At 43.1% G+C, this 66,753-nt stretch overlaps 2 protein-coding genes across 3 annotated transcripts in view; one reads left to right on the top strand and one right to left on the bottom strand.

Moving 5' to 3' along the window:
* The first annotated feature begins 6,335 nt into the window (after nucleotides 1-6,335).
* Nucleotides 6,336-38,635, top strand: OTULIN (OTU deubiquitinase with linear linkage specificity). 2 transcript variants are annotated; one of them, XM_017524668.2, is made up of 7 exons: nucleotides 6,336-6,634; nucleotides 17,598-17,674; nucleotides 23,698-23,792; nucleotides 26,573-26,716; nucleotides 32,680-32,805; nucleotides 35,225-35,494; nucleotides 38,068-38,635. In XM_017524668.2, the coding sequence occupies exons 1-7, from the start codon at nucleotides 6,483-6,485 to the stop codon at nucleotides 38,260-38,262; spliced, it is 1,059 nt and encodes a 352-aa protein (XP_017380157.1). In that variant the 5' UTR covers nucleotides 6,336-6,482; the 3' UTR covers nucleotides 38,263-38,635. The 2 variants fall into 2 exon arrangements, with proteins under 2 accessions (XP_017380157.1, XP_017380158.1); XM_017524669.2 differs by lacking the exon at nucleotides 6,336-6,634 and adding an exon at nucleotides 16,503-16,521.
* A 16,610-nt stretch (nucleotides 38,636-55,245) lies between these two features.
* ANKH (ANKH inorganic pyrophosphate transport regulator) overlaps nucleotides 55,246-66,753 on the bottom strand; it is a 166,753-nt gene continuing 155,245 nt past the window's right edge. Inside the window, exons 9-12 of the mRNA XM_017524665.2 lie at nucleotides 62,641-62,770; nucleotides 59,531-59,654; nucleotides 58,869-58,968; nucleotides 55,246-57,312 (exon numbers count right to left, since the gene is read on the bottom strand). Coding sequence (XP_017380154.1) covers nucleotides 57,199-57,312; nucleotides 58,869-58,968; nucleotides 59,531-59,654; nucleotides 62,641-62,770 — 468 coding nt within the window. The 3' untranslated portion in view covers nucleotides 55,246-57,198. The remainder of the gene's footprint in view (nucleotides 57,313-58,868; nucleotides 58,969-59,530; nucleotides 59,655-62,640; nucleotides 62,771-66,753) is intronic.

The raw sequence follows: 66,753 nt of genomic DNA, 5'->3' as shown, positions 1-66,753 counted from the left end.
TGCTTGAACCCTGGAGGCAGAGGTTGCAATGCGCCAAGATTGCACCACTGCACTCCAGCCTGGGCAACAGAGTGAGACTCTGTCTCAAAAAAAAAAAAACAACAACCCCCTCTCCAAAACGGTAGTTTTTGATTTATTTAATACACACATACCTCTCTCGAATCATTTCATTCTGTAATATCAGTAAAAAAATTAGCATATCCCAAATATGAATATATTAAAAACTCATGCTGCATCTCTGTATTATGTATACCAGAAAAATATACTCAACATAGATTTTAAAAGATAAAGGCAAAATGATTTAACATTTAATTTTAATTTTAATTTTTTTGAGACAGAGTGTCACCATCTATCTTGTGATCCACCGTCGTGGCCTCCTAAAGTGCTAGGATTACAGGCATGAGCACCATGCCTGGACAACATTGAATTTTTAAAATTAAGGTACAAAGTTAGAACAATGACTGGATATTCTTATTTTGGAAGGTCTTGGTTTAACACTTTATGATACGGTGATTTGAGTTTATTTATTTATTTATTTGGAGACAGGGTGTGACTCTATCACTCAGGCTGGAGTACAGTGGCATGATCTCAGCTCACCGAAGCCTCTATCTCCTGGGTTCCGGTGATTCTCCTGTCTATCTCCCGAGTAGCTGTGACTACAGGTGTGTGTAACCACATCTGGCTAATTTTTGTATTTTTTGGTAGAGACGGGTTTTTTTTATCATGTTGGCTAGACTCGTCTCGAACTCCTGATCTCACAGGATCCACCCATCTAGGCCTCCCAAAGTGCTGGGATTACAGGCGTGAGCCACCATGCCCTGCCTGAGTTTTATTTTTAATCAAAAAAATAGGACCTTTTCTTTTAGAAGAGTTTTAGATTTACAGAAACATTGAGAAGATACTACAGAGTTCCCATATACTCTGGATCCAACTTCCCTTATTATTAACATTTTACATTATTATGGTATGTTTTTTATTTTTTATTTTTTTTGTGAAATAGGGTCTTATTCTGTCACCTTGGCTGGAGTGCAGAGGCGTGATCATGGCTCACTGCTGCCTTAACCTCCCAGGCTCAAGAAATCTTCCCACCTCAGCTTCCTGAGTAGCTGGGACGACAGGTGCACACCACCACACCTGGCTAATTTTTGTCTTTGTAGAGATAGGGTTTCACCATGTTCCCCAGGCTGATCTTGAACTCCTGGACTCAAGCAGTTCTTTCACCTCAGCCATCCAAAGTGCTGGGATTACAGGCGTGAACTACTGTATGTGTTATAATTAATGAACTAGTAGTGATATATTAACTAAAGTCCATGGTTTATTCAGATTTCCTTTGTTTAATCTAACGGTTTTTTGTTACAGGATCCCACCCAGGACACCAGAATCACATTTATTTGCCATGTCTCCTCTTGGCTATGAGTTTCTCAGACATTTCTTGTTTCTGATAACCTTGACAGTTTTGAGAGTACTGGTCAAGTATTTTGTAGGATGCCCCTCTAATGGAATTGTCTAATTTTTTTTTTTTTTCTAATTTGACTGGAGTTGTGGGTTTGAGGGAGGAAAACCATAGAAGTACAATGCCATTTTCATCAGAAGGTTACATGCCATCAACATGATTTTTATCACTGAGCTCAGGTCGCATGTTAACTTGGTGGCTTACAGTTAAGTTTTCAGCTTCTACTAAGGTCCAGTAGCAAACCAAAAGCTGTTTCTCAAAAGCAGAATAGTTACCCACAGACAATGACAGAGATTTGCTCCAAAATCCTAAGGATTTGTACTGTGGTTCACCTATGGTTGCTTGCAAAAGATTCTAAACAGTATTTGCTTAGTTATTTTTTGGGAGAAAGGATCTTTTATGTTGCCTAAGCTACAGGGCAGTGGCATGATCATAGCTCACTGTAACTTGAAGTCCTGGGCTCAAGTGATCCTGCCTTAGCCTTGCAAGTAGTTAGGACAGACTACAGGTGTGTACTACCACACCTGGTTAATTACATTTTTTTTTTTTTTTTTTTATATATAGAGATGAAGTCTCCCATTTTTGCCCAGGCTGGTCTTAAACTCCTGGGCTGACGCAATCCTCCCAACTTGGCCTCCTAAAGTGCTGTGATTACAGGTGTGAGCCACTGTGCCTGGCCTCTCAACAGCATTTAAATCTGCCATTGACACTTTAAGTACCATTGGATCTGCTGGATCTTATGGCCCAAATGGCAGAGCAACTTGCCCAAGAGCCTGGACCTGTTGTGGAGCCTTCTCTTCTTCTACTAGGTATTGTGTGTTTTTTTTTTTTGTTTGTTTGTTTGGCTGGTTGTAGAAGGCGCCAAATGCAATATACAATAACTTATTCTTCCATTTACAAGCGATATCTTGGGGGCCGCAGTGGCTCATGCCAGTTGTCTTGGCACTTGAGGAGGTGAGGCTATGCATTCAAGGCCAACCTGGGCAACATAAGAACCTCTCATTCATTAAAAAAATAATAATTAAAAAAAATTTACAAGTGATATCTTGACATGTCCCATACTGGTCTCCTAGAAATTTCACGAGGTGGAGGGCCCCAGATGTTTTGTGAGACTTACTTCCTGTCTTCAGAATGCATATATTTTACCAATATGTCTAGAGTAATTGCTACTTCCTGCTCACCATGAGTAATCAGCATAATATCATCAATGTAATGGACCAGCATGAAGTTCTTTGGAAGGGGAAGACTAAATTACGACATAGGGCTGAAGAGTTGATATATTCCTGTAGTGGGACAAGAAGTTGTATAATGGTCTTACCAGTTAATGGTAAATTCCTTCTGATGGTGTTTTCCAATAGGTAGAGAGGGAAAAGGCATTTGCTTGATTAACAGCTGCCCAGTACTAGGAGATGTGCTGATTTGCTCAAGTAATGAAACATCTAAATGGCAGTGCAACTAGAGTAACCATGAAATTAGGTTTATAAGAATCTATTGTCATTTTCCAAGATCCATTTGTGTTTTGCACATGCCAAATAGGCGAGGGGAAAAGAAATGTAGTGGGTATCACCACCTCTGCAACTTTCAAATCCTTGACAGTGGCATTAATATTTACAATCTCTCCCAGAATGTGGCATTGCTTTTAGTTTGCTACATTCATGGGTATAAGCAGTTCCAGTGGCTTCCTTTGGCCTTTCCTATTACAATAGTCTTTATAGGTCAGGGAACCAATGTGGGGATTCTTCCAGTTGTTGAGTATATCTCTTTTAATTATGCATTCTGGAACTGGGAAAACAGAACCACAGGATGGGTCGAGGGATTCAATGGGTCTAATGAGAGATGAACCTGAGCTGAAACTCCATTGATCACTCGACCTCCGTTAAGCCTCTACTCTGACTGGTAGGCAGAGTAATGTTTTTGGTTTCCACAGATTAGTATCAGGTCACAGCCATTGTGTAGCAATCCCTTACAAATCTGATTATTTCTTTTCCTCCAATGCACAGTTACCCTGGTAGATGGCTATTGGTCCCTTTGGGAGAAATAAAAATACATTTTTGGCAATGTAGCAGTCCTTGCTCAAGAGGATCCAGCCTCTCCTTCATTCAGAGTTCTGAGAGTATAAACTGGCTCAAGTCTGGGAACTGATTAAGGGGTTGTGACTCTCTGTTTTGGTGATGCAAGTAAGGATATCTGTTTCCTACATCTAGAACTCTTCCACTTATACAGACCAGTGAGAACGTAGTAGATTGACTATTTTCTAGGGACACAATGATTAACTGGCCAACAGCACAGGTCTCTGTAAGTAATATTGCTTTAGCTTTGCTTGCAATTATAGTAATCATGCCGACCTACTTTTTGGCAATTAAGTGCCACCCCAGGGTAGCACTTAGGAATCCATTTGATGGTAGCAGTTTCCACTGTAAGATATATGTGACTTAAGAGTAGCTGCAGATCTCTTCAAGGATGCTTGGTTTCCCCTCACAAATTTCTTTCTTAGAGTAATGGTGAAAAGTATGTCTTCTGGATCCTCCTGGGGTGGGTAAGCAGGTCTTAAATGATAAATCTACTCTAACATTCCAGTCTCCACAAGCCTATGGATACCTGTCTCTACAGATACCTAGGCAGTTCTGGCACTTCAACTTCATTTAGCATAGGCCCTTCTGGGTGGATGGAGGTTAAGTGATCAATGGAGTTTTCATTCAGATTGTTCTCACGGGGGTCCCAGTGGGTCCCCAAACCTGTCCTGTGTTTATTTTCCCAGTTTGACATGCATAATTGGAAAAGACACACTCAGCAATTAAACACAGCATTACAGCTTTTTCTAAGCCTCTGAGATAAAACACTGAATCCAGAATCTCTGGTCAGTTCATATCAATAAATTTGGCCTGATAGAATTTATAATCTTTCCATTTTGATCCCTGCATGAGTTTCCTGAGGTGGTCATAAAAAAGTACCAGAAACTGAGTGTCTTAAAACAACAAAATTTATTCTCTTGCAGTTTTGGAGGCTAGAAGTCTGAAAGCAGGTTTTTGGCAGGGCCAAGCTTCTTTGGAAGGCGCTTTGGGATAATCCTTTTTTGCCCTTTCTTTGCTTTGCTGACTCCTGGCATTCTGTGGCGTTTCCTGGCTTCCAGTTGCATCACTCCAATCTCTGCTTCTTTCTCCACATGGCCTTCTTCCCTCTGTGCACATTTATCTGTATGTCCTCTTCTAAGGGCACCAACCAGTGGATTTAGGGCTCATTCTATACCAGCTCATTCTATACTAGACCCTCATCTTAACTAATTACATCTGCAAAGCCCCTCTATCCAAGTAAGTTAATATTGTAAGGGTCTAGGTGGACATGAATTTTGGTGGACACTATTCAACCCTCTACAATCCCATACCTTAACAGTCTCTGTATATTCTTTCACATGCCCTGAATTTTTTAGCATGTGTATTTATTACTTTTTCAAGTAAAATTAAAGGAGAAAACAATACCCCCGGAGTTCTTTGCCACAAGATAGAAACATTATTTCCGACCAGTTTCTCCCTTGGAGGTTACTACTGTTTAGTCTCCCTAAACTGGTCTTCCAAGTCTTGCCCTTCTCCAAACTTTTACCAAACTGCTGTCAAAGCGATTTTTCAAAACGATCTCAAGATCTGTCAATGAGGATTAAACATAAGCTTCATAGCCTAATATGGCTTTTTCATGGTCTGGCCTCCAGCACCACTTTTTCTGTTTCATCTTTTTTTTTTTTTTTTTTTTTTTTTTTTTTTTTTTTTTTTTTTTTTTTTTTTTTTTTTNATGGAGTCTCACTCTGTCAACCAGGCTGGAGTACAATGGCGCGATCTTGGCTCACTGCAACCTCCGCCTTCTGGGTTCAAGCCATTCTCCTGCCTCAGCCTCCGAAGTAGCTGGGACTACAGGCACCCACCACTGCGCCCGGCTAATTTTTGTATTTTTAGCAGAGACGAGGTTTCGCTGTGTTGGCCAGGCTGGTTTCAAACTCCTGACAGGTGATCCGCCCACCTCGGCCTCCCAAAGTGCTGGGACTACAAGCGTGAGGCACCATGTCCAGCCAGTTTCATCTTTCAGTACAATCCCCTGCTCCCTGCCTGTTCCGCCCTGGATTCCTCGCGGGTTTCTGAACTGCCCAGCCGCTCCATCCCGCCCTATTTCGGCGCTGCACTTCGCTTCAGCGACGCTTCTTGCCCACGACTGCAAGTCAACCTTGGAGACTGCTTCTCTACTCCATCCCGGAGATGAAGCACTTCACTCTTGGATGCTTGAAAACGGTTCATATTTTCCCTATACATTTTGTTCCAAAATGTTTATATGAAATACTATGATCCAAGAACACACACTGCTGCGCTTGCTTAAGCAGGTCGAGTTGGACCAGTTCACGCTCTCCGCCCCAATCCCGGTGCGGTAACTCCCAGCCCCGGAGCGACCAGCCTGGCCCGACAGCTGAGGCCCAGACCCGCCGGACTCGGATGCCGGGACCTTCCCGGCAGGGACAGCCGGGACAGGCCGCAGCCACGCTTTACAGTTGAGGAAAACCCGCTCCGGCGGAGGGCGACGCTCGGAAGCCGAGAGTGACATCGCAAGGCGCCGGAACGGATCAACGTCCTTCACACCTAAGACCAGCCTTCCTCCTCCTCACCCAGGACGCTCCTCGCCGCTGGTATTATTGTTTCCAACTCGAAAGCCCTCCGCCTCTCCCCACACAGCTGACCAGGGAAGCAAGCCAGCAGCGCCCGGGAACAGAGCATGCGCAGCAGCCTCAACGCGCGGTCCACCTCTCCGCCCCGGCAGCGCAGCCCGCGCACGCGCATGCGCATGCGCCGCGTCCTGGCCTCCCTCCGGCCGCACCTCCACGCGCCAGGTCAGAGGCCGCGGGGCGGGCCGCGGTGACGCGCGCGGAAGCGCTTTGGGGACCCTCGGAAGCCGCCCGGGCAGCAGAGAGGCTGCGCCCACAGCCTGGCACCCCGACGGGAGGGTCTCGGGATCGTTCCGAGCGGGCTGAACCCCTTAGGCCCCAAGCGGCCGCATGAGTCGGGGGACCATGCCTCAGCCCGTAGCCTGGCCGGGCACGAGCTGTGCCGAGACACCGGCGCGGGAGGCTGAGGCCGCCACGCAGGAGTGCGGGAAGGCGGCGGCCGGCGGGCAGCCGCAGTCCGAGATGCGGTTCCCGGCCGAGCAGTGAGTGCACCGGGCGCGGGTTGGGGGCGGCGGGCTTGGTCCCCTCCGGAAGCCGGGCTGGGGTGGGGAGTCGTCACGGAGGGTCCCTGGGCGTCCTCAATTCTGAGTGAGGCCGTCGGCGACAAGGAGGAATTGCTGGACAGTTTTGCCCAGTGTCTGAGTGCAGATTTTTTCCCCAGAGCCCTTCACAATTCTGATCACACAGTGCCTCCCCTCCCGTCTCATTTTTGATATCTGCATGTCTGTAAAGTTAAACAAAGTTCAGAAACTTGGGAAGCAAACCTGAGAAGCGATGTGTTTTATTACTAACTCCCACTAGATCTTTCCTCCAGCTTCGCACAGGGAGGAAGTGAGGTCGCCCTGCCGCAGCCGCGGGAGAACGGAGCCGCGCGACATGTTCTTGGAGGCGACCTCCCACCTGTTGGACAGACTTTGGACCGAGTCTGACCCATTCTCTTTGACCCTTTAACGGCCTGACTAGTATCCCTTCCCCCTTTTCCTCTTAAAAAGGAAAGTCAGTGCTGGTTAGATCAATTCCTTACTGTACTGTGAAGAAGACGGTTTGGGAAGAACTCATAGTTTCTACAAGAGTCGGGGGTACACGTGGAAGCAGAATAGAAACTCAGTGAAACTTTTCTACACTTTCAAGTTCTAGGCACCTGTAAATGCTCTTGTAATTTAAGAAATAATGAAAGCACTCAACTAGTTTGACAGATATTTTAATTGGCTGGAAATTTAAATTTAAGATGTGTTTAAATGCAAAAAGCACCGCTAGAACTAGGAAAAAAAAAAATCCTGAAAAGGGGTCCTTTGCAGGCCTGTTAGGTAGATATTGTGTTATAATAACACATTTGCATAGTACTTAGACATTCTCATTTGTTGAGAATCCCCTTGGGATGATGGTATTCACACTTAATGGGTTAATGGTCACTGGAAAATAAGATAGAGTTGGTGATCTCAAACTCCTGCCCCCGAAGTAAGTTAGTGAAGTTGGCCAGAACCTGGAGAGATTGTCTCTCTATTGGGAGGCAGGGTCCCCTAAGCTCAAGCCTGTAGTTGCTGCATCTTCCATATTTAAAGAATCCAGCTATTTGGGGTTTTGCATGAAATACGCTGCTTTTTAAATAGTGGCACTTTTTTTTTTTTTTTTTTTTTTTAATGAAGATATGATATATAAGTATAAGCATACTTCATTTTATGGTGCTTTGATTAATGGCACATTTCAGATTTTTCATTTTTTTTTTTTTAATTGAAACCTTGGGGCAACTCTGTGTCGAGCAAGTCATTGGTGCCATTTTTCCAACAGCATGTGGTTACTTCGTATCTCTATGTCAGCATTTTTTAGCAGTAATTTTAAGTTCAGGTCTGTACTTTTTTTTTTTAAACATAATGCAAATTATCATACACTTAATGGTATAGTGTGAGCATAACTTTTATATGCACTGAGAANTTAAATGAAACCACTGTACACACCCATGCGTGAGTTGATGTGCCCTGTGGCAGCCAGTTTGCTCTCTGGGTTAGAGTTTGTATTAGGCCATTTTTGTGTTGCTATAAACAAGTACTTGAGGCTGGGTAATTTATAAAGGAAAGGGGCTTAATCAGCTCATGGTTCTGTAGGCTTTATATGAAGCTTGGTGCCAGTATCTGCTTGGCTTCTGGTGAAGCCTCAGGAAGCTTTAACTCATGGCAGAAAGTCAAGTGGGACAGACAATCACATGGCCAGAGAAGGACCAAGAGGTAGGGGTGCCACAAAGTTTGAAACAACCAGATCTGGTGTGAACTTGGAGTCAGCACTCACCTGTCACCATGGACATGGCACTAAGCATTCATGAGGAATCCAGATACCTCCCACCACACCCCACCTACAATCCCTGTGTTTATATTTTAACGTGAGATTTGGAGGGGACAGAGATATCCAGACTACATCATTCTGTTCCTGGCCCCCCCAAATTTCATGTCTTTCTCACATTAGGAAATATAATAATCTCTTTCCAACCATTCCTCAAAGTCTTCACTCATTCTAGCATCAAGTCCAAAGTCCTAAGTCTCATCCAAGACTCAGCTCCTTCCACCTGTCAGCTTGTGAAATCACAGACAGGTTATTTAATTCCACAAATTCCTGGGATATGGACACAGTGCAGGTAAATTATTTGCTAGGACATAACGGGCGACCTTTACTCCAGTTCCTAATAACTTCCTCATTTCTATTGGAGGCCTGATCAGCCTGGCCTTAGTGTTCATATTTCTTTTTATTTATTTTACTTTATTATTATTGTTTTTTATTGAGATGGAGTCTCGCTCTATCACCCAGGCTGGAGTGCAGTGGCACAATCTTGGCTCACTGCAACCTCTGCCTCCCAGGTTCAAGTGATTCTCCTGCCACATCTTCCCGCGTAGCTGGGATTACAGGCATCTACCACCATGTTTGGCTAGTTTTTGTTTTTGTTTTAGTAGAGACAGAGTTTCACCATGTTGGCCAGGCTGATTTCGAACTCCTGACCTCAAGTGATCTGCCTGCCTCAGCGTCCCAAAGTGCTAGGATTTCAGGTGTAAGCCACTGTGCCTGACTCACTGTCCATATTTCTATCAGCATTTTGGTCACAACCATTTAACCAGTTTCTAAGACATTGCAAACTTTCCCTTGATTACCTGTCTTCTGAGCCCTCCAGACTCTTCCAACCTCTTCCCACTACCCAGTTCCAAAGCTGTTTCCACATTTCAGGTATCTTTATAGCAGTGTTTGACCCCTCGGTACCAATTTTTTGTATTACACTGCTTTTGCACTGCCATAAAGAAATACCTGAGGCTGGGTAATTTATAAAGAAAAGAGATTTAATTCCCTCATGGCCCTGCAGGATGTACAGGAAGCTTGGTGCGTGTATGTATCTGCTTGGCTTCTGGTGAGGCCTCAGAGAGCTTTTACTCATGGAAGAAAGCCAACCAGGACCAGGTGATCACATGGCGAGAGAGGGATTGAGGTGGGGGTGAGGTGCCACAGACTTTTAAGCAACCAAATCTTGCGTGAACTAAGAACACACTCATCACCAAGAGCGTGGTGTTAAGCCATTCATGAGGGATCTACCCCCATAATCCAATCACCTCCCACTAGGCTCACCTCCAACCCTGGAGATTACATTTCAGCATGAGATTGGTGGAGTAGGAGGTGGGGAGAAGTACCCAAATCATATCAGAGACTTACCTCAGACTCTGCAGAAGGTTAAATAGGGGGTCTCTTGTCCCCAACTCCTGCTCCATGGGCCCATGCTGGTTCCTAATTGCTGCTTTGCCGTCCTCCTACCCTGGTGATTAGAATCATGTACACCTTAATTTGATGCCCTGTCCCATGTTGCACCTCAACCCCAGCTGTTTCATGCCCCCTGAGCAGGGCAGAAACTTTGAAGCCAGACTGTGTTCTCCAAAGTATATGTAGTTACTTGGCAAGTTTTCTGGTGGATGTGATTCTCAGTCTGAACACCTATGAAAACAGACAATGGTAGGAAGAAGTGCTCTTTCTTGGAAAGTTTTTGTGGCACAGGTGCCTCTTCTGTCTGCTGCTAGTGGAACTATATAGACTCAGAGCTGAAAGGAATGCAAAAAATCTAGCCTAGGTTTGTCATTTTACACATTTGCAGATTTGTTAAGTGTAGCTTGGCTAGAGAGACCCTGATGCATCAGTGGGAACCTCCCCTATCTCTTCTGGGCTTCCTCAGCAAAACCAGGCAGAGATACATGGTTTATAGTGACAGCCAGCTTCACTTTTTTTTTTTTTCCCTTGGTTTGCTTCCCAAGTTTGCCTACCAATAGATGTTCTAGTTTGTGTGTGTGGTTTTTTTTAAGCAGCTTAATTTTGTTTTCTCATTTTTTTTGTGTTTGATTATCTCATTCTCTTTTACCTCTCATAAGATGGGGCAGAATAAGAGAGGTGAATTTAAGATGTCACCTTTTGAGCATCATGTCTTAAATTTTGGACTTTTTAGCCTTTTTCCATCTTTCTGATTCGGCAGTATCTGAATAGTGGGCTATTTCTCTATGGTATCTTCATGGGCTAGACAAACTGTGCTATGGGTATCATATAAACATAAAGTTTGCAATATAAGGTATTTATGTCTATTCTTGCATGATGATATATACAGCTTAATAGTTGAGTATCAATTTAAATAGTGTAATGTCCATTTTTAGTCTTTTTTTTTTTTTTTGTCATTGGAGTCAAGGCCTTTCTTTCCACCCAGATAGTTGGGTCTGCTGTGCAGAGGAATCATTTAAAATGTTTGCACTTAGAAGTGTGAACACCGTAAGACTGTAGAAGTTTTGAGATATCCTACAGAGTCATTTTTAATACATTCAATGGGCAGTAATTACAAATACAAATCATAACCCAACTTCTGCAGCTGAATTAGACATTCAGGGTGTAATTCTGAAGGCTGTGGTGATGGGTAGAGAAAGAGATGGCTTATTTCCTAGGCAACACAGTAGGTTACTCTGATTCCTTTCCACTAAGCTCATCACATTTCACAAGGGAGAGAAGTGAAGGAAGAGAAACATATAAACCACATGGATAAGCTACTTTGTTTTTGTTTGTTTGTTTGAGACAGGGTCTCTCTCTGTTGCCCAGTCTGGAGTGCAGTGGCACAATCATGGCTCACTATAGCCTCAACTTTTTGGGCTCAAGGGATCCTCCCACCTCAGCCTCCTAAGTAGGTGGGGCAACAGGTGCATGCCACCATACCCAGCTTTTTTTTTTTTTTTTTTAAACTTTTTGTGGAGACAGAGTCTTACTTGTTGCTCAGCCTAGTCTCGAACTCTTGGGCTCAAACAATCCTCTTGCCTCAGCCTCCCAAAGTGCTAGGATTATAGGTCTGTGAGCCACAGCACCCAATGATAAACTCCTTTGTAATTGCAGTTATTCTTTTCCTCCCTTCTTTTCTCCCTCCCTCCCTCCCTTCCTTTCTTCCTTTTTCCCATCCGCTAATCAGCGCATTTGAGAGATGTGGTTGGCTCACATCTCCTGGGCAAGCACTAAGGATGGCTCAAAACATAACTTAGGGTCACATTTGAGGAAATCTTACGACAGACCAGATTAGTTGACATTCTTTAAGCTCCCTCTGCCGATCTCCTGTGCTGTATCCCCTGCTTACTCCACCCCCAACACTTGACTCCTGCTGTATCTGGTCCTGGGACATGGTTGGTGGCGAGGCCAGAATTTCTTAGGGAATTGAGAAGAGACTACTCCATGGCCCTTCTCTGAGCATGAGACAGGATTTGAATTTGTGGAGGCGTACTGTTGGTGAGCCCCTCTGAAATTGAAAGCAATTTTATGTATGTTTCTGGGCTTAGGTTCTGATGAAATCTGAATTCTCAAAGGGACTGTGAACAAAAAAAGTGGTACATTGTTGTTCTTGTGGATGTATTTTCTGCCCCACCCCACCCCTACATGCTGCTACAGTTTGGAGTAGGGTTAAAGTCCACTTTCTCCCAACCTGATGAAGAGCCTGCTTTGGGTTCCAGAGCTGGGATATCGCTAAGAATCAAACCTTATTGAGAGTGGCTCACTGACCCCAGTTACCTCTGGAAGTCACATGGAGTAGCATGAGCCAGTCATGGAAAATCCACTTGCAGAAGAGGTTGGAATTTTGGCCTGGGTGCCGGTACTTTCCTGTATTTGATGAGTTGTTCACCCATCTCTGAACCACAAGTGGTGGAGAATGGCTGGGTTGAGTGGTCTTTGCTTTTCCTGTGCTGGTGTGGGAAGGTGTGTTAGTGTCACATTGGTTGACACTGCCTCACCAACACTGCCTTAGTGTTGCCTTTAGTCTCATAGGACAGGTTAAGTAAAGTATGAACTGCAGGGTTCAAGTCCAGAGAGCTGAATTAAAAAAGCCATACTTAATTCTTTTAGACAACCAAGGGGAACAATTTTTAAAAGGTTCATAATGGCAAGTGATTAAAATTCTGTTGTGTTAGCTTTGTGTATATATTAGAATTGTTTTTTTTTTCTATTACATGTTTACTTGAATCAGAAATTGAAAAATTGACTTCAGAGAAATGTCTTCTGCTTTACTGAGCTCTTTTTTTTTTTTTTTAACTCGTGGCCTTTATTCTTGGGAATAGTATAATTTTGTGTCTGTATAGTAAGCATGTTTAAAATGTTTTCAAAAATTGGTTGGTATGCAGATGTTTGAACAGAGCAGGTGGTTCCAGTTATAATTTAGTATGCAACATATAGCTTACTCAGTTGGATAAATTGCCTTAATATCAAAAATAAAATATTTTATCTCCAGGTTAAGACAAAACAGGCCAAGCATGGTGGCTCATGCCTATAATCCCAGCACTTTGGGAGGCCAAGGCAGGTGGATCACCTGAGATTAGGAGTTTGAGACCAGCCTGGCCAATGTAGTGAAAACCAGTCTCTACTAAAAATATAAAAATTAGCTGGACATGGTGGTACACACCTGTAATCCCAGTTACTTGGGAGGCTGAGGCAGGAGAATCGCTTGAACCTGGGAGGCTGAGGTTGCAGTGAGCCGACAGCGCGCCATTGCACTCCAGCCTGGGTGACAACAGCGAAACTCCACCACACACACAAAAAGAAAATAGGTAAATATTGTTTAATAGGACCTTGAAAATATACGTATACAGTTTAAAATAATACCATGTTGCAAAACTAAGAATTTTCTAATTAGGAATTGTTAGCATTTGGTTTTAAAATTTAGGCTGGGCGTGATGGCTCATACCTATAATCCCAGCTCTTTGGGAAACCAAGGCGGGAGGATCTCTTGAGCTCAGGACTTTAAGACCATCTTGGGCAACATAGTGAGACCCTGAATTTATACAAAATTTAAAAAATTAGCTTGATGTGGTGGTGCATACCTGTGGTCCCAGCTACTTGAGGCTGAGGTGGGAGGACTGCTTGAGCCTAGGAGGTCGAGGTTGCAGTGAGCTGTGGTTGTATGGTCGCATTCTAGTCTGGGCAACAGAGTGAGATCCTGTCTCAAGAAACATATACATAATTTTTTAATTGAATTATTTTTAAATTATACGTATTTATGGGGCACATAATGATGTTTTGTTATACATAACTATAGTGATCGGATCAGGGTAATTAGCATGTCCATCATCTCAAATGTTTATCATTTCTTTGTTTTTGGGAACGTTTAGTATCTTTCTCTTAGCTGTTTGAATTTATATAGTAGATGATTAGCTATAGTCATCCTACAATGGTATAGAACACTAGAACTTACTCCTTCTATCCAACTGTAATTTTACCCTTTATTTATATCCTTTAACAAATTTTAACTGTGGAATTGAGTATGACTGCCAGGAAATCAAGTCATTTAGACTTTGGCTTAACTTTTCTTTAACATAGAAAAGAAATTTTTTTTTGTTTTTTTTTTTGCTCTGGTGATCATCTGAGTCGTTGAGCTTCATTGGTTTCTTCTGTGTCAGAGTGGTTACCTCCCCACTGCCACCCCAACTTGACACACAAAAGGTTACCGAATCCCTGTTCCTGTCATTGTTTTATTATCTTCCCATCCCATAACAAAAACTTAAACTCTCTACCTGTTTCAGATGCCCAGGTTTTAGTATAATTTCATTTTGTCATTATTTTCAGCTTTATTATTTTAATACTTAAAGCAAAAGTTTATTGAGTGAAGCATTTTTTTTTTCTATTTGATGAAAGTTTATTCAGCAATAAAAAGGAAAGAGTGAAGCATTTTTAAAATAACATTTTATTTTTATTTTTTTGCTCTGTTTGTTTCTTTCTTTCTTTCTTCTTTCTTTCTTTCTTTTTGCTTATCTTTTTATTAAATGGGTAACTATTTCATTCTGGCTGCGAAATGTCCTCCTTCCTGAATATATTGATTGAGGTTCATTGCCCAAACCTAAAACTTACTCTTCGGGATTACTTTTTAAAATTTAATTAATTAATTAATTATTTTTTTTTAGTGACCGGGTCTCTGTCACCTGGGCTGGAGTGCAGTGGTGTGATCATAGCTCACTGCAGCCTCCAACTCCTAGGCTTAAGTGATCTTCTCTCCTCAGTCTCCTCTGTAGGGGGGATTACAGGTGAGTGCCAGCACACCCAATGGATTTTTTTTTGTTTTTGTAGAGGTGGGTTCTTGCTTTCTTGCCCAGGCTGTTATTGAACTCCTGGCTTCAAGCAGGATTATTTTTATTTTAATGGTGGCCTTTAGTAAAGGTGATATTACATTTTATGTATGTCCTTGGTGGCCATGAAGTTAGCAAATGTTCATGCACAGGATCTGAGTGAAATCCAGTTGTTTTTAAAGCAATTTGAATATACGCTGGTTCTCTTATTCTTCTGTTTCTGCTTTACTTTTTTCATATATCCTAAATCACTGCTTTTTATTTCCAGCAATTTCCCATTCACCTTCCCTTTGTATTTAGTTCTGTTGTTTCTTTCTTTCCTTTCCTGTTTGGCCTTCATAGGAATTTATATTTGTGGGATGGAGAGTCTCTTGTTTAGAGAACCTCCTCCGGGTATTGGTTTTGGATTTTGGTTATTTTGTAGATTAAAAAGGAAGAAAACAAAAATGGAGCCAAATGTGCATGCAGTATAGCCACTTTCACTCAAAGTGCAATTTTCATGACAAATATATTCATAGACTAAAGAACTGGAAGAGGAACCATGTAGCTTATATGGCCTCTTCCTGTCTTCTCATTTTGAAGATGAGAAAACCGAGGCCAAGGTTGGGCAAGTGGCTTGCCCAAAGGTATGCTTCCGATAATGATACCATGAAAGTAATTTTCTTAAATGACTGTTTTACAGGATTAGAATTTGTCTGTTTGTCTCTTATAAAGCCAGGAAGGAGACTGGAAGATGTTGTTAAATTATTAAGAGAAGAATGAACATATTTGGTCACTTTTTATTTTAGGCCTTTGATGTATGGTCCCCATGAATCAGGTTTCTGTTTGTTTTTAACTCTGGCATGAGCTCTAAGGGTGACATCACACTTTTTACTTGAAATCTCACTGGAAGCAAGAGCACATGGAAAGTACCTTTTCCTGATACTTGTTCCCTCATCCCCATACTTTTAAAATACACACAGTTACATATTTATAGAGAAACAAATAAAAAAATGATCATTAGTCAGTTTGTTCATTAATACTTTGCACCAGTGGGCATAAAATGAGAATTAATAAGAACAGCTAACTTAATTTTGAGTGCTAATTATTTTCTATGTATCTGTTTCTTACAGTAGCCCTTGGAGGTGAGTAAAGGACAACTGCCATTTTGACACGTGGTTAAATCTAGATGCCGAGAGGTGTAGTTACTCTAGTCATACAGCTAATAAGGACTGGAATGAGGACTAGTTAAATAAACCCTGGCAGTCGATTTCCTGGGTCCCCATTCTAACCATTGCACTCTGTAGGGGCTTACCCAAATGGCGTGCATTGTGACATGTTAGGCAGTGGGCAGGTCAGGAATTGTGGGCCATTCAGGAAGAGGGAACATCTGAGCGAATCAGAGATGTACAGGCGCATGATAGTGCTGGTCGGGCATTTGGACTGAGTGTGAATAGGGCATAGGGAAATAATGGGATACAGGCTAGAATGGTGGGTAAGGTCATAATTTTGATGTTAGTTTTCTGAGCGTTTGGGCACCACTGAAAGGTTTTAATGGGGACGTGTGAGACTCCCTTCCACAGTCTGCCGCTCACAGTACCTCTTCTTCATCTGTCTCTTGCCCTCTGATCCCTTCCTCTTTCCCTCAACTATACTAGGCCATGTACCAGGTGCTAGGGTGATGAGGGAATTGGGGGTAGGGGTATCTCAGTCATTCACTGAATTTCTTTTTTTGTTTTTAGCCTGGCACCTCCTCCTTCCTGTGTTTCATTGAGTCTATAGCCTTGTGTAAGGATTGGGTTTGCTCTCATGAGGCAGAAGTATGGGGAATCGGGGATCTGATCATTGCTTATGTGAACATCAGCAGTTCACCTTGTTTTCTGCTCAGTGTGTTACTCATGCTCCCTGAAAGACTTGGTGCCTCCAATTCCTGAGCCTTTTTGGTGTTCTGCCAGATTTGCTGGCTTGCCTTCCACCGATGCCCATCCACCAGCCTTGGCTTCCCTGTCCCATGTCATTTATCATTTCATCTGCTTTCCACCTCTTCAGACTTTCACCTGTCTTCCGGTTTCATGAAAGAGAGAGTTGGTATTTCTATTTCCCTTTATTGTCATTTTGGGATGAATCTTGAGGGAGAAAGGAGATGTCTTCAAACCAGAAGCCCCATTCTTCATCATTGCCTAGCATCTAGTGGATTTTTTCCCTTTGTAGTAGTTAGTGGGCTCTTGTTAGTTAACTAAAGCACTAGAGACTCTTAAGGAAATTCTGAGTAAGAAGTCAGTAGTAGTGGGACAGTGGGAATATATGCCACAGCGGCATGAGCGGCTGGTTGAATGTGGGGTCAGGAAGCAGGAGGAATTTGAGGAGGTTTTTCAGCTCTGGCAATTTGTAATTGATAGTCTCTTCTTGTTTTTAAGGTAGCTATTGTTGGGTTTGCTTGTGACATGTTACAAAGGTCAGCAATGGGCCTGCATTCCTATATAAATACTTTTGCCAGCGCTATCTCCGTTTTTGGAACTTGACAGAATCAGTTCAGGAGCTTCACTAATAAAATGCATGTTATGATGTCTAGATACATAGTTGAAGCATTAATAGGCATTACAAATAAAATGACCTCAGAACCATGTAGCAAATGAAGTGATGTAACTTGTCTTATTTAAAGTAAGAAATTCTGAAGTAGAAGAAAGTGGTGTGATAGAAACATACGCATCATTATCCTTAACACAGAAGACCCATATTATATCAGATTATCATCATGTAAAGTGAAAAAAGTTAAATCCTTAGTGTATTATGCATTTTGTAAGCAGCTGTGTAATAGGACGGAAAATGTCAGTGCAACAAGTGTTTGAAAATGTCTGCTTTGGTGTGATTTCAGTGAGGAGGACATGTACCGTGCTGCAGATGAAATAGAAAAGGAGAAAGAATTGCTTATACATGAAAGAGGGGCATCAGGTATGTTTGGAATTGTTTTATTTATAGAATTCTTATTTATAGCAGAAAATGCAGCTAAATCAGTATATCCATTTTCGTAAAATATTAATATGTACTTCTTAGGAAATATTCTTACGTATATGGTCTTATCAATATTGATTATTTGTTTTGGTGAGGTATGTTTACAGACTGTTGTTACCTGAGGTTTTTAAATTTTAATGCAAGCATTCCCTCTGCATTCTTTACATTCATATCATTTTTCGCACCTATGAGGATTATTTTGTTTAATCTCTTGACAGCATCCTCTCTCTGTTCTTGATTTCCTTATATTCTTAGAGGGAGAGTTCAGATTTGAAGTGCGTTTTTCATTTCAAATGGAAAGACTTCACTGAGAAACTGGCTGTGCGCATCTTTGTATGCAGATAGCCATATGAATGTGATTAATAAGAAAGACAATGATGGGATCAGTAGCACAGAGTCTCATTGTTTTGTGATTTCATGTCTGTGTTTTTCTTGTCTTGCCTGATCTTACCCCTACTAGGACCCATTGCTGCTGGAGTGAGGTGTTACTCCTGGCCCCCTCCGCTGGTCCATGGAGACTTGGCTGGCAAGGTTGCATGTGATGTCCATCCTTAGTTCCCTGACTGCCCTCATGCAGGAGCTGCATAGAGATACTCTGATTTTGGGATACGCCATGAATAATCACAAGTGGCATTTTCTCTCTCATTATGTGACTAATGTATAAGAAGACTATAAAAAAGGTTATGGAAAAATGGAATTAAAAAATAGAAGGCTGGGTGTGGTAGATCATACCTGTAATCCCAGCACTTGGGGAGGCGGAGGTGGGTGGATTGCTTGAGTCCAGGAGTTTGAGCCAGCCTGGGCAAACAAGGAGACCCTGTTTCTACAAAAAATACAAAAATTAGTCAGGCGTGGTGGTGCATGCTTATGGTGCCAGCTACTCAGGAGGCTGTGGTGGGGGAACCACTTCAGCCTGGGAGTTTGAGGCTGTAGTGAGCCATGATCGCACTGCTGCACTCCACCCTGTGTAACAGCGAGACTCTGTCTCAAAAAAAAAAAAAAAAAAAATATATATATATATATATATGAAGTTTATATATATATATAAACTATATCTCAACATAAGCTCCATCAGTTTCAAGCCACTTTTAAATGATGATACCAGCCATTTGTTGAAATCCCTAAAGAACTGACAGGCCTGGGAATTTAATGATGTGAATGCAGCATCTTTTTTACATTACAAGCTGAAGAAAAATGTGTGTCCTTTTTTAAAGGCTTCTTAAGATTAGGAAACCAAAGGAAGTCAGAAGGAGCCAAATCAGGACTGTAAAGTGGATGCCTAATGATTTCTCATCAAAACTCTTGCCCTTGTTTGAGAGGAAGGAGTAGGAGCATTGTTGTGATGGAGGAGGACTCTTGGTGAAGCTTTCTCTGGCATTTTTCTGCTAAAGCTTTTGCTTTCTCAAAACACTCTCAGAATAAGCAGATGTTAATTGTCCTTTGGCCCTTTAGAAAGTCAACAAACAAAATACTTCAACATCCCAAAAAACTGTTGCCCTGACCTTTGCTCTTGACCAGTCTGCTTCTGTTTTGACTGGATCCCTTCCACCTCTTGGTGGCCATGGCTTGGGTTGTGCTTTGTCTTCAGGATCGTACTGGTGAAGCCAGGTTTCATCTCCCATTACAATTCTTTGAAGAAATGCTTCAGGGTCTTGATCCCACTTGTTTAAAATTTCCTTTGAAAACTTTGCTTCTGTCAGCAGCTAATCTGGAAATGGTGGTTTTGGCACCTATGGAGTGGAAAGTTTGCTCAACGGTAATTTTTTGGTGAGAATTATGTAAGCTGAACCAGTTGAGATGTCTATGATGTTGGCTATTGTTTCTGCTGTTAATTGTTGGTTCCCTTCAGTTAGGACACAAGCAAGATTAATATTTTCCTCCTGAATTGATAAGGATGGTCTGACACTGCAGATTTCATCCTCAGCATCGTTATGTCCCTTACGAAAACGAGTTATCCATTTGTAAGCTGCTGATTTCTTTGGGGCATTGTCCTTATAAACTGTTTATAAATCATAAGTGATTTCACCATTCTTTTGCCCATACCTCACCATAAATTTGATGTTTTTTCTTGCTTTAATTTTAGCAGAACTCATTTGCTCTAACAGGGGCTCTTTTCAAACTGATGTCTTATCTTTCTCAGTGCTTTAGACTAGATCCTGTTCATACATGTTATAAAAAGTTAATTTGAGTTTATCATGATACCAAAAAAAATTGAAATCCATCCATAGCTTTTTCATAAAACTAATTTTCCATGAACCTTAGAAGACCCTTGTCTGTGTTCTGCTTTTGAGAACTAGCTTCTGTTTATGGCGAACAAAAGCATTGCCATGTGTGATTAGGAACAAATGATACACAGTGTGGTTTTTATAATACTTTTTGAGCCGTTCTCAAGGAATTGGTGAACACTTTACTGTGGTAGCCACAGGAGATACTCTTAGTAGTGGTGTGTTCTGGAGTTGCACTGTTACAATCTTCCATAAAACTTCAGAGACTGCTCAGTCTCTATTGCTGTCGTTGCTCAAAATTTCATGTAGAGTGCAGTGTCCTCATTAGTCAGATTCCTAAGAAGAATGTGTGTGTTTAGCTGGTGTTTGTTAACCTGGTGACAGTCCTCCATCCTATAGGCTTTCTGTTGTGATTCTCTTCTGTTTGGCATTGTACCCCACATAGGTGATCAAGCTTTATAGTGGGTCTTGCAACTCCTAGCTTTAGTCTGAGAGTGAAATGGACCCCCTTGCATTCCTTGCATCTCAGACCTTCTGGGTTCAATGTCCTTCCTGAAATAATGTTCACTACCCTCTCCCCTGAAGCAGAGCCCAGACTGAGCAGAAAGTTTTCTTACCCTCTCTGTTAGTGATAAGATTTTTTCCACCGTACCTGGGAGTCTGCAAATTATGGCTTCAAGGCCAAATCTGACTTACCACCTGGTTTTATAAATAAAGTTTTTTCTTTCTTTCTTTCTCTTTTTTTTTTTTTTTTGAGACAGAGTCTTGCTCTGTTGTTGGGCTGGAGTGCAGTGGCATGATCTCGGCTCACTGCAACTTCCACTTCCTGGGTTCAAGTGATTCTCCTATCTCAGCCTCCTGAGCAGCTGGGATTACAGGCACACGCCATCACGCCCAGCTAATTTTTGTATTTTTAGTAGAGATGGGATTTCACTATGTTGGTCAGGCTGGTCTCTAACTTCTGACCTCGTGATCTGCCTGCTTCAGCCTCCCAAAGTGCTGGGATTACGTATGGTCTGTGGTGGCTTTCATGCGTGGTAAAGTTGAGTAGCTGTGACAGAAACCTTATGGCCCTCAAAGCCTTATTTCCTATCTGGCCCATTACAGACAAAGATTGAGATTCCTGTCTTATTCTACCCTCTGAGAGTCCCTGCTTTCCGGAGGGGTTTCAGTTTTAACTTCCCATCTTCTGGAGGTCTGATTCTTGTCTTTGTCACCCATGTGGTGGCTAAAGAACAAACCTCTTGGTTATTTCAACTCCTGGCTTTACCACTCTTCTGGTTTTCAACTTCCTTATTTTTCTATTTTTTATTTTCTTGACATTCGAAATGTCCTTTTTTGAAAATGGCAGAGTCTATGTAGTTTGCAACTAAAGAAAGGTGCTGTTTAACTCCGTAAACTGCTTGAGGTCAGGTACAGCCTTGTCCTTCATCTCCAGCTCCTAGCCTGGTACCTGGCATGTAGTAGCCATTGGAGTCCTCCTTACAGAGGACCACAGCAGAATGAGAATTCAGGTATTTGATGCTGCCAGCTGTGCTGGTACCCATTTTCCCAACCCTCACGGCCCCACATAGGCCTCTGATTTAGCACTTGACTATGGCCTGTGGCTTGGTCTCTTGGCCTGTGAGGCCTTATGCTTCCTCTCCTCAGTCCTGAGGTGCTGGGCTTGCTCCACCCTGTTCAGGTTGCCAGGTCTTATCTTGATATGCAAAGGAATGAGTACGGCAGGGAGGAGAGCAGGAATGTAGATTTCCTTTCCAGGAGGCCCTTTCTGAGCTGGACATGTGCTTTCTGTTCAGGCCCATAACCCTACCTGGAGGAAAAAGGTGGACCAATAGGTGTCCTGACTCTGGATGTTTGCATTTCTTCCCTTTTGGGCAGGTGAATGGAAAGACAGATACATGAGAATGCATCCATCCACCACGTAGACATGCAAAAAGTATTTCTTGAATTAAAAAAAAAAAAAGAAGGTTCTTTAAGGATTGGCTGTGCAGCATTGGTCTTCGTTGTCTCTATATATTATACCTCAGGAGCCTGCTTCACTTTTAAGTAATCCCAGTGTATGCCACAAATAAATATGTCTATTATCTGTATATGTATTGTTTTCTGTTTTATGTAAAAGGTTACTTTTCTTTATAAAAAGATGCACAATGAGATTTTGAAAAATTGGCAGTCCTTAAGAGTTTACCTAAAAAAAAATTAAAAAAAAAAATTTACCTAACCTGCAAGGAGAATTTTGTGCTCCTAATCATCCTAGTACCTATCACACCGTGGTTTATAAGTGCTTGTTGTCTTTTCTTCAGTAATCCATAAGGCCCTTGAGGATAGAATACTGTCTTCATCATCTTGTATTCCCAGCTCCTAGCTCAATATTTGGTACATTTTAGACACTCAGTAAATATTGTTGAATTTAGTTAAATAAAACATTTATTTCATGTACAACTTGCTCAGGAGTAAATACGTTATAAGGTACTTCTGTATTTATATTCTAAAATCATTGCTAGCAGCTACACCTTCAATAATTTAAAAAGGAAGCCAAGATGTGCCAAAGAATTTACCTCCTTTTCTTCCGAAAACACACATGCTTATATGCACACGTGCGTGTATATGCATGTACCACAAAAACCCCAAATCGCATACATTGAACTAGGAAAATCTAAAGGTCTTTTTTTTTTTTTTTTTTTTTAAACTATAACATTTATCTGATGGTGAGTTGTATTTTTAATTTTGGGGGATGTGTTGTTAGAGTCAGGTGAGGTCCGTGGATTAATAGGCATGGAGAGTTCTGTCAGTTTCTCGTTTATTATCGATTACTTACAGCTCTTTGGGATCAGGGTAGGACATAAATACATCAAGATAATTAAACGTAATTTTTGTTATAGTAGGTGTTATTTCTTTGTAAAATGGTTATAAAAATGATTACTCATTTTTAGAAGTGTTTTCTTATAGTTCAAACTGTCACATCTTTAATTTGATTAGAAAAGAATTCGTGAGCACTTGTGTGTCAGTGCAGCTCCAGATGCTGAGGACATAACACAGCTGAGAAACAAAACAAAGTCCCTGCCCTCAAGGAGCTTGTGTTTTACTGTATTTTTGTATGGGCGTGTATGTGTGTGGGGGGTGGGGGTGGTACAGAAAAATATTTCAGGTACTGATGAGTGCTAAGAAGAAAAACCAAATACTGTAGTATAAAAGGAATAGAGAGCAAAAGTGTGTGTGATATTGTAACACAAGGTGCCTGCCGACCCTGGAACAGAGGCCTACATGGAGGGAGGGAACAGTGCTGCAGGTGTGGGGAAGAGCAAGCCAGGTATGCTGGAGGGTACTGAGAGGCTGTAGCCCTGTCATTGTGGGGAATGGTGGGAGCAGAGACCAGAGAGGCAGAGAGGGGGACTGTATGAGGAATAAGGCCATGAGGCAGGAGCCTCTGGAGCTCTGTGAGCCCAGGAGTGATCGATACCATCTGACTCATGTTTAGATGTGTCATCCTGGCTAGCTACCATGTGGTGAATGGTCTGGAGAGTGTGGTGGCAAGGGACACCCATTGGGAGACCACTGTGGTTATCTAGGGATGAGGTAATGGTGGTCTGGACCAGGGGGTAGGCAGTGGTTGAATTCTGGGTTTTTTGGCATGAAGAAAGAAAATGAAGAAGGAAGGGTAACCCCCAACTAAAACAATATTCTGATTATGCTTTGATTTATTATTTGCTTTTTTTTTTTTTTTTAATTCTTTAACAGAACCAAGATTAAGTGTAGCTCCTGAAATGGATATCATGGACTACTGCAAAAAAGAATGGAGGGGAAATACACAGAAAGCAACATGTATGAAAAAGGTATGACACATGCACATATTTCAGGTCTTTCAAATAGTCTGTCATAAGTTGTTTAATATGTCATTTGATATTTTTAGACATTAGTTAAGATGACTGCTATAGACTTTATTATTGATGTTCTAATTTTAGAGGTAAGGAAATAGACTCCAAAGATAAGGGGTTTGTTTTAAGTCATGATATTAATATAGAATCGGCATCAGTTACTCAGTAACTTAATTTCTTTGAAAAACATCTGACTCTGCTATTCAGATAGGGCCAGCCATTGGTTGTCCTCTTGGGGCCATTTGGGAATGCCCTTTTTGGCCTGGTGTTGTAAAATAAAAGCCTCAGGGATGCCTCAGGCCTATTCCACACTCCTGCTTCCCACAGCACATTGGGTTTGCTTACACACCTGCCAGTCCTGGGGCCTAGAACCTTCTTGCACTCCCTACACAGGAAAATCGGGAATTACTTCTTTCATTTAAGGTGTCCCAGGAGCCGCCCCCTCCCAACCTCATTGCATAGGTTGGTGTCTTGAAGATAGTCCCCAAGGCTGTGAGATGACATTGGGGACTCGTATGATGTGGTCCTGCTGTGGCTCTTTGGGCCGGTTCATTACTCAGCTCAGTCACCTGGCCAACATATACTACACAGCTGATCAAGCAGTAGACCCTGTGGGCTCTACCCTCAGATACATACCAAGTCCAGTATTATCGGTAGGATGAACCATGTGAATAGCTCAAAAACAGTCAAATAGCAGATTTAACCCAAGACTTCCATGACCTCCTGAAACCTCTGGGTTTATCTTTTGCTCATTTTTCTCTTGAGATTATTTACATTATGAATTTGAATGCACTTTTACATTAGAGATACTGACCATCATATTTAATAGAAATATCTTTAAGTTTTTTTGGTTAGGATTTTAAATTTTTGAATATTTAGTCTTTTCCTTAGAGCTCGTTTTTATAGAAAATGTTGCTCATCTTTCAGCATGTAACTCAACTGCCCATGGGCTGACCTTAGTAAAAATCTAGCTGCCACTTATAAAGCTCTGAGAGAAGATGATAGCTCTCTGCAAATCCGATATGTAGATGCTTTGTGTTTTTAGGCACTTGTTAGAGAACTCAATTATGAAACACCTGGGACTCTTAGCTCCTGCCAGAGGTTAAGAACATTTATATTTTTGCTGACTATGCTATTGGTCACTTGCAGATTTTCCAGCGTCTAGCCCTATATCATCAGGACTCATGGCAGTAATTAGATCATCTCAGATGCCTGAAAACAGCTTTCACCTCCGTTCTATTTTAGTCCTTATTTGTGTAATTGTCTTTTTTTGTTTTGAATATTCTTTAGGAAGTAAGTTTATACAAAGCCAGATTTAATTTTATTCTGAAATAGCATGAGTAATTTATGCATTTGGAAAGGTACAATTGCAGTTGAATTTGCCATCATAAGTATTCTGGGGTAATTGAGGTTTACCGTAGGCAAGAAGTGCATGATTATTAGTAGGTGTGATTCTGCCTGATGGAACCTTATGTGTTACAGTGGTTGGACCACTGAATAAAAATGCAACTCTCAAAATGTTATTATTGGGGAAAAAAAGTACTTTTATATTCACTTAAAACATTATCCTATGACCTGAACCTTGAAAACAGCTAATGATGAGGTTCTAGTACCTGGACACCCAGGACAGAGGTGATCTTCATTGTGCCCACTCCTTGATGCGGATACTACTTCTTTCTTTGTGTGAGTGCAGGGTAGGAAGTGGGTCTTGAGTGACTGTCAAAGAAGAGTGGGATGAGTTAAGGGGCTGACTGGACTCTGGGCCAGGGAGGTGACAGGCATTTAAGTCAGTCCCAAGGACTGTGCATGTGTCTAGCTGGAGAAGCCAGGCACCATGCATGCTGAGGGACCAGAGTCACTAGGATTTTATGGTGTCTTTTCAGGGTACATTTCAGAATATTCCATTTGGATTGCTATTTTTGAGTGCCCAAGCATGTCACTGAACATTTTCATTTCCTTGTTTCACTTCCAGACTGAGCAAGAGTGACACTTCATTTTGCTTAAAAAAAGAAAAAAAGGCCGGGCGTGGTGGCTCATGCCTGTAATCCCTGCACTTTGGGAGGCCGAGGCAGGTGGATCACCTGAGGTCAGGAGCTCGAGATCAGCCTGGCCAACATGATGAAATCCCGTCTCTACTAAAAATACAAAAAATTCGCTGGGCATGGTGCTGTGTGCCTGTAATCCTAGCTACTTAGGAGACTGAGGCAGGAAAATTGCTTGAACTTGGGAGGTTGCAGTGAACCAAGATTGTGCCAGTGCACTCCAGCCTGGGGCAACAAGAGCGAAACTCCATCTCAAAAAAAAAAAAAAAAAAAAAGATAAAGAGAAAAGAGAAAAGCCTAACAGAATTGTTTTTCAGCCATCTCCTGGCATATAGACTTTTGTATATACATGCACATGAACACAGCACCCCCACCCCTCACACTGCCTCCCTTTGTTTTTTAGAAACTTGAGGTTTTTCTATATTTTCTTAATATGAAGATATAAACTTAGTTTGTCTCTGTTTTTTCTTGCCGTTTTGTTAAAGAGTTTAGGGTCACTTAAAACACAGATAAACCCTTCAAAATGTTGGTTGCCAGTGAGTAAGTGTTACAACAATTCCTAGAAAGGGACATAAAGCTCCAACATTGGGCATCTTCCCAGTGATCCCAGGCCAAGTGTTTTCTACAGGAATGAATCTTGCTCTGCTATCTCAAGTCAGTAATGACCATTTTGAATTCTTTCATGCCTTTTCCCAGGGCTATGAGGAGGTTTCTCAGAAGTTCACCTCCATACGGAGAGTCCGTGGTGATAATTACTGTGCACTGAGGGCCACGCTGTTCCAGGCCATGAGCCAGGCTGCTGGGCTGCCACCCTGGCTGCAGGACCCAGAGCTCACGCTGGTACGCTGCTGCTGCAGGTTTGAGTCCAAAATGTTTCAAACAATTTTTGTGAGAAAACTTTCCCTTTCTGTCCGTGCTACTTGCTAGTATCGTCTGCAGTATCACGTTAGCATGTGGGTTTATTCAGTTTTATGTGGCTGGGATCATTTCACATAGTAAAATGACCAAAAATAACTGATGTTTCCCAGAAGAGAAAAATGATAAAATTTATGTGAACAGTTTAGTTGAATTAGAGTGCAGATGTTTATAAAAAGCACTTAGGAACAGTTAGATTTCAATTTTGGTGTTTATATTAAGTTGGCTGCATATTTTACTATTTGAGAACCTGCTAGGGATTTACAATACACATTTCTTTAGTTTTTATCTATAATTCAGTAAATTACTACCTTTGGCAAAGTGTGAGAATTGGCTTAATAGGTGGCTGAATAGCAACACTAGAAGAGAGATGATTGCTGTCCCATGGAGTGGGGCTTCCTGAGAAGCTGAGAATCAGCCTGTCCCAGGCCCGGCCCTCTTTAGTGTTTTAAGTGTACCACGTGGCAGACATGCCCTGGAAAGTCATGTGTCTGCATGTCCTGACATGCATAAAGTCACATAGTTGGGTGGGTGATAGTCTCAGGGTTATGGTCAGAAATGATTGGTTAGAGATAGCAATATACCCATGTAACAAACCTGCAAATGTACCTTCTGCATCTAAAATAAAAGTGGAATTAAAAAAAAGAAAGAAATGACCACAGCCACCCAACGTTCAACAGTCACTAACCCTGGTCAGTCAGCAGCCATTAACATCAAAGCAAGACCCTCCACCAGCAAAAAGATTACAACTTGCTGAAGGCCCAGATGTTCATTAGCTTTTTTTTTTTAACCAACAAAATATTTTTTAAATTAAAAAGAAATGACAGTATGACATTAACTGGAAGAAAATTGAAAGTCTTATGCTTAAATTAAAAAAATCCAAAACCTGGAAGTGCTAGCTGTGGGAGATTGGCCTTATAGCAATTTATGAAAAGAAGGAAAAGATGTTAGGATTTTAATTGATTGCAAGCCCACTGTGATCCTGCATGAAGTGTGATGGCCAGCAATGATCACAAAGCTGTAGCTAAATTTTATTTTTATTATTTTCATTTTTTTGATATTAAGCAAAAAGGAATGATTCTAAGAATTAGGCAATGACAGCCCCACATTGAGTGACAGCCCCACCTTGAACTGGGCTGGTCAGAGCCCGTCTCCAGCTTGGTGCCTGTATCCTCCACAGATGGAAATGTGGCCAGGATGGTTCATTGCATTCTGGGAGCAGTTGAAGGAGCAGGGGTATTTTCCTAGAATAAAGAAGACTTTTAGAAGAACTTATTATTGGCTAAGCTAGAGGTCTTTTAGGTAGATGAGAGATCACATGTTCCAAAGGGCAAAACCAGGACTGATGGTTGGAGGATACTGCCCATCTGTTCCACGATTATTTAATAAACCAGTATAAAATTGGCACACCTATATCAACTGTTAAAATGACATCTGGAGCCAAGTGTGGTGGTACCTGTAGTATTAGCTACTCAGGAGGCTGGGATGGGAGGATCACTTGAGTCAGGAGTTCAAGGCCAGCCTGGAGACCATAAGGAGATCCCTTAATGTTGAGGAGTCGATTAAAAAAAACAAAACCAACATCTGGGAAAGATGTTTTCTTCCAAGCAAAGATGTATACCATCTTAAACAGATTTTTCAGTATTAGCTTATTTCTTTCATATAGAGGCAAGAGAAATGAATATACTAGGCTGTTTTTTCTTTCGTAAATGATGACATTTATTAGTAAAATACTTCAGAGTTGTTTGTCAGTTGGCAAAAGCATTCTTATGATTGGATATAAGACCCAGCTAGAGAAGCAAACAATGATTTCACTGTTTTGCTTTGCTTTGTTTTAACTTCTGTGCGTGACAACTGTAGCTAAATATGTTGCAATTTCTAGATTGTGGTGGTGTGTGCCTGTAGCCTTAGGTACTCAGGAGGCTGGCTGTGCCTGACAACTGTAATCTAGAAATCTATATTTCTAGATTGTGACATAATATCCTCCTCAATTTTAGCAAAGTTTTCCTTTTGAGGCTTTGCCTTTAAGGAACTGTTTAGATTTATGGACTTACTTGATACTAAACTTGCATTTTTATACTTTCTGAGAATCTGGTGTAAACAGTGTCCTAATTAATTAATTAAACATATAAAATTGCTTAGAAAAAGTAAAGTACAGTGTCCCCCCCGCCCTTTTTTTTTTTTTTTTTTTGCTAGCAAGATGTATTTGAATAACATCTGCCATATTAAAAATAGCCTGGGCAGATTGCATTCAAACTCTTATCACTGTTAGAGTATGTTGCATGGGTGAGTGATAGGGTTTTAAGGTGGTTTTTCCGACTTAATTTGAGTACTGTGAAAATAGTTTAAAAATTCTTAAGTGTTATTTTCAGTTTCTTTTCTATGTGTATCAGCTATTACATTTTTCTGGGAGCATAATTTAATTACTTGGTCCCTGTGGTTTGGTTTTTGTTATCTAATTTTTATTGAATGCCAGGAGGCCTCTGTCAAAGAGAGAAAACACAGTGTACCTGCGTGTAGGTTTGGTATTTATGTTTATTAAACTTTGGGTCTAAATGTCAACTGAAGAATTACTTTGTTCTTTCCTTGCTCTCATGCAGCTAGAGGACTTGTCCTTGTTTTGCTGTTCCAGCCCTTAGCAATTTAACATAGTTTGAAAACTTCCTTCACCCAGTTCATTTTGTGGTATCATGTCTGAGACATGATTGGATGACAAATTCAAATTCAGTACATGCTTTTGTGTCTGAGGGGCCAGTGAAGGAAGGAAGAAAGGAACCCATGAGCTTAGTCTGGTTGTGCAAATCTCTCAGGTGTCCTGCAGGTCCTCCTGTGGATGCCTTTCCGTTCCTGTTCTCACTTTGCCCCTCATGCCCCACCCTTCCCTTGGAAGGTCCACTGTGACAAGGGCTTTGTTGAGCAAGTGAGTGTTTCTTGCAGTGTGACTGAAGGAAATCAGGGTGGAAACTTTAGCTAGCTTTATCTGCTTCTTTTTGCAGATTGAGAGGTGTTCTCTGTGGCATTTTGCTGTCTTCTCTGTCTTTTAGAACATCATTTCGTTTTAGGGTATTAAAGGTAACTGGAAAAGCTGGAGTGAGTGACTCTTCCCTTAATCTGTGCTCAGTGAAGGGGACCCGGGCTTCCTTTCTGCTGGTGCCTAGCTTTGCTGGCCTTGCTCTGTTCCCTGCCTGTGAGGCGGAGCTTTGTCCTTATTGCCGCTCTGACAGTTTGGCTGCCCCTCACCTCCTGTCATCCTGCCTGGGCTTCCCGTTTGTTGTTCCTATTTCTGTCCAGATCCCAGTCTCTGTGTTTGGCCGCAGCCAGATCATCTGACCCTCACTCCAACTATGGAGATGGCTTAGCCTGGCTAAAAAATGTGGGACAACACTTTGGTTCCTGAGAGGGGGCGTCCTTTAGAGCAGGAGTCCTTTGGTTTCCAAGTTTGCTACATTTTATAATGTCTCTCAACTGGTTAGACTGTGACAGTGTTTGCTTAGAGTGGGATAGACTATATATCAGATTTTTTTGTGAGTTAGTTTTGGGGATGACACATTTTTGTTATTTGCTGTCTGTTGTGGTATCAAGAATTACAGGCATTTACTAGAGAAAACAGGCCGTCTTATAGTTCAGTCACAAACGAAATGACACCTAAGCTAATTACCTACTTTATTCTTGAATATTTCCAATCACTATTTCTTATTTAAATCTGGTTTCTTGCTTAACTTTTCTTTATTCTAATGGAAGTCCAGTTTTCGCTTAGTGGAAAATGAAGGCTATTCACATGTATTCCATGTGCTGTGACCTTTGAAAGCATTTAAAGTTGTATTCACTTTTTTCCTCTGAATAAATTTGACTTCATTCCTTTCTGATGGCTTCTTTTTTTCATGCTTGGTTTTTAAAAATTGTCTTAAGGATTTCTGCATTTCCTGGAAGCATACAACCCTGAATTGTTTGACCAATGTGTGAAAGGAATAAGAAACAATTGTTTCTCTCTGTGTAGTGAGGTCTTCAGGGTCTCCTGAGTAATTCAGTTGAGTACTGCACCTACTTTTTAGGTAACTGTATACTGTCTCCAGATACTCAGCTAGTCTTCTGGGCTTCCCTTCACTTCCTTTCCCACCTCACATCTGTGTAGCTAGTGTTTTCTGCTCATTTGTAGTTCTTTGTGCCCAGTTGTAATTTTAGCTTGTTGCCACTTGAGGGCATGTGAGGTTCTTGTGATAAATCTGAGAGACCAAATTGAGGGTTTTGCCGCAGCTGCCACATGTTGCTGAAATGCAGGGCAGTGTGGGCAGGGCAGTGTGGGCACGGAGTGGGCTTGTGCAGCTCTTAGATGGGTGGCCATTTGTTATTCTAATAAGATGAAGAGGAGAAGTCCTCCCCCCCACCTTAGTGAGTGATATAATTTGCCATCACTGTGGTCACAGTGAAAAGTAATTTACATTCCATTTGTGGTTCTATGTTTTGTAGAAACCACCTTAGTTTCACATGATTGCTATAGGTTGAGAAGGTACAACCAGAACTACTATTCATGAAAGGGTCTTTTAGTCTTACATTCAGTAGAACGGAAGTTACAGCCTCATTTAAAACTGTATTTATTTTATTTTATGTATTTATTTTTATTCATTTCTTTCTTGCTATATAAAGTATTTTTTTAAATTATTTTTTTAAGAAATGGAGTCTTGCTCTGTTGCTCAGGCTAAAGTACAATGGTGCAGTCATAACTAACTGTAACCTCAAACTCCTGGGCTTAAGTGATCTTCCAGCTCCAGCCTCCTGAGTAGCTGGGAATACAGGCACATGCCACTGTGCCCAGGGAATTAAAAAAAATTTTTTTTATAGATAGGGGGTCTTGCTATGTTGCCTGGACTGGCAAAACTGTATTAAAAACTGCTAAACAAGGTCAGTTTCCTCATAGGAATTGTAGGATTTAATTATTCTTTAATGATCTGTTGGCTTAGAGGTGAATTTTTTTTCCTTTGTAAATTTTATAGCAGCGAAGTGATACACCTATGCCCAGACCAATTCTATGATTTTTCTCCTGACACACCAGGACTGTTGGAAGAGTCTCACTTCCTGTGCTGTCATCAGTCAGATTGGGTCTCAGCCTGCCTTTCAAATGCAGATTCTGCTGATAACTAGGAGGAAACAAAATAACAAATACTCCAGGAATAAAAAAAGGGAAACCAACATTGTAGGAGTTCAGCTGTCATTTCTTTCCTGAACTAAGTGATCACAGCTCCCTTAACCTCCTGCCTCTGATTTTCAGTTGTGTTTTATCTCAATATATCAATTAGACAGTTAAACTAGACATAATTTCTCTGAATGTTAGAACTTTGAGTACACGTGTTAACATTATTTAACAAAAAGGTCTTTTTCTACCTCTTTTTTGGTAGATTTTTTGAAGTACCAGAAACTAGATTTTATTTTTCTTACTGGGTAAGGAGCAGGTTTGATTTCACCCTGGACCTTCTCACATGCTCAGAAGCACTGTCCTGAGCCATGTGTAGGTGGTGGTTGAGAGGCTGCAGTGAGCCCTGAGCCTGAAGGTGGTTGGTGTGAGGACGTGCTGTGGGCATGGCCTTAGCTTATCTGTACAACTGCTGTGGAATGTCCTGGCCGTGGTTGGAGTCCTGCAAGACAGACTGTGTTTTGGCATCTCAACCAAAAGCATCATTTCACTCCAGCAGCCCTCCTCAGGGTGGTACTTTCTAAGTTCCTGACTTGTAGATTTAGGTCCTCCATCCTAAACCCACATGACAGATTTGCAGGATTAATTCTGGAAACAAAGGTAGGTTTCATAGACTTTGTGGTTTCTTACAGCTTAGAGCATGTGGTGGATTTCTTGGAATGTTAATACCTCTTTATCTCTTTGTTTCTTGGTGTTCTAGTTACCAGAAAAACTTATAAGCAAATACAACTGGATCAGGCAATGGAAACTTGGACTGAAATTTGATGGGAAGAACGAGGACCTGGTTGATAAAATTCAAGAGTCCCTTACTCTGCTGAGGAAGAAGGTTTGGAACCTGTAGTGTCCTGTCTGATTAGAGTGAAGCTGTCATTCCTGCTTGCCTCAGAAGACCAATTTTGGTCTTCACTCAGTGGATTTTCAAATGCTCTTGGCTGATTTTTTAGGCAAAATGGTTTTAAATGAACTCAAACTCTTCCCACGAGGGCTTTGGTAAAATGGGAAGTACCAACCTTATATATTCTTAGAGGAGATGCCAGATGCTAGGGTATCAAATAATGAAGTTTTTAACTTTCTTAAAAGGAAATCTTAACAAATATAGTCTCTGTTCCAAGTCATATTTACGTTTCAAGAATATAGTTTGGTTCCTATTTCCCATACTAATATCGGTCATAGTAATTCACATTTATTGAATTCTTTCCTATTATGCTCATGTTTTAAGATTCTACCCATATTTATCAGACTTATTTTCTTCCTCAATGATTTACCAGTTAGTAGATTTAGTAACTTGTCTTTAGAAAACTGTCCTGAGATTTCTTTCTGAAACAGAATTGTAGGGAGAACTTGGTCTGCTGATTCCTATTGATTCGGTGTTTAAAATTCTACCTTTCTGTGGCTTTCCACTGTCACCTCTGGGTGGGGTGTCCTGCCTGCATACTGGCTTACATGACCCCTAGCTTGCTTGCATTGAGCAGCTTGGAGCCCTTCTCACCAAGAACCCTGAGTTGAGAGCCTGTCACTTACATCAGGCTGTCAGTGGAGAGCAATCAGGTAGAGAGGGGGTCAAACATGGACTTTCAAGGTCCTTCCTGGCATGCACTTCAGGTACTTCAGGCAGTGATTTCTTTACTCACATATGGTCTGCTGCTCCCATTGGACTTTTAGCTCCATGAGAGACTGTCCTGTGCATTCCTTGACACCCTGTGCTTAGCAGCAGGCCTGGCACAGGGTGTTCATTCAGTGCTTTACTGAATTAGTGAACTGAGGGCCCTGACTTCTTGGAACCTAGTTTTTGATTACAAAGATAAGAAATATTTACTGAAAATAAACTGTCAAAGGAAGTCCAGTAGTTTTATCTTTCTTTTACTATAAAGAAATGGGAGCAGGAGAAGGGAAGAGGGGAATTCCATTCTTGTTACCTGTTGGACTAGAATGCAGAATTTTGTGTTCCCCAGTCCTTGGGTTAGTGGAAGGTTGAGGCCAGGGCTATAGCCCTGTGGGAGTAAATGAGATGAGAGGGTTCTTCAGCGCAACCACAGGTCACATTTTGTTTTCATTTTTTTTAAGGTCTTGTGAAATTGCTATTTCTTCTTTATTAGGTGTTTCTACTATAATTAGACCCTCGTATTTGGGAACGCTTGAGTGATGCCAATTTATACTAAGATTAAAATTACCCATTAATAATCTGAGCCAGCATTACTAACACTTCTGTGCTAGGCTCCACACTAAAATTTCACGTGTTGTTTAATTCTCACAACTATGAAGGTGGTGTTGCTGTGCATCCCTGTTTTTTAGATGAGGAAACTAAGGCCAGGAGCTCAGTTAAATGCCTTGCAAAAGCCACCAGCTGCTCTGTGGTGAAGCCCTGATTCTATCCTGACTGACTCTAGAGCCATGTTTGTGACTGCCAGCTTGGTCTAGTCTGGAAAATATGAGATAAAGACAAATGTGTTCCAGCTTTCAGCCCAAATATTACAGAGAATTCTATGCAGTCATTACCATTAAAATTCACTCTTGGATTTAAAATCCATAATGGCATTTGAGGGGGCACTGGTTATTGTTTATTCATAGGGAATGGCATTTATGTTGGCATCTTATTCTCATTCACTGTAACTTAAAAGCACATATATTTATAGGTTTTCTTTTTTAAAGAGTTTGCCTATATTCACTGAATACCTAACACATTACTTTATTCTTAATCAGGAGTCAGTAAGAGTTTCCTGAATGGATTTATTCATTTGAAGTTCATATGTATTTTCGAAGTTAGAGGGATAAGCTTAGTAAATTAATATTCAGGAGCCCATATACTCTTCCTTACCTCTCTTCCATTTTGGAGGGTTGGCTTTGTGTTTCTGGTGTTAATTCTCCTGTAAGCCCCTTGTAATTATAGCTGCCCTTCACAGCTTTACACACAGGCCTCACACATGTATGTTAGCTCTTCCTTAAGTATCTCTGAAGGCTGGTTCAGTCTCATTGCCTGCGAAGTTAAGGGAGTCAAAATTTCCATGGCCTCAGTGCTTCTTCCTGCATTGTATTTTTCTTTCAAATTAATGGGAGGAAAAGCTGAATAAGGAGTTTGTGTGGTATAAAGTGTACCGTTTTAAATCTGGAAACCTGAATGTTGTAAGCATTGGTAAATGACCATGGTTGCCTTTTAAAATAATTTTGTTCTCAATTTATAGTATGATACTATACCAGGGATTTTTAGAACAAAAAATTGTAATTATTACATAACTTTCTTATTGTAGTGGGCAGGCTTGGCTGAAATGAGAACTGCTGAAGCAAGACAAATAGCTTGTGATGAACTATTCACAAATGAAGAGGAGGAATATAGCCTCTATGAAGCTGTAAAATTTCTAATGCTAAACAGAGCCATTGAACTATATAATGATAAAGAGAAAGGAAAGGAAGTACCATTTTTCTCTGTGCTTCTGTTTGCTCGGGACACATCGAATGACCCAGGACAGCTGCTGAGGAACCACCTAAACCAGGTGGGACACACTGGTGGTCTTGAACAGGTGAGTTGTGCTTTTGAGCATGTACTACCCCAAAATATAGCAGCTTTACTGATCAAACTTGATGTCACAGTTTTTATAGGTCAGAAATTCAGGGATGGTTCTGGCTCAGGATCTCATGAGGTTGCAGTTGTATGTTTGGTGCTGCAGTCATCTGAAGGCTTGACTGGGGCTGGAGGATCTTCTTCCAGTGTTGTTTATTCATGTGGCTGTGGGCAGGACGCTTCAGTTCCTTACTGGTACTTAGTAGGAGGGTTCAGTTCCTCACACATAGGCCTCCAGGGGGCTGCTTGAGTGTCCTTACAGCATGGCAGCTGGCTTCTCAGGGTGATCTAAGCAGAGAGCAAGAAAGAAGCCACAATGCCTTTTTTGCCCTATTCCAGGAAGCCACACACTGCTACACTGTATTCTACTTTTTAGAAACATGTTACTTAATGCATTCCACTCTCAAGAGGAGGGAAATTTGGCTCCACTGTTTCGAGTGAGGAGTACCAAAGAATTGTGGAATGTACTTTTTAGTCACCACCGTTATCTCGACCTGGGCCTTATTCTTCAGAGTGGTGGATGGGATTAGTACTCTTGGCTCTGGGAGGCTACAAATAAACGATGTTCTTGGAAGAGCCGTTTGAAGGGTGTTGTTGAATCTTGGCAGCTGTAGCTGCATTAAAAAGAAATGGAGTCACCTTAGCTAGTAGAGTCCAGCCTGCTCTTGGATCTGTTACAGATATGTTAAATGTGGAGTTTTACACAGAAACTGAGTGCAGTACTGTCTCTAAAGCCAATATAGTTGAGTCACCACACCTCGTGCTATCTGAGCTATCTTTGATGTGTTCATTTCCCTAAAAAGTCTTAATGAGGCTTTTTTTTTTTAGTGGAATAGCCAACCACTAAAGTAGCATTAAGCTGTTCATCAAAGTGCCACCCTCTTACTTGCATAATTGACTCTTGTGCCTGCTTTTTTCTAAAAAGGCCCAAGTGCCAGGACAGATACTGCAAGGATTAGAGAGCTGAGTTAGGTTCCATTCTGAGCTGTCCTGGAGTGTGAAGTCTTTTCTGTTATTCCTAGGTGTGTAGGAAGGAGTGGAGACTAATGGTCACTGCTGGGTCAGGCAGGGCTGATGATGGTTATTTTGAAAATTATCTGTAGTCATAATGTGGTGCTTTCGTCTCAAAACATAGCACGTACCATGCAATAAAAATGCTTATAGGGGATGGTTTGTATATTAGATTAAAGTTAGTCTTTTCTGAGACCCTGTAAGGTCCACTGTGATGGTAAGTACATTCTTTTTTGTTTTTTAATAAATTTTCCATTTCTTTTTTGAAATATAATTACATATACCATAAAGTTTACTCTTTTAAAAAGTTTTGCAACCATCATTACAGTCTAATTTTAGACCATTTTGTCACCCCAGAAAGAAACCCCATACCCATTAGTAATCACTTTCTCTTTACTCTAACCCTAGGCAGCCGCTAATCTAATTTCTGTCTCAATGGAGTTGCCTATTCTGGACATTTCATATGAATGGAATAATAACATATGTTGTCTTTTGTTTATGGCTTATTTGGTTTAGCATACTGTTTGTTAAGATTTATCCATATTGCGCCATGTATTAGTACTTCATTCCTTTTTATTGATAAGTAATATCCTATTGTATGGATGGATCACATTTTACTCATCTGTTCATCAGTTTGATGGGTATTTGGATTGTTTCTACTTTTTAGTTCTGTGAATAACCCTAATAACCCTGCTATGAACATACATGTAAAATTTTTTTTATGTGAACATATATTTTCAGTTCTCTTGGGTATACACCTAGGAGTGGAATTGCTGGGTCATATGATAATTCTTTAACATTTTGAGGAACTACCAAACTGTTTGCAAAGCAGCTGCACTATTTTACATCCCCACCAGCAATGTAGCAGTGTCCCGTTTACCATATCTTCACCAACACTTCTTTTTTTTTTTTTTTTTTTAAATTGAGGTGAAGTTCACATAACATAAAATTAACCATTTTAAAGTATACATCTCATTGACATTTAGTACACTGACAGTGACCACCTCCTATATGAAGTCCTAAAACATGTCATCCCCAAAGAAAATCCTGTATTCATAAAGCAGTCACTCCCCATTATCATCTTTTTGGCTATAATCATTCTAGTGGGTGTGAAGTACTGTCTTTCGTTGTAGTTTGGATTTGCATTTCTGTAATGACCTACAGTGTTGAGCATCTTGTCATGTGCTTTGTTGGTCAGTTGTATATCTTCTTTGGAGAGAGGTGTCTGTTCAGATCTTTTGCTTAATTTTTAAGCTGGTTATTTGTTTTTTTGTTTTGTTAATTGTTGTGAGAGTTCTTTATCCTGGGTACAGGTCCCTTAACAGACATATGATTCATTCTTGGTTATCTTCCCTTTTCTTTTAAATAGAAAAGGATTGGGGCTGGGCCCATAGGGGGAGGAAAGAAAGGCTGTGGCTTCACCTTTGCTGTGCGTTGTGGGATAATGGATGGAACATGGCGTTAAGCCACATCTTTCAGTGTGATCTTCCTCAGAATACCCGTTTGCTGTTTTCTTCCCAGGTTGAAATGTTCCTTCTTGCCTATGCTGTGCGCCACACAATCCAGGTGTACCGGCTCTCCAAGTACAACACGGAGGAGTTCATCACAGTCTACCCTACCGACCCACCCAAGGACTGGCCAGTGGTAACGCTCATTGCTGAGGACGATCGCCACTATAACATCCCTGTCAGAGTGTGTGAGGAGACCAGTCTGTGAGAGACGCATGCTCCTGACAGCCTGGTGATGTGGCTAAGATGCATAGGTGGCTCCTGGGCTTGGGCTGCAGGCCTGAGAGGTCTCTAAGAACAATCTCTGAGAACCCTTGGGCCCCTGGGAACCAAGTTGGACAGGATGTCCTGAAGATGATTAGCTTTTGATAAGAGAAATTAATAAGTCTTTCCCCTCATCTATGATGCAATATATTTCAGTGGGGGCCTTCAGAGCACACCTGTTGGACAGTGCAAACTATATCTTTTCCAGAAAGCAAATACTTTTGTATCAGAGGAAACTAAGTTTTGGAGAGGAATATGTTCTTTATATTTCAAATCAAAACTCTCTATAATGGTACACTGGCTTCTAATTTTTTTAAGACAGTATTTTTCCCCTCTCTAGTAGTAATGTTTTCTGTAGCTCTCCCTATACAGTCTGCTTTAACTCAGGACCTTCAGATCATGAGATGGATGTGCTGCCCACTGCACTAAGGGGGCCTCTAACAGTCTGCTTTAAGTGGCATAATTCTGAGATGGATCTGTTACTGACATAGTCATGACAACCTCTGGTAATCTCATCTTATGGAGGGAAGAGCAATGGTTTAGACTTACATCTTAATTAAGGCTATTTTAAGAAGATTGTCTTGCAGCAGATTAAGAATTGGGTCCAAAAGTGGGTTATTTCAAGGCATTTTTGAAGACTGGAGGAGCCATAGGAGGGAGTGGTGAGGGAACCTAGAACTTCTTCCTCCTTGTGATTGTGACAGGTATCTGATGCCTCCAGTGCACTGGAGTCCGGGGCTTGGTGCAGGTGGTGCCCCATCAGTGTGGACAGACACTACTTGCCTGTGTGCTTTAGTGTTGGAAACTTTAATTATTCTTCAGTTCCATAGATTCCTGATTTTATAGCCAGACAGTTTCTATCCACTTGTTTTCAAAGGAGGAAACCAAGGCCAAATTACTTTGAGGTAGGGCTGAGCTGGACCCAGGTTTTCCTGTGCTCTTTTCATGCTGTGTTGGAGGGTGTGTCCATTGCCAGATCTGTGTAACCCATCTGGGGCAGGGGATGAGTGACAGCAAACCATCTAAGATTTTCCACGAGTACATTTAAGCAGAAGCATGTAGGAATATGAGTGCAAAAGTGTGGCTGAGCCGCCTATGCCCTTGATTGGTTTTGGGAACCCTGAGGGAGGCAGCCTTCCTGTCTATGAACCATCATCTTCCCAGTCAGGCTAAGGGTGGTGACTGGGGTGGTGAAGGGGCAACTCTGCTGAGCATGGTCTGCCTTATGGCCTGAATTGGCCTCAGGGGGTGTGGACTGCAGATAGTGTTCACATGAACCAGAGACAATAGAATTCTACTGGCAGCCCCTGAATTGGCTCAACATTTGTGGAGGTGGTGTTTCCCTGAAGTACTGAGCTTTGTTTTATAATAATTAAAATCTTTTTTTTTTTTTTTTTTTTTGACAGAGTTTCACTCTTGTTACCCAGGCTGGGGTGCAATGGCGCGATCTCGGCTCACTGCAACCTCCGCCTACTGAGTTCAGGCAATTCTCCTGCCTCAGCCTCCTGAGTAGCTGGGATTACAGGCACGTGCCACCATGCCCAGCTAATTTTTTGTATTTTTAGTAGAGATGGGGTTTCACCATGTTGACCAGGATGGTCTCGATCTCTTGACCTCGTGATCCACCCGCCTCGGCCTCCCAAAGTGCTGGGATTACAGGCTTGAGCCACCGCGCCCGGCCAATAATTAAAATCTTTATTTGGTCCAATTTAATATAGTTTAGAAGCAATTCTTTTTGAGGCAAACCTTTTTTGAAAATGTAAATTTTGTTTTTAATTAAAGAAACTGATTTTTGTAATTCAGTTTCTTTAGTTAAGAAAACTCAGGATGCACAAAACTATTCAGACTGTTACTTTAGCATTCTCCCATTACCTCATCAGTAATATTCATCACATTTTGCTAAATGTTTATTGATTAGAGTGTTGAAATCAAATTCTGCTCTGAATGTATATGAATACATTGGAGAGGCTTTGTGTTTTTCACTGTGAAATGCAACTGTGCCTTGAATAAGAAGGTACCTAGAAGCCAAATTAAAGTAATAATGACTTCTTATTGGCTTTGATTTTTCATTGTAGTATATGGGATTGCACAGCAGAAAATGCTTACCATTCATTTCTGATATTTTTTAAGGCACAACTGGAAACATTTATATCATATATACATAGCAGCAGGGATCTGTGCCCTTCAGGTACATTAAATCTGACCATTAGTTCATATATGTCATTGAATTTTAATAATACTCATGTTAATAATAGTCACCTATCCTTGCATTTTGAAAATGTTCTCAATTTAGTGAACTTCAATTGGATTTCTGGGGAAAAGGATGTGTTTCTTTTATGTTGCTTTCTGTCTGACGCCCTTGTCAGAATCTGTGAAACTCTTGTTTAGGTTTAGTGGGATCATGGCGTCAGAGAAGCAAAGCTATCAAAGAAACAGTACTTCAGGGAATAGAAATGATTGATCAACGTTAAAAATAAAAATTTTTTATTGCAATGTGCAACTTCAGTTGCCCGGAATCTTAGTTCCATTTCTCATTCTTGGTATTGAGCTGGTCAGATGACATCAGCAGGTTAGAAGTTAAATGGAGATCAAATGAATTCAGTAGGATGTTCCACTTAGAGTAATCTTCAAAATGATAAAGTGTTCTAGAATAAAGGAATGTAGTAGGAACTATACTATGCTTAACTTTCTGTCCCAGAGTTTCTTGCAAGAGTTTAGGAGTTGTGGACCCTATGTATTGGCAGAAAAGTTATCTCCATCTTAAGGAGGCATGACTTTTACACCTGTGAGCTCATTTAAGGTGAATTTAAACATAAAATAATTTCCCTGTATTATGCTTCATGGAATTAAATTGCTTTTCCAGAACATTTTCAGATTCCCCTCCTTATATCCTGAGCTCCTTGTGCATATACATCTGTTGCTCATCCACAAGGAACAATGATGGTCACATTGGAGAACAAGAAGCCAGTAATACATGGTCTCTAACTGATGATTCAGGCCTGGATTTGATCGAAAGTGTTTGCAGTTCCTCTTCCTTAGAATACCAAGTATATGAAAATGTTTTCAATGCATGGAACAGGATGAATCCTTTTTTCTTTATATAGCCATTTGCACTTTTTCTTACTCTATTTTATATTCAGTTAGTGTCTGATAAGATTTTCTTTGTTTAAGGGGAACAGACATTGCCTTGGTATCTTTTTTTTTCCCCACCACTTTTGGAGCTTGTCACGTAAAATCTTAAGCCACATGAATTGGTAACACCTCTGTTGGGAAAAGCATTTGTGAGTTTTTATGTACTTGGTCTTTGTTGTTGCTATTCATCCTATGTTGTTATTCATCATGTCCTCCCTCTCCCCACAATGTGCTATTTTACTTAAGGGTTAGTCTACTTTCTGAAGATCTTCAAGTGAGAGGCTGTGAAGTCCTGTATCACCTTTAATGATACAACACTCCTACCATCTCGGTGTTTACATAGGACTTACATAGACTTCTTGGTTGTGTCTTTTTTGGATACTAAAGTACAGTTGGATCATTTTCTTATCTCTTTTTCTTAAGCAGTACTTGGTAGGTACTCCCCTTTAAAAGTCAGAAGCATAAACCATTGCGGAATCTTATTTGTAGACATGCAGAAAAAGAAATGCCTTTCTATAAGATCTGTGAGTACTTAAAGCCCTCAGTGTGTGCGAAGTGAATGTGAAATATATGTGAAATACATAGAATTACCAAATAGTTTGGCAAAGGCAAGACACACTACCAAGTAATTTAAAAATAGTCCAAGGACCTGTAAGAAGTGAACTGAAGAAGATGGAACTAATTCTAGAATAAATGTTAAAATGCCATTCAAGAACAAAACCACAGATGCTAGACAGACCTCCTGTGCTTAAGTTATAGAAGAATAAAAATCTGAATGAATGGAAGGCCTTACCTGTATATGTTTTACAAATTCCTATTTCTAAAATTTAAATTCCTTATTTAACAGAAGTATATTCTTTAATGTTTAACTGTCTTGGGAAACCTCATTTGTGACATTATCTAAGAGGATGGAAAGACCAGGGAGCCAGTGCCACGTTGAACAGAACAGTGGTTTAGTGAATGTGTGAGTAAAGACAGGCAGCTGATTATTAATGTTTTTGTAATTCAGTTTATAACTTGAAGCCATGAAAAGGGGCAAAACTAAATTGGTTTGACAGCCTGCCACCTCTAGCTTTTCCTATAAGTCACTAGCAATAGGGGTGAGTCGCGCTTGCTCATGACCAGGAGGGTTGTGTGTGTGTGTGTGTGCGCGTGCATGTGTGTTGGTCTGCAGTCACAGCACACCTTTCTTTATGTGCATGTGCCCTCACAGCTTGGAACCCAGCAGTATTCTGGGAGGGTGGAGGCGAAGTGCCCCATGTATTGTATTATGTATTTTTTGAGAAAGGGCCTTGCTCTGTCACCCAGGCTGGAGTGCAGTGGTGCGATCTCAGCTCACTGCAACTTTTGCCTCCTGGTTCACGTAGTTCTCCTGCCTCAGCCTTCTGAATCGCTGGGATTATAGGTATGCACTACCACTCCCAGCTAATTTTTGTATTTTTAGTAGAGACAGGGTTTTACCATGTTAGCCAGGCTAGTCTCGAGTTCCTGGCCTCAGGTGATCCGCCTGCTTTGGCCTCCCAAAGTGCTGAGATTACAGGCATGAGCCACCGTGCCTGACCCCATGTATTGTATTTTTTCAGGGTATATTGAAATCTATTACCCGGAATGGTGGAATGGGTTTTAGTATGTATAATGGAAATATATAGAGTGGTTATTAAATCTAGAAACACATATATATTAATTGTATTGAAATGTTATATTAATACATCATTTATGATGTATGTTTGGTCCTAGACCTCATGGCCACCAGTTTGTTTAAGCATTCTGAATGTTTTTTAATAGCATTCAGTGGCATTTATGGAGGAGGATGCTGTGTTTTCTCAATTAATCTCATTGATTTGTTTGGTATAAGTTTGGGTCAGAAATGAAACTGCTGAAACATGGATCAGTACAAGGGAGGGACACAGGGCTTAAAATGTCCGCAGTCTTGACAGTGGACTTGGCAGTTCTAGTAAGCAGAAATGCTTGAGCCTAATTCTAAACTTCAAAATCATATTTTATACTTAATTTTAGGAGCTTTCATTTACATCTTGAAAAATGCCTTGACTGTTTTCACATAAATGGTGCTAAAACGTACCCCTTATAAGAATCGTAGCAATCCACAGCAACGTTGGTTACTTCTGAATATTTTGATAAGGGAACAAAGTCAAAATGAATGTATTTAATAAGCTTTCTCATTTCCGTTGTTTTTATAAAAATATGTTGGTATTGTTGCTTGCATTTTAGCAACTTCTAACTTTTTGTATTATGAATTCGGAGAGGATAACAACCCAATTTTAGAACTTCTGCCGTGGTGATGGTGTTTTTCTTCTGTGCATAAGCCATTGTGAATGGAGACCAGCAGAGCAGCACACTATGTGAACCTGGCAGTGTTCATCTTGGCTTGTTTAGCAGCATCTCCTCTGTTTACACCGTAAGATGTTCAGCATGTGTCAGAAATTTTGCCTGCTCTGAAATTGAAACATGCCCCTGGGGCTCTGGGCAGTTTGGGTCCTTGGTTCCCACCTGCAAATGCGGTCGGATGCCTGGCTCCTGGGGCAGAGTTTCCTCTGCTACTTATTGAGTTTCTTGTCTTCACTGTCAGAAGCTGAACCGACTTGGGGCCTTTGCTGTTGATTCACTTTAGCAAACCCTGCTGCTGAGGACTGTAAAAATAAATAACTAAAAATAAACTTACAAAATACAACTCAGAAGCCTGGCTGTGTCGCTGTGGTCAAATGCTTGCCTTTGAGGACTTTGGCAGATTGTGGTATTGCAGTGGGCTTTAACTTTCTGGCACCGGCAAGACAGACCTATGATGTCCACATGGCTGATTCTCGGCCCCTGCCCATTGTGAGCAGGGGAATCAGAGTTTGGGGAGGCAGTATTGGGCAGTGCTAAGAGTTAGATGAGATGAAGCAGTTAGCACAGTGCTTAGCCCACACTAAGTGCCCCTAACCTTACCAACCAAATTAGGTGCATAGTTACCAGCTCGGGTCTGGATTCAGCAGCATTTCCACTGCCCACTAAAAGGGTAAGCTTAGGCACTTCCTGAGCCTCCCTAAATCCTGTTTCTTCATCTTTACCACACACAGTCTGTCCTGGTGGTGGTGTGGATTCAGTGAGGTGCTAGCACTTATGGGGGAAGATCCCCCAGACCTGCAAAGCAGGGCTGCAGCCCCAATTCTGACCCAGTGTTGCTGTGTGTTTGCTGCGAAGAGGTCTGCTGTGTGCAGGACATTTCTTTATGAACCATTTACACTGCTGGAAATGTACCCAGCAATATGATAGCAAGAACTTCAACAAACTGCTTATGAATCAGGCTGTCATTGAAAGAAGTTAATCATCTGAAGATGAGGGAAGACTAGACTTTCAGAGTCATCTTGGGGATAGAGAATGAAGTTTGAGTCAGCAGAGATCTGCCTTCCTGTTTGTCAAATAACTACTGAGTCTGGGAGTCTTGCAAAATGGATCTGGGCTTCCGAAGAACCACTGGGTAGGTACTGGGCATCCATTAGAGAGCAGTGCTACATTGGTCATGTGCAGCAGAAAGACCTTCCCATGGTGAACAACAAACCACTTTTCTCCTCCACTGGCCCACTCACTTGGATTGATACACTTTTTCAGTGTCGGAAATGTACTTACTCCCTCTACCTGTCTGAATTACGGTGCTCTGCTTAACTCTGTGGACAGTGTTTCTTGAATTTCCTTTTCTACCTCCTTTTCCCACTCAAGGAAGTGGAGAGAAAAACAGGGATGCAGGTTGTGGGTCTTATGGAAGCCCTTTACAACCATTAAATAAAAACACCAGCTGCATTCTTGTTTATACAATATGTTCCTATTTACCACTTTGGTTTTGCCTGAAACCTTCTGGGCATTCTTTCTGCAGTTCCTCTGAATTTTCTACCTCACCTCCTCACTCCTGCCCGTGCCTTTTGTCTGGGCTTGGTTGCCTGTTCATATTCTTTGCCTCTGACATTAATCTCTCCCTAGTTGAGTGTGTGCTTGAAATGTCTTACCAAGTTGTCCTCTTAAGTGGTACTGATACTGGGACCCGGGGGAGGCTCAGCTCGCTCCCCGGTGGGTGGTGTACTTCCAGGCTCTTGGTCTCTGTCACCCAAGAATGGGAGAGGGGACCATGCCGGACATGGTGAGCAATTAAGTAAATATGGGACCCCAAAGAATTTTGCAGAAAGTGATTTATTTAGGCAGAGAAAAAGAAAAAGGAGAGAGAAAAAATGAGAGAGAGAAGCTTCCACAATATTATGGAAGGGGATCCAGACATGGAGTCTGCCTGGATGTTGGGGACAGGGACATTAACCTGGGAGGAATTCCCGCCCCCTTCAGGTTTTCTGGGCCTGTGAAGAGTTCCTTTAAACTTCTGCTGGAGTAATTGATTTCTTTGATTCTTTCCGACATGCGACATGCGAGTGCCAAAGTTTTAACGAAGACCTCTAACCTCGGGATGGAGACGGTGGGGCGAGAGGCATGGCGCCGGGAAGTTCTTGCCTTTGAAATTAGGCCCCCTTGTGGACCTGGGAAGAGACTACATTCCCTCAGTACCATTGATGTACTGTCCCATTGCATAGTACAAGTATGTTTCCTTAGGCCCTTCCAGTACTGGCTTTATCAAACATTTTGATCTTTTCTGAGCTGGTTGTTGGAAGTCTGATTTGCATTTTTTTTTTTTTTTTACTTGCGAAAGGCTGAGCATGTTTTCATTTATGTAAATCATTTTCAGGTCCTTTCCTGGGAGCCATCTGTTCATGTCCTTTGTAGCCACTTTTGAGTTTTCTCTCTGAATTTCACAGAAGAGAGATAGATGTAGGGTGGGAGCAGCAGGAAGGGAAGGCAGACCAAGGGGTGTTAGGAATTCCATGTCGGGCCCTTTGGTTGCAGGTAAAAATAACTCACGCAGAGTTTCTTAGTTCATAAAGGGCTTGGCCCTCTTCAGGGACAAGAAGAGAGCACTGAAGACCAAAAGGTCATGGGAGGGAGGGCTGTCATGCCTGCATCCATTCACCAAAGAGTGCCAGCTCTGGGGCCAGGTATGGTTCCAAGCTTGGGGATGTAGGGGTAGCCAGCTGAGGCACAGCCCTCCCCATCCTAACCCCTACCCTATGCCCACCGTCTATAGTCCTCCCCATCCACATCCCCTGTGCCCAGCCTCCCCATCTGCACTTCCCCCTGTGCCCACCCCCCCATCTGTACCTCTACCTGTGCCCACCCTCCCCAGCCCTCCCCTCTCTAGCCCTCCCTACCATTCACAGAGCTTTTGTGCATTTGTCACTGGTGAGCAGAACTGGCATAACTCCAGGGATGGAATCACAAAACAGCTATTTTTGTCTTTCGCTGTTTAAGATGCATTCAACCAGAGGCCTTCTCCTACCACTGGTGAACAACTCAGGACGGCCCATCACCTTTTTGAGTGTTCTGGGGTGATAGACCTTTTATAGTCCTCTTATGTCACCAAATGCTTTCCTAACTCAGAAATTGGAATGCCGCATCTGTGTGAGAGTAAAAGCTGTGACAGTTGCTCACTGCCTTGTCTGGCCCTCCAGAGTTAGAACAGGAGGAGGGAGCTAAGGTAGGGAGGGCACAGAGATCTCAACCCTCCATAGGAATTGTCCTAAGCCGGTACACTTCTTGGACTCAGCCAGGGTTTCATTCTTACTCTCTCACGGGGTACTTTCAGGAATCTTTGAGGCCCCCTCTGTCTTTCCACCTCTTGTCCCTGGCTCAGGGCCTTCCCAGGTGCCTTGACCAAGGCAGCTCCTGGGATGTGCTAATGCTGTTGCCTCCGACCACCACTTCCTCCTTTGCAGCTCTTAGGAAGCCGGTGATAGCTCCAGCTGCTTTCTCCTGGGCCCTGTGCACCCTGCTAGGTGGCCCTGTGGGATAGGCCTTGAGATGACCTTAAGACAGGCCTGTTGATCTGTGTAGCCAGGGTCTGGGCCAAGGGAAAGACTGGCACCCCCTGCCCTGTCAAACGCAGGATATACCAGTCAGCCCCAGTGCCCTTCTATTAGATTTGGTGGGTGGGTCAGACACCAGCCCATGGAGTTCCCAGGACTGAGGACCCCATTTCAAGCTTTTGAATGTTATACCCCGCTAGCCCAGGAGGAGTGGGACCAGTGTAGCTCTGTGCAAAGAAACCATCTCTATAAAATCTTTTAAAATATCTACTCTTAGTCCTTTTTTGCCCTCCTTGTTTTGAGGGATGACAGAGTCAGGGAGTTCAATTCCTGCAGCAGGAGGCCGGGAGCTATCAGAAGTCCCTGTTTTGTGTGACCACCTTCTCTTTGGTGTGAGTGTTGTCCTCTGGCTGCATTCTTATTTTCTACACATAGCCCAGGTGTAACCTGGTGCCAACCCGTGGTAAGTGTCAGGCTGGTCCTGCAGTAGCCCAGTGCCTAGAGTGAGGAAGGACCTGCCGGGCAAAGCAAGGCATTAATCAGGCCAGGGTTTCTAGAACCATCCCAGGCTGCTGGGAGTGGATGTGTGGGTTGCGTGCTGCGGAACTCCAGGAGATGTCATTTCCATCATAGCCCAGGGGAATACTTGAGCCTGGCGAAGGGAGATGGTTCTGGAGGGAGGTTTCGGTAACATCCAAGCCCAAGGTAAGCAGGACCCCCTGAGCCAAGCTGTTGGGACTGAAGAGGAAAAGGAGACAGCACTGACAGAACTTAGAGACTTGACTAAGAGGAGTAGGACATGGAGTGGGTTTCTGGGTGGGTCCCCCTGTGACTGCTCTAGATGGGAGATACCAGAGAAAGTGTGCAGGGATGGGTTGAAGGCCACGGCCCCTCTGGGACCCTAGGAGATGTTGGGAGGTGACTGGAAATACCCAGTGACTGGTCTGAAGCTTGGGAACAAGTTAGGGCTAGAAGAACAGACTTGGGCATCACCACTGTATTTGGAGCTGGAAATAGGCCCAGATTAGGGAACCTGGGTGCATGAGGACTGGATTCCCAGTGAAGGTGGAAGTGGGCCTGCCATCCATTTGTATACTTTTCTGAAGAGCATGGAATTAAATAGTATTGGGCAGACCGGCATTGGGAGAAAGACAAGAACCGAGTGAGATTAGGATGTGACCTTGCTGGCATGATGAAGGAAACGCTCTTTACCTCAGACTACGTGTGGACTGCAAGCATCTGCCTGGATGGTGCCAGGGGCAGTGGAGATACAGGCTGTTCTCCTCAGCCATGTCCTTTAGACCAAGAGAGCTTTTATTGTGTATCAGATGACAGATGAAAGACCCGGTAAGAATTTGAGGTGTATAGTCTAAAGTTTGGAAATAATGATTGCATTTGTTAATTCTATTTTGGTCTTTGGAAAATCAAGGGTCTCTGAACCTGAGATAAGCAGTTGTTTCGTTTCATAAAAGCTCTAGTCTCTAGTCATTTTTCCTTGTTGAAAGCGGACCACAGTAATGTGCTTTGATTTGTTGGCCAAAGCACTGCCATGTGGCTTGGAAGCTTAAGCAGACACGGCACCTCCGCCTTCTTGGACTGCCATTGGTCACTCTGCAAATCCTGATGTCGCAAAAGATTAGAACCGTGTAGAAAAGATCTTGTTCTAGAGGAGAGGAGGCTGATCCAGAGGCATCTAGTTGCTTGCCTGAGTCACAGCTAATGAGCAGGAGACAGAATGAGGACTCGCAGTTCCTGATGTATTTTTCCCTTTTGTTCAAAGCCCAGTGTATCGAACTGGGTAATCAGCATGGTATTTGCTCTTATATTGTCCAGGTAAAAAACCTGGAGCTTGTTGGGAGCAGAATTACAAATATAAGCAATGCCAACCTTCTCTGCACCTTAGCATTGCCTTTAATAGTGTCAGAAACCTCAAAAAACAGCTTAGAAGGAGGCATGGTTTTCTCCACAATATTTGAGAAATTCACCATGATTTTCCCCTGAGCTAAGCCAGTGAGACTACAGAGGATAAAGAGGAAGGCGTGGAAGGCAGAGATATCAGGAGGCAGGACTGATGGCAGTGGGTGGGACTCCACTGGCGGGTGGGGATTGTGGAGGAGGTTACCATGTGGGAGGTAAATGTGCCTCCTCTAGACGGAGATGTCAGGGGAAAGCATGGGGGTGGGTATAGATTTGCCCCTTGTGGTATTAACAGCACCACTCCCCACAGGGACAGTGAATGATGCTGAGGCCTGCACAATCTTTAGGGCAACCAGGAACTGAACACACCCTGACAGGGTAGCTAGGCCTGAGGCCATGGCATAGCCCATGCACTGTGGCGGGCAGCTAAGCTCTGAAGAGTTCAAAAACATGGTTGGTATTAGGGGCAGTAAGAGGGATGCACAGTGGAGATAGGACTGAGATCTGGAATTTTAACAAAAGAACAGTAAGGAAGGAAATAGGCAATCCCTAGCTAGTCTGTAGGATGTCTAGAATCTTACTGACTACAGGTATGTAATGAAACACTTTTTACAATGTCTTATGAGGAGCTAAAAAAATTAGAGCCATCTTTGAGATTAAAAATTGATGCTTTAAGAAAAGAGGGATGCTGGCCAGGCACGGTTGCTCATCCTGTAATCCCAGCACTTTGGGAGGCCAAGGTGGGCGGATCACGAGGTTGGAAGATTGAGACCATCCTGGCCAACACAGTGAAACCCTGTCTCTATTAAAAATACAAAAATTAGCTGGTTGTGGTGGTACCCACCGGTAGTCCCAGCTACTCAGGAGGCTGAGGCAGGAGAATAGCTTGAAACTGGGGGGGCGGAGGTTGCAGTGAGCTGAGGTCGCGCCACTGCACTCCAGCCTGGTGACAGGGCGAGACTGTTTCACAAAAAAAAAAAAGAAAAGACTGTTGCTTTTCCCATAAAGACTAAGAAAAAGAAGAAGAATCTCTTACACATGGGTAGGAGATTCTTCTCAGACTCACCAAACACTTGCCTCATTTTGGCATTCTCATTTGAGAAGGTATGTAGAGAAATTGGAGAGGGTTCAGAGAATATTTTCAGTATTACTCAAGTTATGGGAAGTAGAAGTAATTTTAAACAATAAAATCCGAAGAAATCGGTTATATTTAAGTAAGATGGCGTTTAGAGAAATTTCTCAGTGGTCAGCAGTTCTAGCAACCACAGCAAAGGGCAAAATGTTAATTTCTCAGGTAAATTTGTTAAAAAGGGAAACTGTAATCAGGATTGGGAAACCAAGTAACTTTGCAGTGAGTAAACAGATGCATGGTTAGAATTAAAAAACCAAGAAACTAAAAGCAATCTCAGTTGTATGCCAAGTGTTTAAGCTTTACTTAAAGTAAAATTAGAGTATGAAACCTATTTGACAATATGTGAATACAAATCCATAAACCCTGAAACAAAGTATATATAAATGCTCTTACCAATGCAAAAAACTTCATCTGTTAGATACATAAACAGCAGTTCCTTAAATGCGACATATATTTTATACGGACCTCCATGGTCAATTTTAATCAAAAACTACACAAATATTTGTATTTTATAGACGGGGTTTTGCTCTGTTGCTCAGACTGGATTCCAACTGCTATGCTCAAGCGATCCTCCTGCCTCAGCCTCCCCAGTAGCTGGGACTACAGATGTACACCACTGTGCCCAGCTAAACATTATAATGTGATTGGTTTCAATAGTTTAAATTATACCCACAGTTTTGATGTGAAACTGAAAAACCTGAGCTGGCAGCCACAGCCCATGTAGAGGAATGACTCCAAGCACACTTCGTTTTATTAAAAAAAAAATGAAAAATCTGGATCACTGCTAATGTTCAGATCCGAAATGAAGACTGAGGTAATTTTATGCTTCCATTGTAGGATCTCATACCATGTTCTAAATCCTAGACCATACACAGAATGTTAGACCAGGAAGGGGCCTTAGCAATAATGGCTCAAGCCTCCATTGGACAGATGAGCGAGGTGAGGCCAAGAAGTGTGAGTGACATGGAAGCCAAGGCTCCCAGAACAAAAAGGAGTGTATTTTTGAATACACTCCTTAAATGAATCAGTGTCGGCAAGGAATAGAATCGCGGGTGTGGCTCTGTCCACTTTCCCGAAGCCCTTCAACTAGCTCCTTGGTCCTACTAGCTTTAGCTAGTCTAGTTCCCTGATCAATATGTCATTAAGCAACCAGAATATCTCGCTGAATCCAAGGAGCAGCACATTTTGTACTGCGAGGCTTGTGGATGTGGCAGCGCTGGGGTGAGGGGCCTGCTGCAAGGTGACATGGCTAATGCTGTGTGGTGCTGGGTGATTGGTGTTGCTGCATACCCTGTCCCTTTGTTACGCAAGGGTGAACGTGGCTTTCAGTAGCTGGTTTATTCAAACAGTGGGTCCCCGGATGTTCACGGCCCCAACTTCAGGGAACCAGCATCTACCTGGTTGTGATGTTCCCCAACTCCAAAGGTGCCATTTCTTACCCTGGCTCATTCATAGGGAACATTCACCCTAAATCTTATAGTAAGAATTTCCACGAGGTTGTAGTGAGTGGTACAACCATTTTTAGCTGGTCTGTCCCTTTCTCTCCTCTTATTTAACCTAAGGAAACCACTTAGAGTCTTGGAGAGAGAAAGGGTGCCTAGTTCTTGTGTGCTTTTGTTTACATAAACATATTGTAGATGCTAATGTCAAGTCTTGTTAGTAAAGTGCAATTCAAGTTACATAACCTAACTTAAAAACAGGTACTATATAAAAAACACTGGCTGAATCTATGTGTAGCTGACAGCCATCTGTAAAAGTGCATATATCTTATGCAGTCTTTTAGAGACCCTGGTTGATTGCAAAATGAAGCAGAGAAAAACATTATCACTAAATGAAATATTTTAAAAGATACTGGCTATAATTCTCCTGGAACCACTTGGACTTGACAAAGATTTCTCAAAAATGATTTAGGAGGCCCACCTTTGATGCTCTTCCTAGCAGAAAGTTGCAAGTTAATAGATTTGATGTCCCCTCTTGAGAAGAAAATAGTCTTAAGGTCTCACCATCTCATTTTTCCCTTTTGAGATCAGTAGTATACTATGTATTTGTGACTTTTCTGACTTCTGAGTGGAGTTCGGGTTATTTTGATTGCACAATGTAATTTCTCTCATTTTGAACATTTGCTTGATTTTAGACATTTTGCTTTAGGCAACAGGCCCTTTTACATTTTTATTCAGATTTTTCTCTACATCCTGTTATATGTGTGGTTTAGAGCAGTTGATGAGTCACATGATGTTTTTTGCTGCTTCAGTGACAGAAATAGATTCAAAATAACCACACAGAGGAGTATCCCGAGTGGTTACCCAACACGTTGCTCAAAAACATGCTTTCCTACGGTTCGAGTGCTTTATACGAGAGCTGTCAGAGGGCTGTGCTCGTGAGGGCGCTGTCTACAGAATGCAGGCACGAGCTGCTGGCCTTGAACTGGCTGAACGTGCAATGCAGACATCTCAACACTGCGTTTTTCAAAACCTTTCCTCACACTCCATTGCAATTTTGGTTCCAAAAAGGCAGGGAGCAGATCTTAGAACATAAAGGACCCCTTTTCCCGGACTGTGCACTGGTTTGATGAAGACGTCATCGTAAGTTTAGAAGTTAGCTCACCTGCAGAGCTGGTACCAACCGGCACATGCTGTCCTGGGCACTGTTGTGCTAAGAGAGTCACTGAAGTAGAAAGATTTTAAATACAAGAAAATATTTCTCAAGGAAATGTAATTACAACACTATAAATACTTGCTAGTTTGCAACACACACACACACACACACACACACACACACACACACACACACACACACACACACACACACATATATTAATCTCTCCCACTTCAATTTGAAGGAAAAAAAATCCAGTCAGCTACTGAGTCTTGATATTGATGTGTTTCTAGAAACCAAGGGTATAGAAAAGTTACTCTCCCCATGCTCCTTCGCTCCAGAAGATCCCCAAATGGGGAACAAGAGAGCAAGGAGCTGTTAACATTTCATACTTCTTATTCTGAAGATATAAGTGAATAAATTTTCTGACAGTTGTGATATGTAATGTTTAGCCCAACCTGGTGAGAGATTCGGAGGGCTGGGAGTGAGCACTCCTGAGCTGGCCCTGCTGCGATGCACCCTGGCGTCTGGAGAACTCGGCCCAGCTCTGTCACTACCCTGGGAGCTGCCAGGTCTCCCCATCCTGGACCCTGTAGCCCCCTGCACCTCCCAAGGTTATATTGGGAAGACTCAGAGAGTGAAGTATAAAGTACTTTTACTATTGTAAAGAAGCTTTACTTGGCCCTATCTGAAAAGAAGCTTTACTTGGCCCTATCTGACACATCCTAAACCAATATTAAATGTTTCAGTTTCTTAGGGAATCGGCTATTCAGGACATTTCGAAGCCAGACTACCAGCTAATGCTAAAAATCAAGCAAAACAAAAATAAGGGAACGGTAACTTTGGCACAAGACACACCCAATGCAGGCAGTCATGGGGCATGACTTTTTTACCCAGAAATGCAAACAAGTGGCCTTCCATGCCCCAATTAAAGAATCCCAAATAGGGGAGGGTTTCCTGCCAATGTGCAAATCCCTCAATACTCCCTGAGTCACGTGGCTGGCCAGTCCAATCCCACCATGACTTTCTGAGCGCAAGCCTCGTCTAGTTTTTTGCTTAGTTGAGTGTCACTGACGCCCTTTGCCACTGAGATCCCTGTAAGTCAGTACAGAACAAATGGCTACTGCACATTGAGAATGACCTCCCTTATGCCCCTCAAATAAACAGAGGCCACCAAAGGGGGAGCTCTAGCCTTGGCTTACTCAGAGAAAACCCTTACACTCTATTTTCTATGCTTTGAGCTGTCCAAACCTATTTCTCAGCATCTGAATGAAAAACTGCTTTGTACTCCTGTATTTTTAGATTGTATTTGTCCACAAGCAATCACCACATTTTGAGAAAGTCACATCTGGTCTTTCCATGGTCTTTGACATGAGAATCTGACAGGCATGGTGCCCTTTTAAATAGCAGCTGTCAGCTGAACGCCCTGCAGTGAAAAATAAACGTTTTGGGGGACTGTTTCTTTGGTTCCAAAAGTCAAAAGGTTGCTCCTAATGACTCTGAAAAGTGGGAAGGAGAAAGTTCCCCTTCCCTGGTTTGAGCTCATGTCTAGCTGGATGATGGGACCCGGTTAGAACAAACAAATGCAGGGGAATATTCTAATTCTCAGTTTTGTTTCAGAAGTTGTTAGGCTGTGGCTTAAGCAGCCCACGTGAAGAAAATATATGAAGGATCATGTGCTTTAAGGTGAAAGGTTTGAACAAGTCCTGCAAAATCAGCTCCACTGTGGTGGCCTGAGTGTGGCATTGCTTCCTGTGTTCTCAGAAACTCTAACCAAATATTGCAGCCCACTGATCTTGATCACTGAAGGGGTCTCTGGAGTTGCATGTCCTTGTCACATAACAAAGAGGCCCTTGCTGATCCTTCCTTGATTTAGAGGGAAAGGATTTCCTTTCTTTCTTTCTTTTCTTTTTGTGACAAGAGTTTTGCTCTTGCCGCCCAGGCTGGAGTGCAGTGGCACCATCTCAGCTCATTGCAACCTCTGCCTCCTGGGTTCAAGCGATTCTCCTGCCTCAGCCTCCTGAGTAGCTGGGATTACAGGCGCCCGCCAGCCACACCCAGCTGATTTTTATATTTTTAGTAGAGACGGGGTTTCACCATGTTGGCCAGGCTGGTCTTGAACTCCTGACCTCAAGTGAGCCATTCTCCTTGGCCTCCCAAAGTGCTGGGATTACAAGCATGAACCACATGCCGAGCCTTCTTTCTCAATTTGTATCTTTAAGCTCCAACCCCAGAAACATGAAAGAGTCAAACATGTTAAAAAATACTGCTGTTTAATTTTCTAGTAATATCTTTTAAAAAAGCTGATACATTTAGATGTTTTTTTCATCTTCTCAGATCTGCCTCTGAAACCATTGCAAAGCAGGTATGCATCTTAATTTTTCAGCACTGCGTATATATTAATGGAGTAAAAGCCACTCTGAGGAAGCACGCCAAGGACATGTCCCCATGTGGGCACACCCCATCGGCACTGAGTACCCAGGAACTTGAATGCAACCCTGGGATGCTCACAGCTAACTTTATGCCCTTGCGTTCTTTTTTCTATGCGGAACAGTTATGATCACACAGCACTGAAAACGGTAGACACAAAAGGCCTGCGTTTTTCTTTCTTTCCAATTTTTGCCCTTCCAGCTTACACTTCTGTTCCCATTCCAGTGATGCATTTATTCCCCAGCTGCCCATAATGAAAAATAGTTCTGTCATTTACCAAGCCTTACATTCAGATGCAAATGATGGGCTTTATACAACTGTTGCAAATAAGGTACAGTGTTCATTGATACAATACGTTTCAACTGCAGGTATGTTGAGCACACAAGCAATCACCGTATTGTATTAGAGACATTTTATTGAAAATGCGAAAATAGGAAATGTATTATAGCCTAAAATAAATTACATAACATATACAGCATATATTTATATCTTTAAAATATTTTTTTGTTTAGGTTCTTTCAGTTTAGGAATTTTGACTAAACAATTTAGTGAACTGTGTCTATAATTTTTTAAAGGAAAAAACCTGCTTCCAAACTTAGAAAAATATACTGCACTACATGGATTTCAAATGCATCATTTCAGGGAGGATCACATAGTGACTCTGGTACCGTTATAAAATGTCTTGCTTTATCATATGGTGTGGGAGGGAAGTACGGTAGTACATTCTGAATTACCTGTACCGCATAGTTATGACGAAGGATGGCAGAACCAGGTAATACATCTACTTCAAAAGTTACCCTACAGCAACCTGGCATTAGAATGCTGGATTAGAGTTAAAGCTTCAGTTCACTGTAAAAACTAAAATGCAAAGTTAGAACGCTCCATGTGACACGCTCTAGTGCGACCTTCAGGAAAGGCAAGGGAAAAGCAAGCCTTCAGGAAAAGTCATGCGGCAGGGGCTGGAATCTGGAGATGCGCTTTTGTGACAACTTAAAGTTAGCTCATGTATATACACAGTGGGGGTGAGAACTGACAGCTCGCTCAGATCTAGGAAAATGCAAAGGGAAATGCTATCGTTCAGCCGTGTCAGTTTGCTGCCCCCGTGCCATTTCAAACCTTTCTACAGGAGATGATACCCATCCATCAGCCAGGTGTGGTCACAGGTCTCCATTCTTCAGTGTGAACGGTAACTCCGGGCTGCAGCCTGCTGACCTCCTCCTGCACGTGTGGAGTGGATGGTTTCGAACTCTGAGGCGGAAGGGAAATTTAAGAGGCCACTGGGGCTCCATCTCTTTGTACAGGCATGTGACTGGGAAGCAAATCAAAGGTAGCTGAGCTTTAACCTGTTGATTCTTAAGAGCGATGGAAGGGGACAGGAGAGAGTCTGTGGCCTGCTGTGCGGGGTGACCGAGAGGCGCTGGCACAGCCGCAGTCCTTTGGTTCCAAGAGGAGATTGTCCAGGGGAGGAGGACACAATGGCGACCATGAGGCAGCTGTGTCTTTTGGGTTTTCGTGAAGCAGGGCACGAAGTCAGTTGTTTCGTTTGATTTTACATAGCAACAGTAAAGACCATTCACTAGGTCCCCCCGTCAGTGTGAGCATACCCAGTATGCTAGAGAATTGACACGAAACCTTTAAATCAAGGCCTCTTTCATTACCAAAAAAAAAAAATATATATATATATATATATTAAGGAACAAAACACGATGGGAGAGGGAAGAGATGATGCTGAAGTGACATCCTGACTGTCCCTGCAGTGCCCATGGTGTCCCGTGCCTTATTCATTCTCCTCTCTCATCTCCACGATGTCTGTTACCTCCTCTGTCGGAGGCATGTCCGTCATAGCGGAGTCCTCCCCCTCTGTGGCCGACTCGTTCTCCATCTTCTTTTTCTACACCAAAGAAGACTCATCAGTGTGGGGCTGTGGACGGGGCCACTGCACAGCAGAACCACCAGCAGGGAGACACCACCGGGGTCTCAGGGGACCCCTTGCTGCCAGCTTAAACCTTCTTATGCTTGGGGTGGCCTTATCTCTTTTGCATCTTAGTTCAGGGTGTTCCTTGCAGTTTGGTTGTCTGTGTGCCTGCTGTGCACCTGGCGCTGAGCTAGGCAGGCACTTCAGAGGACACCATGTCCCACCACCCTGCCCCAGATAACCCACCCCCTGCTGCCCTTTCCAGTAGGGGCTGTGCTCTCCCCGACTCCTCACGGTCACCTGCAGACTGCTTTCCCTTCTTCCTCCCTAAAGACTCAAGCTTGGAATCTCACGTTATCAGAATATTCTACCTTGTACAGCATCCTCAGTCACCTCTGGGATAGCTCCAGGCCTGCTGTCATTCTCTCCCACTCACTGTCCTAATTCCTGGTCACGTCCCTGCCATGTTGCCTGTCCTTACAATAGATGGCCTCTCAAGGATCAGGCTCTCAGCCCCAGCCCACCTCAGCCACTCCTGGGTCACCACAGACCTTGCCATTATGGACATGTTTGGCACTACCAACAGGCCAAGGCAAGGACACTGTCCTCTGTCTGCCAACCCTGCTAGTCCCCCATCTACGGATCCTATCATCCCTTCACTGTGTCCACCTTTTCAATGTCCTCTCCCTCCCTCATCAGCTTACATGACATGGTCTGTAATGACCATCATTTCCCTACCCTGCTTTTGTTTCATTATATTTGCCAGGCAAAGCCCCAGCTGTGCTGCGGTTCAGATCGTTACCATTTCAGCCCGTACCACTCAGCTGCAATGGCTGGGGGAGCCCAACAGCAGGGGCCAGCCAGTGTCCTAGGATGTACGTCACATACCACAAGCAGGCTCTCTGAGAGGCCTGGCCGTCACCCTGCTGTCCTGGCCGGTTCACTCGGCCACTCTCCTGACCAGCTGTTTCCCCACTCGTGTCCTCGCTCTTCCACTCGCTAACACCTCCCTTTTCTCAGATGATGATCTGGCTTCCTACTTCACTGAGATAAATAAGCAATCAGAAAGGCACTGGCACAAGCTCTCCAACTGCATCTCTGCTTCGGTGTGACCAGAGATGCCGCCTGAGCTCCTATCTTGGGCTGCCCAGTCCTTGTGTACACAGCCACGTTCGTCCCACTGTCCCCTCCCCCATTGGCAGCATTGCCCTTCTGCAGGTCATTCCCTGCAGCAAGCCACAGGCCAAACCTCACCCCATCTTCACTGGCCTTCTGAAATCCACGTCCACACCTCTCTCTCCTTTGGAGCAAAAGTCTTGAAAGGGACTGTCTCTACTCACTGCCTTCAGTAACTTTTCCCCTTTTCTCTTACCCCACTCCCATTAGGCTTCCAGCTGCCCTAAGCCACGAGACTAGGTAAGGTCACTAAGGATCCCCCACTGATGAGCGCCACCATCCAACCCTGGTCAGTGGCTGCACAGGCCCTCTTGCACCCGGGAGGACACTCCTGGCTCCTGGCACGACTGTCTCACCTGTTTCCGATAGACATAGCACGCGGCGATGGCGACCATGGTGGATTCTCCCACAAAGCCCGCCAGGAGGGAGCCCACGCCCAGGGTGGCACCATGCACCCTGCAGATGAGAACACAAAGGCGATTTGTCTGTTCAGGCCAAGTCAAGGCACAACTGTCAATGCCAAAACCCAGGAAAATAAGTGTAGCCTAGAGACAGCTGAGACCAGCAGCATTGTCCATCGGCTGCCTTCATAAGGGCGGCGGCTAACAACATAATGTGTGAGGGGAACTAGGAACTCGGGGCTAGGCTGCCTCCCCACAACTGCACATGGATCCCACAGCACTTCCCACCCTCCCCAGGACACTGGGAGCTCCACGAGCGCAGGGACCATGTCCTTCCTCTCTTCTGGTTGTCACATCCAGCAGACGCTAGCACCCGTGCAGGGCAGGCCATGCCCCAACAGGAGCTCAGTGGCTATTACTCGTGTCTGGGCCTGACCCCAAAAGCACTTTCTGGAAGGGATCCCAAGAGCCTCCACCTGATGCCTAGGCAGACATCATTCTGAATTTCTGATCTAGACATGCCTGGGGATTTCCCATGGAAATGTAGATCTTAGATCTCTGGACACAGTATTTAAGTGGCAGAAGGACCCATAGCCCCAAACTCCCCGACCACATACCCCAGGTAGGGCAGGACCACGAGGCTGGCGATGAGGACGATGATCCGCAGCACAGAGCTGGGGGCCAGGACGAAAGTTTTCTTCAGCGTCATCAGCCACCCGGTAAGATGCGCTCTCACCGTGACTGTAGGGGAGCAGAGGATTCATTAGCCGTGCCCGCATCCCTGCTCCATCCTGCTGCCTCTGGCCCAGGGCAGCACGTTGGAGAGCCAGGGGCTGCCTGGGACCCTGGCTTTGCTGCTGAGGCCCTGGCCACCTCAACTTCCTGCTAGGTTTCCCAATCCCTGCTCCTGAACCTGGGCCCAGCCCCTGGGCCTGCCTCCTCACAGCCCTTTGGGTCTAGACTGCTGGGGGCAGGCAGGCTCCTTGCTCCACTGGGACGGCGTCTTCCAGGCAGCCTGGCTGCTCCTGTCTAATCCTGTCCCCACGCCCGCCCAGCCTCACTCTCTGATCATCCACCCCTAGAAGAGAAGACTCAGACAAAAGTGGCAACGTGACGAGCCTCTAGTGTGATGCCGGGTGAGCAGAAAAGCTGGCACCAGCAGCCATCTTCCCTGCCTGTGGTCAAAAGCACATGGACAGAGTGGTGGGTAGGAGGAGGAAACTGCATGTCCCCACTTCCCTCTGTGCCTTCCCTGGGCTGGTCCTGACCACTTCCACCCTTCTCTTGGTCCCTCTCCTAATAGTGTGGCCCCTCCTCTGGCATGCTGCCATCTTACAACGGGCCTCATGGCTTCCCCATGCCCTGCCTCCTCACTGGATCTCTGAGCTGCAGGAGGGCCATGGGCAGCCAGCGGGGAACTGTGGAGAGCACGGGGCTGGCCTTTGTCAGTAAGAAGGCCCTGAGCAACTAGATTTCATCTGAAACTGGAAAGGCTTGAGAAAGCGCAGGGCAGGGCCTGACCTCCCTGTGGACAGCACCAGGCAAAGGCTCTTGGAGGAGAAAATACTCCTTCCTGGGATAAAAACTCCTTTCCAGGATATGCTGGTTTGGAAGGAAGCCTGTGTCATCTTCTTGGCCTAACAGTGTGTCCTGTCTTCCCCCTGGTAGAAGCCTTGTATTAATTTTAATGAGGCTCATTTTCTTCTCTTAGGCAGACAGACAGACCCACTGAGGTTTCTGACCAAAGGAGAGAGTCAGAGTCCCAGGTGTCTGCTAACCGGGCTAGTCCAAATCCAACAGATTGCAAAGAGTGGCAGGGCCTCGCAGCTGTCTGAAGCCCTTCATCTTACAGGCAAGGAAGTGGAGTCCAATGGAGATTAAAGGCAAACTGCATACCCAGCTACAACCTGCTCCCAGCTGGGCACTCCAGGCCCCTCCTCTGGTCACAGCCATAGGAAATTAACTGCATGTGTCTCAATCTGCGAGTGCAGCTTCTTCTAGATGGTGGCACCTTCCAGAGCTTGGTTCACTCTGTGTCTACCCAACAAAGTCCAGATGCCATCCTGGTCCTGTGATCTTCCAGCCATTTCTCCATTTCTGTCACAGTTCAGAAAGTGATGCTGCGAGGCCTAAGAGCAAGGGCCACCCCATCAGCCCTGGCCTACCTGGGCTCCATGGCTCCTCTCTTTCTTTTCTTTCTTTCTTTCTTTTTTTTTTTTTTTAAACAGCACCTTGCTCTGTCCCCCAGAGTGGAGTGCAGTGGCATGATTTTGGCTCACTGCCACCTCTGCCTCCTGGGTTCAAGCAATTCCTGCCTCAGCCTCCCAGGTAGCTGGGATTACAGGTATGCACCTCCACACATGGTTAAGTTTTTGTATTTCATAGAGATGGGGTTTCACCATATTGGTCAGGCTGGTCTTGAACTCCTGACCTCAGGTGATCCAACTGTCTTGGCCTCCCAATGTGCCAGGAGTACAGGCATGAGCCACCGCACCCAGCCCATGGCTCCTTTCTTAAACTCATTGTGGCTTTGTAGATTCTGGCTTCCCAGTTTAATGATTTAGGTGGATCTTTTTGGGAAAATGATTTTTGACTAGGTGATACACTTGGTACAGAATTTAAAAGGTACACAAGGGAATAGAGTATAAAGGCCTTCTTCCCAGTGCTGACTTCCCAGGCCCTTGGTCTGCTTCCCATAGGCAACCACTGTTAGCAGCTTGCTGAGTTACTTATAGAAAAAGAATGTAGCTATGCAAGCACTTAGCACATCCATATGATGATACAGACATACACGTGCTACATATTTGTTATGGAAATGGTTGCATACTAATCAACCATTCTGCAACCTGCTTTTCTCATTTAACCTAGAACGACCTCATTCTTGTAGGGTATACCTCATACCACTGTATCAGCTTGGTGTAATAACTTTCCAGCTGGCTGTTGTCTCAGCCATGGGCGGTTCCTTTCTGACCATCCACCATCTGGCTTCCAGTTGTCCTGGAGTCTCCCTTTCTCCAGCAGTCCTTCCCTTTGTATAGCTCCAGGCCTTAGCAATAAGCTCACTCTATTTTTCTTTTTTTGATTTCACCGCTGAAATTAATGTACTGTAAAACTGGCTTTTTGGTGCATAGTTGTGAGAATTTTAATACATGAACCCATTTGTGTACTACCACCACCACAATCAAGACAGAGGGCAATTTTGGGTCTACTTTCTTCACTATTTTTGCAATCAATCACTGCACTTTTAAAAACAAGTTATACAGCCAGGCTCAGGCCCGTAATCCCAGCACTTTGGGAGACAAAGGTGGGCGGATTACTTGAGGCCAGGAGTTTGAGACCAGCCTGGACAACATAATGAAACCTTGTCTCTACTAAAAATACAAAAATTAGCTGGGCGTGGGCGTGGGTGCCTGTGGAGGTTGAGCAGGAGAATCGCTTGAACCCGGGAGGCAGAGGTCGCAGTGAGCTGAGATTGTACCACAGCATTCCAGTCTGGGTGACAGAATGAGACTCCATCCCAAAATAAATAAAATAAAATAAAAACAAGTTATACCTGTTTGGTATACTTCTTGAACTTTTAACCTACTGGCTAATGTCTTTGCATCTTTGTAAGCCACAGTGAAGTTTTACATTTGTGTTGGTGACACGATTGCAAATATTTCCGAAGAAAGATTTAATGAGGCATGAGGATAAACAGGAATGTTTCTTTCGTTCTGTTTTTCTTTACCTGGAACTGGGAAGAAGGAGAAGATCCTCAAAGGAACAACACAGAGTTCTGCAAAGGCAAAGTCCACTCCGATGATGTCTATCAAGATTTTCTCGGACACATTGGGTGTCCAAAACATCACGAAACAGAGCTGGGGGAGAAAGACATTGAATAGGGTTGTGAGGAAAAGGTGTAAGTGAGTGAAATGAGCCAGTCATGTATGGCACAATCCCGGGAGAGCTGCAAGAGGGATAGGCGGCCTGACTGGGTGGCAGGCATGCTGGTCCCAGAGCTGCCACCTCCTTGCTTGGCCCTCTCCTGACTACAGAGGCCCTGGTCCATGTGCCATGGCTGCCCCCAGGAGACACCCACAGCAGGGCAGATGTGGCTCCCCCAAGAGTGGGTCATTTCCGAATGGGTGAGCAGGCCCGTTCAGAACCAATGTGCTGTGGGGCAAGGCTTAAGGAGAGTGCCACACAGCTCAGTCAGTGCCGGGTGGACAAGTTTATTCATATAATTTTTACAGCTTTAACAAATAATAAAAAATGACCTGAAAGTACTTGGATGTGTACAGACCACACAGAATCAGCACACATAATGAAAATGGAAATATTAATATTTAGAGTAAGGATCAGCCTACGAACCTTTCAAGGTCTAGTTAAGAGATGAGACAGCAACAGAATGTGGGACTCTGGAATGCAGATGGGCAGCTGGTAAACTGATGTAATGAATGCAGGAAAAGGAAATCTTGAACTTGAGGGGGAAAGGGGAGCTCTCCCCCCACCTCCCTTCCCCAGAGATCAGAAAGTGTAATACAGGTCATTCCAGAGATGGGGTGAAGGCAGGGTCCAAAGCGGGATGGCTGGAAGCAATCCATCCACAGCTCCCGCTGTGCAGCTGGTGATGACATCTCCCCGAATTTGACAGGACACAGGAGTTGAGTCTCTGGATGAGGTAAAACAGCAGGGTACCTGGCATGGCTGAGGGCAGAGTTACTACAGGTTGAGTAACCCTTATCTGAAATGCTTGGGACCAAAGTGTTTTGGACTCTGAATTTTTCAGATTTTAAAATATTTGTATTATACTTACAGGTTAAGCATCCCTAATCCCGAAATACTAAGTCCAGAATGCTCCCATAAACATTTACTTTGACAGTCATGTCAGCGATCAAAAGTTTCAGATTTTGAAGCATTCTGGATTTCCGATTTTTGGATTGGGAATACTCCATCTGTACACGGAAAACGGGAGGCCTTCGCAGGTGATAAATCTCATTCTGGTGCTCACTGCTTCCAATTAACTAATAGTATCTGGATAAGGTATAATGCGGTGGGCTTGGGGGTAGAAGGCAGAGTTACTACAACTAGTAACTAGTGCCCCACTTATCAAAATGAGCAGCCAACCAGGGAAAATCAGACTTTGACAAAGTCCTCCAATGTGAGGAGTTCAAAACAAAAGAAAAAGCTGGCCGGGCGTGGTGGCTCACACCTGTAATCCAAGTACTTTGGAGGCCAAGGCAGGCGGATCACCTGAGGTCAGGAGTTCAAGAAAAAGCTACAATTTAAGAGGAAACAAAGACAATATGGTTGGTGGGGGGTGGGGGGTGAAAAGGAAAACTTTTCTCCACTGATATTCCCGGAGAAATGGGAGAAGAACTACACCCATGAAACAAGAACAGAAGGAGAATGTTATAAAGACATTCACTCTGGGTGTAGTGGCTCACGCCTGTAATCCCAGCACTTTGGGAGGCTGAGGCAGGTGAAGTCAGGAGTTTGAGACTAGCCTGGCCAACATGGTGAAACCCCGTCGCTACAAAAAATGAAAAATTAGCTGGGCATGGTGGCACCTTCTGTAATCCCAGCTACTTGGGAGGCTGAGGTAGGACAATTGCTTGAACCGGGCTGGGGGTGGAGGTGGTGGAGGTTGTGGGCCGAGATCACTCCATTCCACTCTAGTCTGGGCAACAAGAGTGAAACTCTGCCTAAAAAAAAAAAAAAAAAAAGAAGGCATTCACAGAACAAAAAAATTCTAAGAATTAAAAAGATGAAAGCAGAAAGGAAAATTCGCAAGTTAACAATTAGATAAGTTTAGGGAAGCCTGAGACATGGAGACAGAGCAGAAGGCATGCAAATACAAGCACAGGAGAACAGTTAAAGCAACAAAAGTCCAACATCCAAATAACAGGAGTTCCAGAAAAAGGGACAGCGTAAATCTCAGACTGAAAGATACCAGTTTCAGGACTGAAAGGGCCCATCTGGGGAGGTGGTGCAGTGCACAAGAAAAGCCCCATCAGGGCACATCACTGAACACCACTGGGGACGGAGAGACGGTCCTATGAGCTTCCAGCCTCAGGCTTCTCAATAGCACTGAAAGCTAGAAGACAAGGAGCAGTAAGTTTCAAATGAAGATATTTCTATTATAGAACTCTAAACCAAACTATCACTCCAGTGTGTTTAAAAGAAAAATATTTTTGGCTAGGCATGGTGGCTCACGCCTGTAATCCTAGCACTTTGGGAGGCTGAGGTCAGGAGTTCAAGACCAGCGTGGCCAACATGGTGAAACCCCGTCTCTACTAAAATACAAAAATTAGCAGGGCATAGTGGCAGGTGCCTGTAATCCCAGCTACTTGGGAGGCTGAGGCATGATAATTGCTTGAACCCAGGAGGTGAGGTTGCAGTGAGCCGAGATCACACCACTGCACTCCAGCCTGGGCGACAGAACGAGACTCCGCTCAAANAAAAAAAAAAAAAAAAAACAAGAAAAGGAAAATACTTTTTCAATATTCAAGGTCTTAAGTTTTACCTCCCATACATACTTTTTCAAGAGGCTATTGGTGGGGTTGCTCTGCGAATACAAGTGAGTCGTGGAGCGGAAAACAGAAAGGCACAGGTGAAGCACAAGACAAAAGCCAGAAGAAAGCTGCGATAGGCCCACAGGTCAGCTGATCTTCCCCGGAGCAGGGAGAAAAAGGCTCCGAGAGATGCCAGCTACCTAATGTGCTTGAATACCTGAGATTTATACCACGAAAGGAAAGTGTGGGAATAACTTAGTGTTAAGTACAGAGAAGGCTAAGAAAATGATAACTGAGACAATTATTAAGTCCAGGAAAAACTACAGCTGTTTGAGAAAGGAAGGGAATCAGGGCTCAGCCGTCAGCGTTTATTGCAGTCATAATCCATCAAGAGTTGGGGAGTGCCTCCGGGAGTAGGAAAGGGATGGGGGAGGTGGGCGGCGCTGGAAGAGGTGGACTGGGGACGTGGCTACTGTGGGTAACAATCCTGACAGAACTTACTTGCAAAACTTGGTGCTGATTTAAAAAATCTGAATTTAAAAGTGCAACAGCATAACTTTGGAAGATCCTGTTAAAAACTTGCCAGTTTCATCAAATATTTATCTCCTTTTCTTAAAATGCAAGTGATTCTTCTCTAAAATAAAACTGAATACATTCTAAAATGAATTACAATAGTGTCAGAACAGAACACTGCAATTTTAGAATATGACATTCTTTTAGTCTCTGAGTACATTAAGTTTCATGGATTCAGGCAAGCTCTATTTACTATGTCATGTTGACATATTCAAGAAATACACTGGAGATCTATTATAAATATATTTCACTTTTTAAGTGCAATAGAGCCATTCCCCCATGTATTTTCAGCATCTGGGAAAGTATATTCCACTCTTTTTCAAAAATGGCAAAGGTATTATCATTTATTCCTACTGCCTGATGACAGTACTCACACCCCATTTTTGACACGAAGGAAAACATACTTCCTTTGGTCTAGCAACTTGATGCTCAGGGACTTTATTATCTGAATGCCCTGGACAAGTGGCCCTGTTACCTTTTTCCCACTGCAAAGCTACTAGCCTGCAACGGTGAGACATTGCACACAGTCACAGCCCTGATGGCAGCAATTTCATGTTACAGTTTGAAACAACACTGAGCATAGAGTTGGAACACTATTTCCCTGTCGGTATCCCACCCCCACAAACACATGGGTCATCCCTACTTCCAGCTTTGCTCTATATTGGGCCCCCAATGTGTCCCATAGCAGTAAAACTGTAAAGAACTGAACTAAGGGATGACTGCCTCACAGTCTGGGCTGGCTCTGTGCCTTAGAACCTACAGAAAGTAAGCCA

The sequence above is a fragment of the Cebus imitator genome, unplaced genomic scaffold, assembly GCF_001604975.1.
Source record: "Cebus imitator isolate Cc_AM_T3 unplaced genomic scaffold, Cebus_imitator-1.0 Scaffold35, whole genome shotgun sequence".
NCBI lineage: Eukaryota > Metazoa > Chordata > Mammalia > Primates > Cebidae > Cebus > Cebus imitator.
The sequence above is the reverse complement of the archived record's forward strand: the minus strand, read 5'-3'. Positions and strand labels throughout refer to the sequence as shown.

Coding starts and splice junctions, on each gene's coding strand:
- OTULIN (XM_017524668.2), top strand. CDS start 6,483: ATGAGTCGGGGGACCATGCCTCAGCCCGTAGCCTGGCCGGGCACGAGC. Junction 6,635..17,597: donor ATGCGGTTCCCGGCCGAGCA/GTGAGTGCACCG, acceptor GTGTGATTTCAG/TGAGGAGGACATGTACCGTG. Junction 26,717..32,679: donor AGGACCCAGAGCTCACGCTG/GTACGCTGCTGC, acceptor TTGGTGTTCTAG/TTACCAGAAAAACTTATAAG.